Genomic DNA, 72,089 nt, shown 5'->3' on the forward strand with positions numbered 1-72,089 from the left:
CACTGTTTCAAACTCAGAACGTGTCGCCTGAGAGCTGTATACACACACTGAGGAAACACCGGAAGTGAGAATAGTAAACTACAGAAAGTCTCATCCCATTGCCCAGTGTGTACACTTTCCAAAGAATGAAGCTGAAACAATGATTAAAGATATATCAGAAGTTAGTAATGAGTGTGCCCAGTGTAAATACATAAAAGAAAAAAACATACTTTAGCATAGACCATGCAGAGAATAAAAGCGAAAATTACACCCTATTGTTAAGAAATGGGAAATCTGTCGTTATGGGAAAAGATAAGCTTTGTAATATAGAGTCTATGTTCGATAACCTACTTGACACGAGTAATGAACCTACTCTTTCAAATAATATTATCACTTTACCAGAAATAATTCTAAATATTTTTAACAGGGAAATGATAGTATTGTGTGACACAGAGGCATCTGTCTCGGCACTAAGCGAATCATTTTGGAGAGAGATCAAAGAATGCAATGAAAGAGAACCACCATTTCTAAAGATCTCTAATATTCGTGTGTCAGCTGCGTTTGGAAGCAAACCTGCCAAGGTGATAGGTCAAACGATGCTGGATATCACGGTAGGAACAGACACTCACGTGTACAACACTGTAGCGCTCATCATCTCACACCTAAATAGAAATATCATACTAGGATCACAGTTCTTTCGGGAGTGTGGTGCCAATATTGACTATTATAATGAGCAGGTGATATTTAGAAAACCAGTGTATACGGAGGTACCTTTTAGGAATATAGAGGTAAACCAAGTAGAGTAAGTTTTAAAAAGCTTAGAAGAAGAAAGAGAAAAGGAAACTGTAGGTGATAGCATTGTTGCAATGAGGAATAGAGAGTCCTTAGGATCAGATTTGCATGACGTCACAATAGAGGCATGTAATATAGACATAAGTAAGGAGAGGGCAAATGAAAGGCCAATCCTGAACCAAGGTGTAGGTTCGCCAGCTTCTTGTCGAAATGCCGGTGACAGTTCACGTGCATCAGTTCAAATTGACTGGTCACGTGTTATTACTAAAGCCACGGAAGAGGATATAAGACAACATGTTAACTCCTATCAGGATCTAAATAGAGAGCAGAAAGAAATGCTGTTGGACGTGTTATTAAAATACATTGATATTTTTGATGAGCTGCCTGGTTTAATCAAAAACTACATACATGAATTTGAATTAGTGAGTGACACACCCCTTAAAAGTAAGATGTACCCAGTTCCCCTCAAGTTTAGAGATCAAGTTGCAAGTGAAATATCTAGATGGGAAGCATGGGGTATAATAAGGAAACAGGCTACAGATTGGGTCCATCCCCTTGTAATTGTTCAAAAGGCAGGCACAAATAAGGTACGTCTTTGTTTGGATGCGAGGAGGTTATCTACTGTAATAAAAGCAGAAAGCGATCAACCAATCCCGCCCCTTCAAATCCTCCAAGACATGAGTGGTAAGAACTTTCTCTCTGTCATTGACGCTACTGAATGTTTTGTACAAATTTTAGTAAAAGAAGAACAACAAAAACTCCTAGGATTCTTGTATGAAGGTATTTCATACTGTTTCACAAGATTACCATATGGTACAAAAACTAGTTTGGCATTATGACAAATTATTGGGCACTGGAACGAGAGATATCTGTAATACTTATGTTGATGATATTGTAATAAATAGCATGACTTTTGAAGATCACATAAGGCATTTAGATAAAATTCTAACTATTTTTAAGAACGGAGGCTTAACATTGCGACTTCGAAAATGTAAATTTGCGAGAACTAGTGTTAAAATTCTAGGTTACCAGCTTTGGAATGAAGGGATAAGCAAAGATCCAGCAAAACTAAAGCGTGTATTAGAATTAAAGCCCCCGAAGAACGTGAAAAACCTCAGACAAATGCTTGGATATTTGAACTTCTATAGGGCGTTCTGTTACAAGAACGCGGAAATTCTCCGTCCTCTTTTCAAGTTGTTGAAAAAAGGGGTAAGATTTAAGTGGGAGCCAATTCATCAAAGAGCACCAGAAAAAAAACAAGAAGTGTTTCAAAATGAAGTAGTGCTTAAAAAGCCACTTTTGGATCGACCCTATATTTTAGAAGTGGATGCTAGCAAGGTCGGCTCGGCCTTGATATTGTATCAACTCGATGACGAAAAGATCATTAGAATAGTAGCAATGACTTCAAAAACATTCAATGAAGTACAACGTCGGTACACAGTAACGGAACGGGAATTTCTTAGTCTTATTGATGGGGTCTCGAAATTTAGACACTATCTTCTAGGATCGAAATTCAAAATACGTTCCGACCACCACTCATTAAAGTTTATCCTACTCTGTAGGCTTACCAGCGAGCGTTTGATAAGATGGGCCCTCGCCTTGTCATGTTTCAGTTTTGAATTTGAATATATTAGATCAAAAGATAATTTAGCGGATTATTTTTCACGCTATCCGAATAGCAGCAGCGTTGATGTGGAAATTGATAGATAACCTGTACTTCAGGAGACAATAGCAACGCTAACTGATGCTGTTCCATGTGAACTCCGAAAACTGATAGCTGTGTCACCAGAACTTCAGACATCAGATCCGTATTATGGGAACATTAAGACACAGCTCTCACAAGGCTCACAAACCCAAAAGGTGAGCAGTAAATTCCATTCATATCATTTGATTAATGGAAAATTATGTAAGAAGGATAATATGGGAACTAGGATTTGCATACCTGAGGTGCTTGTAACTCCTATACTAGAGTACTATCATGACCAACGTGGTCACTTTAGCGCTAGCAAACTGTATCCGTTATTAGTAGAAAACTATGTTTGGCCTAAAATGAAACGAGCAGTGCGGAAATATTGTAAGAGCTGTGATATATGTCAGAAAGCGAATGCATCCAGCTGTCATACAACTGGAGAAATGCAGTCAATAATTCCAAAGCAGCCAGGGACCCTCATTTCAATTGACTTCCGCGGGCCAGTGGTACGAGGAATTGGTGGGATGGAATATATTGTTGTAGTCCTTGATGCTTTCTTAAAACTAGTAGGTCTTTATCCTTGTAAGAAGGCCACCAGCGATACAGCAATCATAAAGCTGAAGGAATTCTTAAAATTATGCCCAAATGCAGAGGTAGTGTTATCAGATCGTGCTTCACAGTTTAATTCGGCGACCTGGAAAAGGGAAATGCAGAATTTAAATCTGCGTCATGTCATGAGTACACCATAATTCCCACAGGGAGTGATAGCTGAAACTGCAGTAAAGAATACTGTACGAATGTTACGAAAATATTGCCATGAGAAACAAAAACAATGGCCTAAGTATATATCTCATGTGGAGAGATGCATAAACATGTCAAAATATTTGAGTACGGGTCTATCCCCGTACGAAGTCCAAATGGGAGTGTCACCATCAAAAGAAGTGGCAATGTTATTTGGCCTACCAGAACTAGAGGAATGCTTACCAAAAGAATATTACGTCGAAGTATCAAGGGAAAACCTAAAGAAAAATGCAAAGGACAGAGCACAATATTTCAACAAGAAGCATAAAACTGTAGAATACAAGGAGGGAGATCTTGTACTTTGCAGAACTTTTCCCAAGTCAGATGCACTCTCAGGGATTAGTAAAAAGTTCCTTCTTCTATATTCCGGTCCGTACACGATCGTAAAAAGAAACAACCAAAATGTGTATACCCTAGCACATCCAGTTACCAACGAAGTATTACGAGGAAGAAATACTTATTTGCTAATGCCTTATAATAGCAGAGTGTAAAAAAAAGAAAGAGCAACCAAGTTAAATTGTACATAACTTGAGTAAATTTATAGTAGATATCATAATGAAACTTAGAATAACAAATATTCAATATTAGCGCTTATATCTTTATGAACATATTTTTATTTTTCATAATGTATCCCTTAGAGTAGGTAATAGTTTCATTCTCATACATACCTAAATAGGTAAATTTGCTTATATTTTTAATTCTTAAGTGTAAGATATTCAAAATATAAAAGGGGGGGGGTTATTGTAAGGGACCAATTAGGAAGATGTTAAAATTTACTTTATATTCAAGAGTCCTACATTATATAGATGCTAGCTTATATCTGATTTATTTTATTTTATTAATTTAGTTTTGTGTTCTTTTACATTTTTTTAGTATAAGTCTCTATAGTTATTAATATACATTTATCTATTCTTTTGAAAATAAAAAAATTGTTTTTCTGGTTATGGCTGAATATAGGTACAAAGATAGCCACAAAGTTACAGAAATCCCAAAATTGCAGAGAAAGACGCCAAACTTAGAGTTTCTTGAACTCACTGCTATGCAGTGTTTATAACCATTTAAAATTCATTTGGTCAAGAAATTTTAAAAAAGATCTCATCTCTTCTAGTATGGGAACAAAACATAACCCTGTTAGCTATATTTCTAACAGTTGGCCACAGTCTCAACGAGGTGTCAAGTTTCAGTGTCCACTTCGTTGCAGAAACCCTATGTCCAAAAAAAGTAAAAAAAAAGAAAAAATAGAAAAAACGTCGCATGACGCTAAGATAGCGTTGGTTGGTCTACCCAGTCAGCCAACCTTTCCAAAGTGACGCTTTCTTGCTTTGTTTTATATACAATAATTAAATATAAGCACAGCAATTATTTTTGGAAGTACTGATATCTCTACAAAATTCTAATTAACATAAAGTTTTATTGGAACCTTTTCCAAATTGCCTTCCTAAGTTTGTATTTACTTCTAAACAGTACCTGGAGGGAGAGTTGTGGGTGCCTCTCATGATGAGCAGACAACCACGGCGGACTTTGGAAATACAGGTATTTGTAGCTAACCTTTCAAATGTCATCCGATTGTTAGTACTTGTAATGTAAGCAAAAATATGCAAGATTATAGTTGTACATGAATTCAAATGTGTACTTGTTTAAAATCATATAAACTTTAAAAGAAATTCAAACTAAGGGTTGTAGGAAGAGGAAAAGCAGAAGCAAAATACTCTCGCTGTCACCAGGATGCGCTGACATTTGTTTAGCTAGAAAATTTGAAAATAAAACTAAAACAACTAGTTTAATGAAAAGGACAATATAACAATACATAATTACGGCGAGAATCCAAAAGTCAAAAGGTTTGTTTGAAAGATACACAAGTGTTTTGAAGAACAGTAAAAAAAAGTGCGAGTCCATAAACGCTAGTGTGGCGTCCCTTGGGAACAAAAACCAAAGCCGATGGCTTGGGCGGTCTTTAGAACCGTGGTCAGTGAAAACTAAACCTGTGACGAGTGTCCAGCTGTAAAACGAAAGGACTAAAAATATATACAATATATCTGCAGCTAGTTAAAATGATCAAAAAGAAACTAAAGTAATTGCGTGGTAAAACTGTCAGATTCCAGGAAATATAGCCGTATACAACCGATAATTTTTAAAATCACAATTATACAATAGTGAACTTTCACAAAGTGTGGTCAAGACACCCAATAAAAACAGGGAGGAGGAGTGAAGCACAGCAATGAACTGTTATTCAGCATAGAGAGCAGACTCAACAATGAAGATCTGAAAAATGGAGAGTTAAGAAGGAACTAAAGAGTGCACTGAAAAGTATAAAACTAAGACAATTTTATTTTTTTTTATCACAGTAACCGAGAATAATAAAAGTGCTAGTTGTTGGGTAAAAGTGTTATTGCAATGTGTAGTGTTTCTAGTGAGAAGGCTAAATGCATATTGAAAGGTCTACTTAAATCATGAATATTATTAATTTATGTTCAACTTCAATACACCTGTGTTTCCAGAAAGCTGTATGGTAAGTCCAAACTTTTCATTGTTTTATATGTTTGCATGTATGTTTGTCGGGGAGGATCTCCTGATGTTTCCTTGCAGGTATTGTTCAACTAGCATCTATGTATCATAGCTTGGTTCACGGGTCATGGGTTCGAGGCCTGGTACCAACCAAGCAAGTCTGTGAGGGGTAGCAGACTCAAATCTATGAACCCATTGTTTGCAGGTAGTGGGCAAAGCAAATGGTTCCCACGCTGTAATAGCACCAACTCTTATGGAGATAGTCCTGCAACTATACACAGTTGAATCGTTGAAACACATATATACATATATAGTTCAAAATTTGGCAAGGTGTTTAAAAGAAGAAATGTCTAGTGCTTACTTTAATCTAGCTATTGTCAAATTGATCCCCCTGTGACTTCGAACTTAGCTTCTTTCGTTCTCAATAAATTCGTCAAATATCCATGTGGAGCAGGCAGACAATCTGATATTTTGTCAGAGTTATATGTTGCTCAATCATCGCCTGTTGAATCTCAGTAAACTCTTGCATCCCCTTGTCAAGAAGTGCACAAATGGGTTGCAACATTACCCATACGAGCTACTGCTCTTGTGCCATCTATTTACCATGTGTTAACACATTGGTAATAACTTTTATGTTCCTCATTAGTACTTGCTCAATTTTCAAATCCATGGAGAGTCCGGCCGAAAACCTATTACTCCGCCTTACAACATGTAGTCCACTCATTGAAGCTGTGTGTATGTTTGGGTTGAGTTGTTGAGTTTATTTTAGTTTAGCGTCCCTTTAAGGAACGAGGCTATATGAGACGTGGACCTACTGATTAACGTGAATCCGAACCACATGAGTTCTCGCCGGGAATCGGACCCGGATCTTCCACGCCAAAGGCGTGTACGCTCAAAGCCTAGCCACGAGGGTGCTCGGTGTGTACGTTTGGAGCCAAATCTTCAAGTTCTAACATGATTTGTAAGTATATTCGTGCTGAACATGCATACGAATTATGGCTACATGGTGCGAAAAGGAAGCATTTCTTTTACCGTATGCATATACATTTCCCAATTGCCTGTTCCTTCGGCTTTCATAAATGAATTCAGGATATCCACCATTTCAATGTACACCATGCACAGTGGAGCAGTTCTGCTGGTTATCAGTTCCTGTAGTTTCTTGTAAGGCCTGCTGATTAGGTCGTTAGGAATTTCGGAAGCCAACATTTCTTCTTTCAGAAGTAGTTCAAATATTAATCGTTCTATGGTTAAATTAGTGCTTTCACGTTCTGTACTTACTGATTCATTAGCTAAAATATCATTAAGGACTGATGACACTAGAATGTGGCCACGAATAACTGTGGCAATTGCTTTGCCCGACTGCATATGCTTCAATGTGTTTCCTACATTCACAACTTCCAAAATTTCAGTCAAATTGGATCCTGTCATGACAAAACTAATACACATTTACATGCACATTTAAAGCAGGTACATTTCTTTAACGGACTAATTTGTGATTCGTTACTTACAATTTCAACTGTTTTTAAGTACAACGGCTGATCAAAGGTTATTATGGGAACTTGGTTGTAACGTGCTGCATGCTTTACTATAAATAACAGCGTTGACAGAATGCAGGATTCATTGGTTGGATCCATGTCGATAATAGGGAGGAAAACCACAGATGATACAGCATGATGTTCACCCTTGTGAACCAGTTTACCCACACCCTGCAGTCAGGTAAACTTGGCTTTAGAAGACTTGAAATGATCCACAGTAACTTGACCTTTTTCCACACAGCGATGCAAAATGTCAGTTGTTATTTCTGCGTATTTCCTTCTTGTTTTGATGTATAACCACAGTACCTGAATTACATATGTGAGTGACTCAAAATATAATACCCTGTATCACATTAAACCACGTAGCTCCCTTACTTTCAGACGTAGGTAAACAGTTTTGCTGTGGATGGAAAAGACTGGGATCTATTGATTTTATTTGGGTTGTTTTCCATTATCTCTGAGAATTTTATAATTATTAGCCATGAAAGTGACAAAATAAGATCAATTCAACAATGTTTTCAGCCTAGCAGTAACCATGTTTAAATAATTCTTCACATAATTTTACCAATTGTACATTTTGGTGATTGTATTGTTTATTAGCTTTGATTTGGGACAAGAACCAAGACTCTAGCTTGATTCATTGCGAAGATATTACAAGAAAAGTTTATCAAAATGGTTTATGAAAATATTCCAGATGGTGGCCGAAAATGGCGGCTTTCGCGTTGTCAGATTTTATCAGACTTTTGATATATTATTCAGGATACACAATAGAATTAGAAACAATAACAACACCTTTTTTACCATTACTTCTAGGTTGAACCTCAATTTTACTCGTCTAGCAAGGCCTAACATAGCTAGGAGAGATGTAAAAAATATTGGAATTCTTACAATGAAGCGTATGATATTGCGCCGTGAAGATGAGTGACTTTCCGCAAAACTTTGTTACATTCTACAATTTTATGTCAATAAAGGTACCTGTGAAAAAAGTTGAGGAAACCTGTGAAAAAATGTGCTGTTTATGGGCAAGATACGATATCAAGATCAATATCCAAATTGCTCCTCGCAGTGGACGACTAAGCACAACAAAAATAGAGGATATTCTGGCAAAAATCAAGCAGGATTAGCTTATACAGTCATGACATCGCCTGTAACTTGCAAATTCATCACCAAGCAGTGTTAAATCTTTTGGTGAAAGTGGTTACAGAAAGCAGCTCGATGTTTGTTTGGCACATGATTTAAGTAAATCATTTACTTCATCGAATTTCTACCTGCGAATCTGTACTGAGACGTAACGAAGTCGAGTAATTTATGAAGCGGTTGATCACGAGTGATGATATATGGATTATCTACCACAAAAATATACGAGAAATATCGTGAACAAAAGGAGGAGAAACCACATAGTGTGTGGTAAAATCCACTCTGACGCCCACAAAGATTGTGCGGTACATTTTGGAGCATCATGCATTATTAGTTGCTAACACTGGGAGGAACGATAGACTCTGATCTGTGCTGTTAACGCGAATGCACCTAGGGAATTCTAAAGGAACGCCCAGAAGGGGTCAACAGAAAAGGTATACTATACTGTGTTAACAGCACCAGACAGTATACACCTTTAACGATTCATCAGAAGGGCTAGTGCTGGGATGCGAAGTTTCAATACATCAGTATTATGGTCTGCATCTGGCATCGCCAAACCATCATTTGTTTCTCTATAAGCATAATTCCCTGAATGGTGTTAAATTAGTTTCAAGAAAGGCCTGTGGAAAACCACGCATCACATTTTTTTGACCAGAAAACTACTATATGTAGTTTGGATTTGACGTTAATTTTGAATGTTGATTTCTTGTAAGATCTCAACAGTGAAAAGACGAAATTCGACATCAAGTAATCATTGTATTCAAATCTTATTTGTCCTCCAAGGCTACTTGCCATTTCCATTTTTATTTTTATTTTTATTTTAAAGTTATTTATGAAACCTATGTCGGTTACTTCTCTGGCCATCACCGAATCTTCTTCAAACTTGAACAGGCCACCTAAGTATGTAATCAACGGCGTTACTGTCAGTTTTGGCTCAAATTGACTAAGTCGTTCTATAGAAATGTATGTTCGATTCTATTTCGACCAAAGACTTTGACTAACTGTAAGGTTGATGATTATTAACCAGTTTTTATTTTCGAGTTTTACAGAACCTTTAATATTATATGATATTATGTTTTCTATCTTCAGGTAAGTTTTGAAAAATTATTGGTTTGGAACTTTCACCTTGAGGAGGCCTAGCAACCATCCTAAACATAATGTTGTTTACGAGAATCTTAACCTTAGAGCCTTTGAATCTTAACCTTAGAGTATTTTATCTCACCCTAGTTATCATTATGTTTATTGATATTAATAATAATAATCTTCTAAGCTAAACTGTAAGCAGCTTTTGTCCCCCTCTTATATGGCTACGAAATGATCATGGCATACACTATTCCCCAGAAGTTATTCAAGGATCCCTATTTCAAAAATCCTGTGTAAAAGCAAGGGTTGTATATAGTATCGTCAATAATATGAAAATAGGCTAATAACAGAGCGGCATGTTATTGACGAAGCAAAGTAGTGAATTTTGTGATTAAAATACATCTCACTTACTCTTAAAAGAGAAACGTCTTGTTCCACCAATCCTGAAAATATAGGGAAAAAATATATTAACCAAAACATCAAACACGAAATAAAACATACAGGGCCTTATGCAGAGTCGTTTTCAGCGTTGTATGAAGATCTTGACTAACGCGTGTTGCTAAATTCTGTATTTAGAAACACGATCGTTAAGATAAAGATAATAACGATTTATATCGGAATAAGTCATCCACGACTTCCCCGCAGGGTTGTCCAAACACACTTGGAAGAAATCTACATAAGGGAGACGTGGTCTCTCTTATGTTAATTTCTCCAATTGTGTTTGAACAACCCTGTGGACAAGTCGTGGCTGGCCTTCTTGGATATACGATAAATCGTTGTTGATTTCACTTACGTGTTACTAAATACGGAAGTTAGTACCACGCTTTAGTCAGCCTTTTAAAGAACGCCAAAACCACTGTGCATAAAGCTTACACAGTTTAGAAATTTTAAACTCTCTCTGCGTGATTTTTTTCTTTTATTTAGAAATAAATAATCAGTATTGGAAATCCACATATGGGAACTTGAAAAATGAATTAAAACTTAAATTTTAGATTTTTCACTTAATTCCGACGAGAAATAAGTAAGTGACATATATGACACATTTACAAATCACGAAGAACATGCCAGATGACACCAAAATCTTTTATTCATACACGTCAATATCTCACAGAGCAGACAAAATAGTTATTTGATGCCTTTGATATATCACAAAAAAGCTAAAGTGTAAAAAGGGTATGTGCCATATATGGCACGGCATGCGGTAAGGGGTTAACGTAAAAATTTGTACTTCTCATTTTTTCATCTGTCTACCGATTGTCAACTGTTTAATAGGGAAGTGCCACTATCAATATCAGCTGTTTCCTTGTGAGGCATATTCATCTAGAAATAACCACTACAATATACATAAATATAATAGTTTATCAACATAATATTTATGTATATTGTAGTTGTTATTTCTTGATAAATATGCCTCTCAAGGAAACAGCTGATATTGATAGTGGCATTTCTTAATCAAACAGTTGACAATCGACAGACAGATGAAAAAAATTAGAAGTACAATTTTTGCGTGCTGACACGCAGAAAAAAAGAGAAAAAGGTGAATAACCATGTAAAGAAAGCATTGCAAAATAAACATTTAGACAGATATATTTTTAAAATGGTTGAAGTTATCAAAAGGAAACTTGCACAACAGTACAACAAGCAAACACTGTACTCACATATGTGCTCACTGTCGTCATGTGTAACGCAGTGTTGTCATTTTAGCACAAAAGAAAGGTGCGTTACGTTACACGAGATACAAATATTAACACATAGAAAATTTATTTGCGGTTACAAACTAACGTGTGAAATCCGAATTCACAGTGTTGCCAACTTTCGATGATATATGAATGACAAATGTGTTACACCTGGAATTTGTAAACGTTAGCACAGTGCATTATTCTGAATGCACAAGCAACACATGATGATGTGTTATATTTTGATACTATTCTGATTTTATAAAGTGGCAACACTGATTCGACACTGTGCTTTGCCTATTCTCGTCGTGCGCCTTTCAGTGATTATATTCTTGCTTGTGCATCATATTTTGGTTTTAATAGGTTAGAATGGTGCATTGTACTAACTTTTATAAATACGAGATTTAGCACTTTTATAATTGATACATAATCTAAAGGTGGCAACAATGTGCATCGGACTTTCACATGTTACTTTGTAACAGCAAATATATTTTCTGTATGTTATTATTTGTACGTCGTGTAATTTAACACAACTTTCCTTTGTGCTAAGGTAGCAGCACTGCGTTACATATACCAGCAATGAGCAAGTCTGTGAGTACAGTGTTTGCTTATCATACTGTTGTGCAAGTTTCTTTTAGATTATTTCAACTATTTTGTAGGGCCGCGGAGGCTCAGTGGTAGAGCGTTCACCTCTGGTGCATGGGATCCTGGGTTTGATCCTAGCTCGCCCCAAGTGAGCTTTCTGTTTGACAAAATTCGTGTGCGTGGGGTTTTTCGGAGTTCTCCCGTTTCCTCCTACTCTTCATTCCACCATTTCTCATCATCACCGTCTCCTTAAGCCTAGTCGGCATAATTGTGGGACGTAAAACTGAAAGATTTCATTTTTTCAACTATTTTGAAAACATTTCTGAGTAAATGTATATTTAGAATTGCTCTCTTCTGTATCAATTGTGAACAGTTTGATTCGTAAATACCATTTTCAATATCAGTGGGGCTGTTGGTCTCATAAGAGTGTTTGTGTCAGAAGGATAATGATAATAATACAAACATAACAAGAAAAAATGAAATGAAATCTTTGCGTTTTACGTCCCACGGTTATGCCGGTTAGGCTAAAGGAGACGGTGATGATGAGAGATTAATGAAATGGTGGAATGAAGAAAGTGAGAGGAAACGGGAGAACCCCGAGAAAACCCACGAGCACGGTGTTTGTCCACCACAAAGTCCACATGGCGCGAGCTGGAATCGAACCAGGGACCCAAAGCACCGGAGGTGAACGCTCTACCACTGAGCCACCGCGCCCCCCAAACATAACATGAATTGTCCTCAAAACGCGAGTCTTGATCAATTTATAAAAACGACATTTGTCTGAATTAGGAATAAAGTGCCCATTTTAACATAGTAAGATTGATATTTGGAAACTGTCTGAATTTAAAAGAAATGAAACCATTCCGTCTCTATGTTCATGGCTGGAATAAGACAGGAATAAGACTGTGACGTGGGTGATGGGTGCTGGGAGCATCGATCCGCAACGTCACTCTTTCTATCTTTCCTTACTAGAGGACACTCAATTACAGTAATTTTCAAATTGCCTCAAGATTCTTCGTTAACACTAGTTGTATCAAAGATCTTATAAAATATAAGATCTGCCTTTACAACAAAATCTTGAAGCCATACGTCACAGTTTCGCCACCCTTACTCAGCCCACTCTGTCCAATAGGATCGCAATGTTTTGAGCCAACAATCATGGCGGAAACGAAAGTAGCCAATCAGACGATGCAAGAAACGAGAGTAGCCAAAAAGACTTGGTGATGCTCGATTGTTTTTTTTTAGCTTCATTGATTTAATAGGATGAAGATACATATGGGCAGGTCCTCTATTTTATAACATCCTTGAGTTGTATACTCACTAAGTTCATGGTCTCTAAGCATGCTACCACATGAATACTTATTTCCCTCAATTTAACATTTAAAACTGTCCTATTAGCCATTACTATTAATGGTGATACACGAGGAAAACAAGGTTTACTGTGATTTTCTTAAGGTACAACAATTTTGTAATTTATAAAAAAAATCTTTATGCTTCAAATATTTTTCAAAATAAAGAACAACTAAGGAATGAAAAAGAATGTTAAGAATTTTATAATGCGTGTGCACTTCTTTTTAAAATATTATTAATACACATTCAGCTTATTTGACTGATCATCACCAAACACCGTGCCACCATCGTTTCGGGACTCATCATCGCCAGAACATTTCACGAGCAGCTTTGGGTTTGTAATAGTTTTTCCAATGGTAATAGGAGAAATGGATTTATATTTCATTATTGTTTTATTTATTCTTTACTGTAGAGTTTCCTTTTATTGATGTTCTTCTATCAGGTTATGCTTTCTTTCTTTGTCCTTATCTCTTTACCTTTTCCTTTTCCTTTTTCTCCTTGTCTTCCTCCTTGCCCTCCTCCTTGCCCTCCTCCTTGTTTTCCATTACCTGCTGCATACTCTTGTCTTTTTACCTAAAAAAAAACAAATTTTGTTTTACTTTCGATAATTTATTCTACCAGTTGAATCGCTGAAACACATATATACATACATAGTTCAAAATTTGGCAAGCTATTTAAAAGAAGAAATGTCTAGTGCTTACTTTAATCTAGCTATTGTCAACTTGATCCCCCTGTGACTTCGAACTTAGCTTCTTTCGTTCTCAATAAATTCATCAAACAGCCATGTGAAGCAGGCAGACAATCTGATATTTTGTCAGGGTTATATGTTGCTCAATCTTCGCCTGTTGAATCTCAGTAAACTCTTGCATCCCCTGGTCAAGAAGTGCACAAATGGGTTGCAACATTACCCATACGAGCTACTGCTCTTGTGCCATCTATTTACCATGTGTTAACACATTGGTAATAACTTTTATGTTCCTCATTAGTACTTGCTCAATTTTTAAATCCATGGAGAGTCCGGTCGAAAACCTATTACTCCGCCTTACAATATGTAGTCCACTCATTGAAGCTGTGTGTACGTTTGGGTTGAGTTGTTGAGTTTATTTTAGTTTAGCGTCCTTTTAAGCAACGAGACTATATGAGACGTGGACTTACTGATTAACGGGGAATCCGAACCACATGAGGTTTCACCAGGAATCGAACCCGGATTTCCCACGCCAAAGGCGTCTACGCTCACAGCCTAGCCACGAGGGAGCTCAGTGGGAGTTCTAACATGATTTGTAAGTATAATCGTGCTGAACATGTATACGAATTATGGCCACATGCTGCGAAAAGGAAGGATTTCATTTACCGTATGCAAATACATTTTCCAACTGCCTGTTCCTTCGGCTTTCATAAATGAATTCAGGATATCCACCATTTCAATGTACACCATGCACAGTGGAGAAGTTCTGCTGGTTATCAGTTCCTGTAGTTTCTTCTAAGGCCTGCTGATTACGTCATTAGGAACTTCGGAAACCAACATTTCTTCTTTCAGAAGTCGTTCAAATATTAATCGTTCTATGGTTATATCAATGATTTCATGTTCTATACTTACTGATTCATTAGCTAAAATATCATTAAGGACTTATGACACTAGAATGTAGCCACGAATAACTCTGGCAATTGCTTTGCCCGATTGCATATGCTTCAATGTGTTTCCTACATTCACAACTTCCAAAATTTCAGTCAGATTGGATCCTGTCATCACAAAACCAATACACATTTACATGCACATTTAAAGCAGGTACTTCTCTTAAACGGACTAATTTGTGATTCGTTACTTACAATTCCAACTGTTTTTAAGTACAACGGCTGATCAAAGGTTATTATGGGAACTTGGTTGTAACGTGCTCCATGCTTTACTATAAATAAAAGCGTTGACAGAATGCAGGATTCATTGGTTGAATCCATGTCGATAATAGGGAGGAAACCACAGATGATACAGTATGATGTTCACCCTTGTGAACCAGTTGACTCCCATCCTGCAGTCAGGTACACTTGGCTTTACAAGACTTGAAATCATCCACAGTAACTTGACCTTTTCCACCCAGCGATCCAAAATGTTATTTCTTATTTCTGCGTATTTCCTTCTTGTTTTGATGTATAACCACAGTACCTGAATTGCATATGTGAGTGACTCAAAATACAACACCCTGTATTACATTAAACCACGTGCTCCCTTACTTTCAGACGTAGGTAAACAGTTTTGGTGTGGATGAAAAAGTAAGACTGGGATCTATTGACTTTATTTTGGGTTCTTTTCCATTATCTCTGAGGATTTTATAGTTATTAGCCATGAAAGTGACAAAATAAGATCAATTCAACAATGTTTTTAGCCTAACAGTAACAATACTTAAATAATTCTTCACACAATTTCCCCAATTGTACATTTGGTGATTGTATTGTTTATTAGCTTTGATTTGGAACAGGAACCAAGTCTCTAGCTTGGTTCATTGCGAAGATATTATAAGAAAAGTTTATCAAAATGGTTTATGAAAATATTCAAGATGGCGGCCCAAAATGGCGGCTTTCGCGTTGTCAGATTTCATCAGACTTTTGATATATTATTCAGGATACTCAATAGAGTTAGAAACAATAACAACACCTTTTATTACAATTATTTCTAGGTTCAACCTCAAGTTTACTCGTCTAGCAAGGTCTAACGTAGCTAGGAGAGACGTAAAAAATATTGGAATTCTTATAATGAGGCGTACGATATTGCGCCGTGAAGATGAGTTACTTTCCGCAAAACTGTGTTACATTCTACAATTTTATGTTAATAAAGGCATAAAAGTTGAGTAGACCTGTGAAAAAAGTGCTGTTTATGGGCAAGATACGATTTCAAAATCAATATCCAAATTGCTCCCCGCAGTGGACGACTAATCACAATAAAAATTGAGGATATTCTGTCAAAAATCAAGCAAGATTAGCTTATACAGTCATGACATCGCCTGTAACTTGTAATTTCATCACCAAGTAGTGTTAAATTTTTTGGTGAAAGTTGTTACAGAAAGAAGTTCTATGTTTGGTTGGCACATGATTTAACAAAATCATTTACTTCATGGAATGTCTATCTGCGAATCTTACTGAGACGTAACGAAGTCGAGTCATTTATGAAGCGGTTGATTACGAGTGATGATAAATGCATTATCTACCAGCGGCGTAGCGTAAGGGAACGCCGGTATGCCCGGCATCCCCTGTTAATAAGAAAAAGTATGTATTTCATTATACATAAATTGTTTGCTTGTAATTATCACAATTATTTCCACTGCAATCTTCTGGCGCGCTCTCTCGACTTACTTTGACAAGAGGAATCTACGCATGCGCGTCGCTCAGATGCACATTTTCTGTCTTTCCTCCTGTCGTATGCTATTTTCCTCGGGCTTCCAGGCCTACTGAAAGCATCGGGGTTTTCGTCTGCTTTCTTTTGAATGCGCATGTGCAATACTCCTCCTCATCAATTGCAACCCTACATTTGCTTTAGATATACGCTGGCATATTCAAGTATTTCCAACTGTATATATTTTGACCTAAGCTATAGTTTCTGAACAGAACGTACGAGCCCTAATATAAAGGATAAAGGAAATAGAACAAAACGGAAATGGTTAGTTCAACGCATTTTTGAAGCATGCCGGTTATGTAAATAATAGTATTAAAATAGTTATGCCTTAATCGTAACTAAATGCATCGTAATTGTAATCTTCATCGTAAAGGAGCTCACAGACACAGGCATAAATTTAAAGCATACTGTAGAATTACGGTCACCGATCTGGTAGGACAAGAGAGCCACCACTCTCCGTCACTCGCAAAGATTGTGCCAGGGCCCTTCAGTCACTGGCACAAATCTCGGGTACATAAGGGGAACATGTTCCCTACAATCTTGTCCCCCCCCAATAATCCGATTTGAGATTGTGATGATGATGATTTCTATCCGACTGCCACAAAGGAAACTGATGTCCTTTGACTTGTTTCATTTTTTAAAAAAGAATCGTATTCTTTAATATTTCATTGTCATTAATTATTAGTAGTCTATTTTCAACTATTTGTTTAATTCCTGTAACAATTCCTATAATACTATTGTGGTAATCATAATTTTGCTCAGATAAGAGTATTGTTGCGCCAAATATAGGCCTGATTGATTTTCTTTCATAGTTTTGGGGAAGTCATTATTTGTATTGTTATAAAACAAATGTCCTAAAATTTTAATGTGGATCATTGTGGATGCGTAAGTAGAAACATGTCAATTATTATTATGCATATATTCAAATTTCAGAATGTGCTCACGGCACTGAGTTGTAATAATGATATGTACCACTGTTTCATCTACATCATTTGGTATATAATATACGAGTACAACAGGTTTACCTCAGAAATCTGATTCTTTTACTGTAATATGAGTCTCTTCTCTCCTCTCCCCACAATAAGCCTTAAAATGTACCCTCCTGCCGATGTTATAGACAACTCTGCTCCCCTAATCCTCAACAGCATTTTTTTCAACTTCATAAATATTTTGAACATCGTTTTAAAAAAGAAAGGATTATGGGAACAGTCTTATTCATCCCACGAACATTGAAGAAAGATTTGCGCCCTTGACTTCAGTATCTGGATACAGAAACAGGCCCCCAAAGTTGGTTTAAGTGCTTTGTATTTACATCTTCAAACGATATATACACTGAGGCCCATATTCACGAACGGGCGTCTGAGTTCCGAACCCAAGATGACAAATTTCTAGGGGCGATTATTTTTGAAAGAACGAGATTGATTTGTGGCGAGAAAGAAACGAAGGGAACGATACTGGAAACAATGTTCATACAAAAGTGGGACCTAGTTTTCTCGTCACAACGGTAGTGGAAAGAAGGAGCTGAGACAATTGGTTATTAAATTCTAACGTAATCCACGCATTCGCTTCTCTATGCCCCACTAGACCTCCAATTAGTGGGGCTTCCTCCTAAATTTTGTATAACCCTATATTTCCATTCGGAATATCTATGTATTGCTGCTTGCAGTAGTCCTATATCGCACAAATGACTAACTTTGGCATCCCCCTTTCGGAATATCACGCTACGCTACTGTTATCTACCAGAAGAATGTGCGAGGAATGTCATGAACAAAAGGAGGAAAAACCGTACAGTGTGTGGTAAAATCCACTCTGACACCCACAAAGATTATGCGGTACATTTTGTGGGATTTGAAGAGAATCATGCATTATGAGTTGGTAACACCGGGCGGAACGATAGACTCTGACCTCTACTGTTAACGCGAATGCACCTAGGGAATTCAGAAGTGGTCAACAGAAAAGGTACACTATATTGTGTTAACAGCACTAGACAGTATACACCTGTAAGGATTCATCAGAAGGGCTAGTGCTTGGATGCGAAGTTTTAATACATCAGTCGTATGGTCCGCATCTGACACCGTCAGAGTATCATTTATTTCGGTGTAATCAAAATTCCCTGAATTGTCTTAAATTAGTTTCAAAAGTGGTCTGTGGAAAACCACGCATCACAATTTTTTGACCAGAAATTACAGAAGCTCTTTAGCGATGGGGATAGTGATGTTGCAGGAAATATAGCAAAACGTCTTCGAAGAAAATGCTACATATCTAGATTTATAATGTTACTTTTATGCCGTAATAAATGTATTCTCAATTGTAATGTCAAAAGTTTCAATACTTTTTAGACAACCTGATGTATAAGGAATACAATAGTCAAAAGTCAGTCCGTTGTTTGAGATTTAAACAGTTTATTTATTCTATCAGTATATTTCATATGTTTTACATCTACGGAGCTGCTGATACTTCGTATATTTTGACAGCTCGTTTTACAAAAGAAATAATTATTGTACCAAGTTGTCGTCAGTGATTTTATCTTTTAGTTTATTCAGACACGTTCGTTGTATATTGGCGTGGCTCTTCATCTTCTCATATACACTTGAGCATTTCATTCTATACATATATGGTTAACATACCCGCCAACAGTGCGGGTAGTCTGGCTCGATTACTGAATACTATATGTAGTTTGGATTTAACGTTAATTTTGAATGTTCATTTCCTGTAAGATCTCAACAGTGAAAACAAGAAATTCGAAATTAAGTAATCATTGTATTCAAATCTTATTTGTCCTCCAAGGCTACTTGCCATTTCCATTTTTATTTTTATTTTTATTTTAAAGTTATTTATGAAACCTATGTCGCTTATTTCCCTGGCCATAATCGCATGTTCTTCAAACTTGAACAGGCCACCTAAGTATGTAATCAACGGCGTTACTGTCAGTTTTGGCTCAAATTGACTAAGTCGTTCTATAGAAATGTATGTTCAATTCTATTTCGACCAAAGACTTTGACTAACTGTAAGGTTGATGATTATTAACCGGTCTTTATTTTCGAGTTTTACAGAACCTTTAATACTATATGATATTGTATTTATCTTCAGGTAAGTTTTGAAAAATTATTGATTTGGAACTTTCACCTTGAGGAGGCCTAGCAACCTTCCTAAACTTAATGTTGTTTACAAGAATCTTAACCTTAGAGCCTTTGAATCTTAGCCTTAGAGTATTTTATATCACTCTAGTTATCATTATGTTTATTGATAATGATAATAATCTTCTAAGCTAAATTGTAAGCAGCTTTTGTCCCCCTCCCTCATATGGCTACGAAATGATCATGGCATACACTACTCCCCAGAAGTTATTCAAGGATCCCTATTTCAAAAATCCTGAGTAAGAGCAAGGGGATATAGTATAATCAATAATATGAAAATAGACTAATAACAGAGCGGCATATAATTAACGAAGCAAAGTAGTGAATTTTGTGATTAAAATACATCTCACTTACTCTTAAAAGAGAAACGTCTTGTTCCACCAATCCTGAAAATATAGGGAAAAAATATATTAACCAAAACATCAAACATGAAATAAAACATACAGGGCCTTATGCAGAGTCGTTTTCAGCGTTGTATGAAGATCTTGACTAACGCGTGTTGCTAAATTCTGTATTTAGAAACACGTTCGTTAAGATAAAGATAATAACGATTTATATCGGAATAAGTCATCAACGACTTCTCCGCAGGGTTGTCCAAACACACTTGGAAGAAATCTACATAAGGGAGACGTGATCTCTCTTATGTTAATTTCTCCAATTGTGTTTGAACAACCCTGTGGACAAGTCGTGGCTGGCCTTCTTGGATATACGATAAATCGTTGTTGATTTCACTTTTGTGTTACTAAATACGGAAGTTAGTACCACGCTTTAGTCAGCCTTTTAAAGAACGCCAAAACCACTGTGCATATAGCTTACACAGTTTAGAAATTTTAAACTCTCTCTGCGTGATTTTTTTCTTTTATTTAGAAATAAATAATCAGTATTAGAAATCCACATATGGGAACTTGAAAAATGAATTAAAACTTAAATTTTAGATTTTTTACTTAATTCCGACGAGAAATAAGTAAGTGACACATTTACAAACCACAAAAAACATGCCAGATGACACCAAAATCTCTTATTCATACACGCCAATATCCGTCACAGCAGACAAAACAGTCATTTGATGCATTTGATAAATCACAAAAAAGCTAAAGTTTAAAAAGAGTATGTGCCATATATGGCACGGCATGGGGTTAGGAGTTAACGTAAAAATTTGCAACTTCTCATTTTTTTCATCTGTCTATCGATTGTCAACTGTTTGATAGGGAAGTGCCACTATCAATATCAGCTGTTTCCTTGTGAGGCATATTTATCTAGAAATAACCAGTACAATATACATAAATGTTATAGTTTATCAACATAATATTTATGTATCTAGAAATAACCAGTACAATATACATAAATGTTATAGTTTATCAACGTATTATTTATGTATATTGTAGTGGTTATTTCTAGATAAATATGCCTCACAAGATAGTGGCATTCTTTAATCAAACAGTGGACAATCGATAGAGGTGAAAAAATGAGAAGTACAATTTTTACGTGCTGACATGCAAAAAGAAAAAAAAAAAACACACACACACAGAGAAAGGTGAATAACCTTGTGAAGAAAGCAATGCAAAATAAACATTTAGACACATATATTTTTAGAATGGTTGAAGTTATCAAAAGGAAACTTGCACAACAGTATAACAAGCAAACACTGCAGTCACATATGTGCTCATTGTCGTCATGTGTAACGCAGTGTTGCCATTTTAGCACAAAAGAAAGTTACGTTACGTTACACGAGATACAAATATTAACTCATAGAAAATTTATTTGCGGTTACAAACTAACGTGTGAAATCCAAATTCACAGTGTTGCCAACTTTCGATGATATATGAATGACAAATGTGTTACACCTGGAATTTATAAAAGTTATTACACTGCTTTATTCTGCATGCACAAGAAATACATGATGATGTGTTATATTTTGATACTATACTGTTTTTATACTGTGGCAACACTGCTTCGACACTGTGCTTTGCCTATTCTCGTCGTGATCCTATCAGTGATTATATTCTTGCTTGTGCATCATATTTTTGTTTTAATAGGTTAGAATGGTGCATTGTACTAACTTTTATAAATACAAGATTTAGCACTTTTGTAATTGATACATAATCTAAAGTTGGCAACAATGTGCATCGGAATTTCACACATTACTTTGTAACAGCAAATATATTTTTTGTATGTTATTATTTTTACCTCGTGTAATTTATACCAACTTTCCTTTGTGCTAATGTAGCAACACTGCGTTACATATGTCAGCAATGAGCAAGTCTGTGAGTACAATGTTTGCTTATCATACTGTTGTGCAAGTTTCTTTTTGATTATTTAAACTATTTTGTAGGGCCGCGGTGGCTCAGTGGTAGAGCTTTCACCTCTGGTACATGGGATCCTGGGTTCGATCCCAGCTCGGGCCAAGTGAGCTTTCTGTTGGACAAACGCCGTGTAAGTGGGGTTTTTCGGAATTCCCCCGTTTCCTCCTACTTTCTTCATTCCACCATTTCTCATCTTTACCGTCTACTTAAGCCTAGTCGGCATAAGAGTGGATCGTAAAACTGAAAGATTTCATTTTTTCAACTATTTTGAAAACATTTCTGAGTAAATGTATATTTGGAATTGCTCTCTTCAGATGATTATTGACCCTTCTTTTCTCTCTATCTCCCGTATTTCTGCGTGCCAGCATGTAAAAAAATTGGAATTTTTCACTTTCTTTCACCTCTCTATCGATTGTGAACAGTTTGATTCGTAAATGCCACCATCAATATCAGTGGGGCTGTTGGTCTCATAAGAGTGTTTGTGTCATAAGGATAATGATAATAATAGAAAAATAACATGAATTGCCCTCAAAACGTAAGTCTTGATCAATTTATAAATAAGACATTCGTCTGAATTAGGAATAAAGTGCCCATTTTAACATAGTAAGATTGATATCTGGAAACAGTCTGAATTTAAAAGAAATGAAACCATTTCGTCTCTATGTTTATGGCAAGGCTGGAATAAGACTGTGACGTGGATGATGGGTGCTGGGAGCATCGATCCGCAACGTCACTCTTTCTATCTTTCCTTACTAGAGGACACTCAATTAGAGTAATTTTCAAATTGCCTCAAGATTCTTCGTTAACACTAGTTGTATCAAGGATCTTATAAATTATAGGATCTGCCTTTACAACAAAATCGTGAAGCCATACGTCACAGTTTCGCGGAAACGAAAGTAGCGAATCAGACCATGCAAGAAACGAGAGTAGCCAATCAGACTTGGCGATGCTCAGTTGTCTTTTTTTTTTTTTTTTAGCTTCATTGACTTAATAGGATGAAGATACATATGGGCAGATCCTCTATTTTATAACATCCTTGAGTTGTATACGCACTAAGTGCATGATATCTAACAATTGTACGGGGGAGCGGTGGCTCAGTGGTAGAGTGTTCACCTCCGGTGCTTGGGGTCCTTGGTTTATCCCAGCTCGAGCTGTGTAGACTTTGTGGTGGACAAACACTGTGCCACCACCGTTTCGGGACTGATCATCGCCAAAACATTTCCAGAGCAGCTTTGGTTTTGTAATAGTTTCTCCAATGATAACAGGAGAAATGGATTTATATTTCATGATTATTTTATTTATTCTTTACTGTAGTGTTTCCTTTTATTGATGTTCTATCAGGTTATGCTTTTTTTCCTTGTCCTTATTTCTTTACCTTTTCCTTTCCCTCCTTGTTTTCCTTTTCCTTGCCCTCCTCCTTGTTTTTCATTAGCTGCTTCATACTCTTGTCTTTTTACCTGAAAAAACAGATTTTATTTTACTTTCGATAATTCATTTTACCAGTTGAATCATTGAAATATGTATGGCTTATGGATATATATATATATATATAGTTCAAAATTTGGCAAGCTGTTTAAAAGAAGAAATCTCTAGTGCTTACTTTAATCTAGCTAATGTCAATTTGATATTCTGCGACTTTGAACTTAGCTTCTTTCGCTCGCAATAAATTCGTGAAACAGCCATGTGGAGCAGGCAGGACAATCTGATATTATGGAAGAAGTAATGACAGTCTCGAGTAACACCACTGGTCTTGCAGGTATTAATACACCAATTGTGGATTCGTGTTGACTTTAGTACCAACATTTGTGAATACTTCTCTTTATTGCCTCTCTTTGTCTATGTTTCGAGTAAAGAGCGCAATTTGACGTGTTTTATCCAGAAGTTGGAAATTACTACTTTAAGGCAATGACAGCATCCTCCAAACAGGTTTCAGTCAGATGGAGGTAGGAATTATATATATTTCTGCCCAGTTGCGGATCTAGAAGGTAAAAAATGGCGGGGAGGGCAGCCGGAACCCAGGCTATGAATAAGCATTTCATGAGCTTACAATTTTTAATGCGTCCTGCAGAAGTTTTCAAGTTTAATTATCTCCCGATGGATATTATAGCTAGGTTCGACATTGACATTGTAGATTTCAAGTTTTGTTTTAGACATTGCATAAAAAGGAAACGTCAACTAAAACTATATCTAATGTTTGAAAAAAAAATCGATAAAGAATAAAAAGCAGCGCTTATTATAAACTTCCAAAAATATGCAAATAATAGCTTCAATTGTACTTTGTCATTTTAAAAAAAATGGAAAAAGAGGGGCGTAGGTCACTAGAGGCTAGATTCGAAACTCTTTCTGGGCTTTCGACGTCTATGGCCAGTTTAGCCTGTCACGCTGTACAGGATGACGTATTCTCGGCGATCACACTATCCGAGGAAGTGGGGACAGGACGGAGGCGCCGTTGAACCTATGTTAGGTACATTCCCGGTATTTGCCTGGCGTGAATAAGAAAAGTCCAGGCAAAGCCACACTCAAGATGGCTGGCGTGAAAGAGTTTTGATGCCTTTTCGACCTAAGTGTCTCATCGCTCGCAATAACCTGAGACTACTCGCAACAATGGCAACACTGCGTGGGGAGAGTTCACTCAGATTGAGACTAGAGTAGTCATGTTTGTGTTTGAAAAACGTATCATTATAAATAGCGTCATCTACGAGACGAGAAGAGACGAGAAAAAGGGTTATCTCGTCTCGTCTTCTAAATTTTTGTATAACTCTATTCTCGTCACTATTCTCAGAATTCTTTATCTTTTCGTGTCTTTTCGATTCCTGCAAGCTTTTCTAAACCTCATATAGAAAATTTTTCTCGTGTCATTTTCTAAATATATGTACAAAATATATGCCCAGATTTTGTTCCTTAATTTCAACTAGGTATAATCAGAATCCTTCATCTTCACAAGAAGTACACGAAGGTTGTGATATAACAACACTCAAACCATATTTACTATTGGAGTATATTGGGGGATGATTTGCGTATCATTAAACGTTGATAAATGCTTTACAATATGTTAGTAGAAACAATTTATCAATGCTATGTAACACTAACACAGTGTCTGAGATCTAAGACTATCTTGAACTAGTCTTGTTCACGAGAATCGAAAACGATTCAGTTCTTGTGTGGAATTTTAAAATGAATTTGCGAGAAAAGAATCGAGATGAAATCAAACATTTCTCGTCTGATAGGTGCGTCACTGTTAGGAGAAGGTAAGTGACAACAAATACAATATGCTACTTAAAAGTGTTATTTTTTTTCATATACTGTACACAAATAAATAACTTATTACAGTAGAATATAAACTAATAATTATTATTACCAACAAAGAACGTATCTTTTGTCGTCATAAAATTTTATGTCTATTTTGTCTAAAATTATATATAATAATTTCCACTGAAATATTTCTATTTGTCAGCTAGATATTATCTATCGATGAACATATATCTTATCTTTGCACAATATTATAATCAAACAAAAAGTTTCAGAGCTATGATAATTCTGAGCTGCATTTTATTAATCATAGATAATTATAATTTTGGGCTATATTTCATTAATCATAGATGATTATAATTTTGATCTATATTTCGTTAATCACAGATAATGATAATTTTGGCTGTATTTCATTAATCCAAGATAATTATCATCTTGAGCAATATTTAACTTATCATAGATAACTATAATATGGGGCTATATTTCATTAATTATAAATATTGATAATTTCGGGCTATATTTCATTAATTATACGTAATTATAATTTTGGACTATATTTCATTTATCATGGATAATTATAATGTTGAGTTGTATTTCGTTACTCATACATAATTATAATTTTGGGCTATATTTCATTAATCATAGATAGTTTTCATTTGGGGCTATATTTCACTTATCATAGATAATTATAATATTAGGTGATATTTCGCTAATCATAGATAATTCTAATTTTGAGAAATATTTCATTAATAATAAACAATGATAATTTTGGGCTACATTTCGTTAATCATAGATAATTCTCATTTTGGGTTTTATCTCATTAATCAAGATTTAAATAAATAATTTATTTAATTAAACCAAGATTTAAATAAATAATTTATTCAAGTAGCATATTCCATATTTTAAACATCTAATGAGTTACTGAGTCTTGGGATGAAAAAACATTTCGACAGTTCGTTCTATTGGACAGCTCGTTGTACGCTAGTTTACGTCATTGCTTTTCTCTTTTAGTTTAAGATTCAGTCATGGTCAATTGGTATTAAGGTTGTATCCGATTGTCCCGTTGTACTCATAATTAACCTATTCCATGCCTATGTGGTTAGGATGTACCTTCAGCTCGGGACACCGTGGTTTGGATTTAAGGTTCGGTAATATGTATATCCACGTTCATAAGGCCTCGATAATGAAAAAGGACCTTTAAATTCCAAATTAATAAATCATGTCTAAACCTTATTTAGCCCTCTTTGTTGGTCTAGTAGCCAGCGTGTGTGCCTTTGGTATACGTTGTCTCGCATTCGATTCTCAGTGATTCACTTTTATTTAGCCTCAAGAGTATAACTAAATTTAAAAATTACATTTACTTTTATTTCCGAAACCTTACTTGACTTTTAAGGCTGTTTACAATTTTCATTCCTATTTTCATGTCATTCGTCAATCATATGTCAGTTTAGGCTCCCGGCCATGGTTGACGTTATTCAAATTTTGACAGGTCACGTAAATGCTTAATCCACGACCTTAATGCAAATTTTGGTTCAAATCAATGCGCTCGTAACCATGTACATTCAGAGAAATACTTGGGTTCAAGCTGGATTCGACCATTAACCTTGACCAAATTTGACCTTTATTAACGAGTCCTCGTCTTCAAGCCATACACAAGCTCCAACACTATTTAGTATTATATTTTCTGTCTTAAGGTTATTGTTGAGACAATGTCGAATTCAATCTTTGATCTTTAGGAGCACAAATAAAACTTTACGAACATAACGTAGCTTCTCACAATCTTAGCCTGAGATGAAACCTAGGAACCAATGGACAATATTACCACGGCACTGTGTCTTCCAAAATAATTTATCATCCTGTACTCTTTTACTATTGATACTAAAAGCCCCTCCCGCAACACATGGTTGCAAGATGACGATGATTATACACTACTCTAAAGATTTAGTTTACTGGCTACTGTCTTGAAAATACTGAAGAAATGCTTTGACTATAATGTAGTCAGTGATTTCAAAATTTATTACCAACATGGGTAGGGCACTGTTTTAAAAAAAGTTAATTGTGTGATAACCATACATTCCACTTACCCGCAACTGAGAAACATCCCGTTTCGCCAATCCGGAATCTATAGAGAAAAATAACCAAAATATTAGCACAAAATAACAATAATAATAAGGAAGAATGCTTGTAATTATGAGTAAAACATAATTCAGATTTGAGTATAATATTTGTCGGTGAATTAATTTAAAGTTTAAATTCTTTTTTGGCCAAGAAGAGGCTATATGAGACGCGGCTCTAGAGCTCTATGTTAGATCCAAACCGAATTAACCTATTGGGAAATCGTACCTGGGTCTCTTTACCAAAGTTGTCTAAAACAACCTCATAGTTCTACTAAGTTAATAAGGTTTTATGTGGTGGAATCATAAGGAACCTTTTAGAACGGAAATGATAATGAGAAAATGAAATGTTTCTTTATTTTGAAGTTACAGAGCGAAAAGTTGGAGGGTAAATCCGAGAATAATCAGTAATTAATGTATTCTTTTGATTGCATTACGGAACTCACAAAGTGTTCACTAATTTTACATATTCTTGATAGCCACATATCCTAAGATCTTCACACTGCTTTAGTTCACAAAGTTTATGCCACCTATTTAAAGGAAAATCGGAAAAAGTAAAGAAAATGAAGAAAATGAAGGAAGTGTCGTAATTTCGAAGTACGAAGTGTGCTAATTTATGTGATTTTCACACTGGAATTCGCAATACTTTTAGAAATTCTTAATATGGACTTATATATCATCATCTAGGATAGACAACCACATACAGGGTGGAATCAAGTGTCAAATAATTGTTTATGACATGTAACAGTATTATATAGAAATGCATTCGGCTTATACGAAACTGATTTTGAAAATGTGCTCACCCTATGAAAAACCGTGCCATGTGTTCTCTAAAATTTCAATCCCAAAAGTAAAATGCAGTTTTGACTCTAATATTTGCAATCTTTAATTCATTATTTCAATAATAAATAATGCTAATAATAAATAATGTTAAATAATGTTAATAATAAATAATGTTAATCATAAATATTATAATCAAACATCTAAATGTAGTGTGGTACTTTCCTTTTTAGTGGTCACCAATATTTCCCCTCGATTTTTGCCGTTCCGCTACCACAGGAATAGCTATTCTAATTCTCGTTTGGACAGTGTCCGTCAAACTTCTGTAGTCGTGTCTCTTACTGGACCGAAGATCTTCCTAAAAATAAACTTTTCACTCGAAGTTGGGAAGATTGTTCATAATGATTCGTTCAGTTCGAAAACGGCTCTTGTCCATTTACAGAAAATCTCAGAAAACAGAAAAAAATGTAGAATTTGCAGGTTTTGTATAACTGCGAATACTTCAGTGTGTTCATATGAGAAACCTGAACTTCTTCAAATATTTCCAGTTGTACAAAGTGTCGATCCTGCAGTTTTTCTCGGATTTCTGGGATTTTCTGTAAATGAACAAGAGCCGTTTTGGGACTGAATGACTCAATTTTACTTTTTATTACTAATTGTTTCTAAAATGTCATCCATATTATTATTATTATTATTATCTCCTTGTTTAAACATGTAGTGAGATATCACTATTACTGATATGAGAAAGTACAAGTTGGCGCAAATTAATTTATTTATGGACACGGAATTCTCATTTACTTCATTGAAGCCTCAATTTACCTTCGCCCTGGGCTCCGCAAATTGATGAGACAACACTATTCAAAGAAAAATGGTGAAATTATTGAGGATCTGCAAATATTTATCAATTTAATAGAAACAGCGGTAGTTTAAAACAGGCCAAGTGTCTGTATCGGTAACACCCTTGCACCGACGGAAGTGCTCGGCTTTTTGTAGTGTTGTGTTAGTGTAAACACTGTAATACGCGAGAAACAGTAGAACGGCACTGAACAAGAAGAGGTCATAGTGTAAAATCGAAGATGTATCTGATTTCCAAACAGAGAAGATTGTTGCGAACGGGTATATGTTGTGAGTGTGATGAAAGTTCAAGTTCGTTCAATGTGTCCAAGGCGATAACAGCCTACAGAACTTAAGGCAAAACCAAATTGACGAAGAGGAACAGAGGTCGGAAGAAAACCCTCAATGACAAGTTCGCCAAGCATTAGAGCGTATTATCATTCAGAATAGTCGTGTGACTCCAATGCAAGTGACGGAGGAACTCAAGCGGCACCCTACATAATCTGTGTCGACGATAACAGTCCGTCGTGAATTACATGACATGGGCACACGGTGTCGAATTGGATGAGAGAAACTGCTGATAAGGGTCCATGACTTTTTGGCACCATGGCACTAGTGTCGCAAACATGCAACGTGGACCACTGATGACTGGAGACATATGATATGGTCCGATGTATTATCATTCACCTCGATTCAAACCACTCATCATATTTATGAGTGGCGGACAACCGAAGAGAGTATTATCCACCGAACCGTGAAACATGGCAGCAGCTCTGTGATGTTTTCGGCCGCAATACCTTGGTTTTCGGTGAGTCTTGTGCTAACACTTACCGGTCACTCGCTGCCCATGACTATGTCTCAATTTTAGGGAACTATGTGAATCCAAATGCTCTTTAGATTCAACAATGTCACATTCCAGGATGATAATTCACCCATTAGCACAGCTGGCAACCTTGCTTAAGAAATATTGGGATGAAGCTGAACATTTTCTTTAGAATGTCCAATCACTGGATCTGAACAAAATTGATCATTTGTGATTATTTTGGAGACATGAAAATGGCTTAAACTTCCCTCTACATCTTCTCTCACGAAACTGAATGATACATTACACTAAGATTTTGTAATATTGCGCTTTCTACTATTATCAACGTCTATGGGTCCATTCGATGTTGCATTACAGTTGTTTTGAGGGCAAAATTTGATCCAATACCATATTAATCTGACAAGTTACATTTTCTCAGCTGTATCCATTAAATTACCAAGAATCTGTGTGTTGAATTTACGGGAATGAATATGGAATATATTTCGTATAAAGGATTAGCTCTTTGTCACTTACCAATTTATTCAGTGCACATTAACAGCTCTCGATTCTTTACTTGAACCAAGGAAGAAAGCCACTTAGTGCCACATTCTGTAACGGTTTGCGTCAAAGCAACAGAAAATGTATCTTATTTTGTGATACTATGCATAAGAGTCATTATTTATTTTCCATGTTTTACGTCACTTGGCGTTGCATTACACTCCGTAATTTTTTCGAAGGCTGGTACCGAATCCGTCCGTTAGTGAAAATAAAGTATTCATTTCCTCTATCACCTCCAATATTCCCTTTGATATCTGTATTTCTTATTGCAGTAATTTGCTCTTACCTTCAATTTCTTGCGAGGAACTATCTCCACTCGAATCAGCCTTACCCAGAGCCGCTCCGTACAGTTCTTCTAACTGGGGAAATAGAAGAAATGGTCGGATTAGTACGATACCTGTTAAAGAATATTTTCATATGATTTGGACTGAGTAAGCAACTGGACAGATACCTAATACAATAGTTAGGATGTCCGATTTTCTCTTTCTCTATTTATACCTCCCACCAGTATGATAATCTTCAATTTTTCAATAGATGCAATGGATGGTATACTTGAGTCTTCTAAGAGACTTGTTGAGACTCAAGCAACGGTAAGATTGTTAGAGTCTTCTAACGGCTCCTTTGTTCAGTGGAATGTGCTTGAATGTAAAGAAGGCAAGCGGTCCAAAACTTATAGGTTTAAGCATTGATATCCACGTGTTCATAAGTTTTGGTTCAAACTGTAAGGATTCTTTACAATTAATCTCTTTTTGAGATAATTACTTCTACAATATTCATTGTGATTGCGTTATAACCATGCACTCTATAAAATATCATACAAACATCTATAGTTTAAAATCTCTGTTACAGTTTTGGTAATATATACAGTACAATCATAGATAATAGTTCCGTGGTGCATGTGATAGTGTTAACATCTCTTAAAGTTATGTGCAGAAGAGGAAGTGGTTAAAGTGAACATTTTTCATCTTACACTTTTTATACTCTTCTACAAATACTCATGAAAACATGTACATTCATCTACAACCACTTTACACGCCTTCATTTCATTTATGTTTCACTTTTTCCAACTTTTACAGCCTGAATATCTGGGTAACTGGTCCTCTTCTTCCCGTTGGAATTCTTTCACGATTTTGACTATTATTACACCCCATTATGACTATACATTTCTTTAACTGACTTTGACAAACTGTTTTTCCTGATCTTGAATTTGCACAATTACAATTTTTACTCAACTACATTTTCCTTACTATATATTATAGGCAATTTGACTCGAAAATCGTCCAAAAATTGCAAATGGCGTCATCCATCTTTTGACATCTTCTTTACAATTTTTAATCCAAATTATTCAACTTTCGGATAAATAATTCAAGTTACAATTATAGCATACTTGGCCAATAAGGCTGATGCATCTGTTAATTTAAAAACACCGTTAATGGTGAATAAGACAAGACAAGACAAGATAATCAGAGATAATGTATCTGATTAAGCAATGATATATTGCCGAAATTGTAACAGCGGTAATTAGGGTATAAGAACGTTAGAATAGTATATCAACTGACTTCATTGAATACGTTCAGGTCTTCTATCTCCTAGATCCGAAAATTATAATAATAAACTGATGAAATATGTAGAAGACTAAACCCCAATTGTTCTCTTAAAAAAAAAGAACGACACAAATCGGGGAACCTATGTAAAAGGTATACGTGAACATACCCACAACATTCTTTGCAACGAATGAGACTATTTCTTAAATTCTGAATGAAAAGTTAAGAAAACGTGGATATCAATGCTTGAAACTTCTAAATTTTAGACAGTTTACCTAGCTTATATTTAAGCATACTGCTCTAGATAAAGGAATCATTAGAACACTCAAATAACCATACCATTGCTTGAGTCTCAAGACGTCTCTTAGAAGTTTAAGTCTGTATATTACACAATACTCTGTGATAACAAAAAACAAATTTTCCCAACCAACTTCGCAAAGTTTACACAAAATTATTAAATGTAGCGTGAGTTTTCTTTAAAGTTTTCTAATTGTCCCCATTATTTGTGTTGAAGATTAATTAACTCCATGTTTTAAAACTCCATGCAAATCCATACTTGTTCCAGGATGGATTTGTCAAATTGATTGAAACTTAACACTTTGATACTTAAGAATTACTCCTATTGCTTGGGTTGAAACTAGTCAGGACCAAAGAATTACTCATATTGCTTGGGTTGAAAGTAGTCAGGGCAAAAGAATTACTCGTATAGCTTGGGTTGAAACTAGTCAGGGCAAAAGAATTACTCCTATTGCTTGGGTTGAAAGTAGTTAGGGCAAAAGAATTACTCCTATTGCTTGGGATGAAAGTAGTCAGGGTAAAATAATTACTCCTATTGCTTTGGTTGAAAGTAGTCAGGGCAAAAGAATTAGCCCTGTTGTTGGGGTTGAAACTAGTGAGAACAAGTAGAGTGAATGCAACTCATTTTAAAAATTGTTTAAAGATAACTTTTCTAACTTTCATGAAACATTCCTTGTGCACTCCTTGACAATTTCTTTGCAAGAGCAAAATACAATATCACAGCATTTTCTTTGTACTTATAAGTAGAATTAATAAATGTTTCTTTGTCGAAGCATGCTTAGTGAATTTCCCAAGCACAGAACATAACAATATACAATACACTTGTTCGATATGCACAGTCCTGACTACAATTATTGTCGCATATCTATAAATATGTTGTTGTAGGAATATAATTTGATAACGAATTCGCCCGGTATTTCTTATAATGTTAGTATGTGTATAATCGGCAAAGACATGTATGTGGCAAATTTTATGCCAAAAGAGCAGTAAATAAGAACAATATAACGAAAGTAAAACTTCCTTGTCCATTTAGCAACATTTTGTTTTACTGATTATGAAATTTATCACAAATATACATTTCCCGGTTATTCACATAGTATCAGTATTAAAAGTACTCAGCAAAATGATTATCAAACTATATTCTTACAAGAAGACGATTACAGATATGCGACAATCATTTTGGACAAGACTGTACCTTGCAGCTTAGTTTTATTCATTACCCATACTACTAATTTCTGGAACCTAACAGATAACTTCACACAATTTTGAATCAGTTTTCTCAAGAATAAAGTAGCAAAAATCCTTTGATTTATATACCTAGAAAATTGCAGAACTCTGCTTGCTTAAGTTACTTAATGTCTGTTAAAAGAAAATTTATGCGAATACATGTGAGTGATAATGTGTATTTACCTCTGCAAGGTGTGACAGGGATCGGACGTTACCTGTAATAAAGAAAAATAATAGAGACTGAAATTAGTAAAATAGGAGTAAATCTGAATTGGATTATATTTGAAGTTTCGAAAAAAAAATTCACTAATCAAGACGAATAGAGATACGGTGGTTCAATGATAGGATCATAAACTCTGGCCCGAAAACAGCCATGCAAGTTGGTGATGTAGGTATTAGGGTGGTCCGAAAAATGCAAAATGTTTTCTTCAAGTCTTAGTATGAGAAAAAAGTTACGAATTGAGGAGGCTAAAAGGAAATTAAAAAGAAATAAAATCAGTTTATATCTTGCGGGTGCGCATTTGCTCTAAAGTTTGGCGAAATGTGGAAAAATGCACATTTTTAACGATAATTTTTAACATTCTTAAATTAACCTCTTCTTGACTTCGTTTGTCAATAAAAATCTGTTAATAAATATTACTAATCGTCTAAAATAATTTCATTTTAAACGTTTAAACTTATATTCAATAAAGAAAAGAAGAAACAAAATCAAAAGAATGTACGTTCGGCGTAAACTCTAAACTGCAATAAACAAAGCCACGTGAAACTAAATCTAGCTGATTTGCTGTTGTCGTACCTACGCTTGTACTCCTCCGCAAAATAGTTCATGTGATTGGATTATTACTTTTACTATGAAGCTTCACATAAAACTGCTATATTATTATAAATGACAAAAAGATAATACAGATTATCTAATAATACTGCAATCGAGTGTGGCTAATGAAACAATAGAAATAAACACTAAGCATGCGCAGTAATTATGGCGCCAACTCAACTGCGGACGGATGTTCTGCTTTTAAAGTCTGAAAGATGACTGGCATGAATCCCGGTTCCGCGAGTGTTATGGTGAAACACCAACAAGGCAAACCTTTACTCACTAAGCAACAATTGCTTACGAGCGAAATTCAAATACTTATTTTTTAGAAAAATCTTTCGAGTTTCTTTTCTTTCTTTTCTGCTGCTGCTGTAAGTATCTGGACAACACGAGACAGTATTGTCAAAATGCACGTGTATAATTTGCTCCTCCCCGTGGGGAGTGGGAGTGATACATCACTAGTCAATCGTATTGGTGACAAGCTGAAGGATACAAATATTTTGTTTATCGGAGTTTAGAGCTTACGCTGAACAATGTTTAGTATTTTTTTTTTTTCATTTGAACTGTGAGCTACCTTTACAATAGTTGTAAATTTTGTTTCAAAATTTCCATAAGTTTGAAGGTAATGCGCAACCGAAAGATAATGATGGATTTTTAATAATATTTAAACATTAACATTTTGTGGTTTAAATACATAAGAATTTGAGCTATTACATTCAGGAAGAGGCTAATTTAACCCTGGAAGTCCCAAACGGGTCCATTGAACCCATATGATTTTTCGTTTATTAATTACAGAGTAAGTTTTCGTCAGTGGTCGCTAATATTCCGTGACTTTTTCTTTATGGTGCTCCCCTCCCATGTTATGTCAGAAATACTTTGTTTCTTTAAATCAGGTGGTATATATAAAAATTATAGCACTGTGTACCAAATGGGTCCAGCGGACCCACTGTATACTTTAAATAAGAATACTGGTTTAACTTTGGTTGTGATTTACATTGTGGATCATAGATGGCAGAATTAACGTCAGCGTGTTCTTTATTCTTTGTTATCAGTATTATGTTTAAAAATGTTTTACTTATAAAGGAGTTTTAGTAAGTTTTCCTAATTATGCCTCTTTTGCGTAATGTCTACTGATTTATGGTGTTTTCTCCCTGACACCACTTTTCAGGGGCATATTATAAATTTCTACCTATAATATATTCTAAACCAACCAGAGCACGTTTCACTTTAGTCATTGGATTTAGTGTGTGAGGATAATGGCACGTGGCGGACTTTCCGATAACGATATACTCCAATGTCTGTTGGCAGAAGAGGAGGATTTATCTGGTGATTCGACAGATGATGGAGAAGAGGACTGTGAATTATTAGAGTTATCTGCAAGTGAGAGTGATTTTCCTTATGTTAGTGACAGCGACGTGCAAGAAGAAGCAATTTTCCGCTGTAGAAGTGGCTTAGAACATTGGAATTTAATACCCTTCACTACCAGTCGCGGGCGTGCTGGTGCTGCCACTGTAACTAAAAAGGACTGTGGTCCTACACGGTAAGCTAACAGGGAAGTTGATGATGAGTAATCTGCTTTTTGTCTATTTTTTCGTAGAAACATTCTGGAAACAATTTCCAAGTGGACTAACAAGGAAGGTAGGACAAAATTTCCTCGTGAGTGGAAACCTGTTACTGTTGAGGAACTTCAGAAATATATCGGCGTGCTAATACTTATTGGGGTATACAAATTAAAGAACGAAGAAACTAGGCAGCTCTTGAGTCGGAAACGGTCTTGGGGGAAAACGGTCGATCTTGGGGGAAAATGGTCGATCTATCTTCAATTCCATTATGAGCAGGTTTTCAACAAATCAATTCTGGTCTACGTTTTGATGATGCAGAGCTCAGGCGCCAGGGAACACATGATTATGAACTATCTCCCATTCGTGCAGTGTTTGAAGACTGGGTTAAAACTCTACAAGACGCTTATATTCCCGGAGATAACATGACGATAGACGAACAGCTTGTGACTTTTCGTGGACGTCGTCCCTTTCGGCAATACATACCAAATAAACCGGGTAAATATGGAATAAAGTTCTGGGTTATTTGTGATAGCATCACAAGCTATGTGTGGAAGATGCAAATATATAGCGGAAAAAGTCCAGAACAGGGAAGAGAAGTCAATCAAGATAAAGAGTCGTTCTTCAACTGACAGAAGAAATTACTGGAAGTGGCAGAAATATTGCCGGGGACAACTTCTTTACAAGTCTATCTCTTTCACGTAAATTGAAGGAACGAAAACTTACCTACGTCGGAACTATACGGAAGAGTAAGCCTGAACTCCCCACTTCATTTACCAAAGTCTGTAGGAAGCAGTTTGTTTGGATTCCAACAGGATGCCATGATAGTTTCGTACTGTCCAAAGAAGTACAGACCTGTTATTCTTCTGAGTACAATGTATAACCAGCCTGAAATTGACAGCTCTACAGCAGAGGAAAAGCCAGAAGTAATCCTTTACTATAACAAAACAAAGTCTGGCTTGGACAATATGGACCAGATGACCGGCTGTTACAGCACAAAGCGAATGAAAAGGAGATGGCCTCTGGTAGTATTCTTCAACATGATTGATATAAGCGTACTCAAAGATTATATTACATTCTTGTCACTACAGAAGAAAGACAAGAGGCAGAGATTGAAACGCCGTAACTTCCTGATTTCCCTCGGCAAAAAATTATCCCATGTTGGAGAGGACTTCCCACAGAAGAGAAGCCACACAGAAACTGATCAGCTCACGGAAAATGAGTCATCCAAAAAGAAAGCTCGATGCGGGATCTGCCCATCAAAACGGGATCGCAAGACAAGAACCTTCTGTACCAAATGTGCGTTCTGAACACAGCAGAGTTGTTTGTGAAAAATGTTTCGTACACTAACCTTAACAAATGCAAAAGAAAAGGCAAAGGGATCGTAATTTTCAATTTTTTGGAAGCAAATATTTGCTACTTGTAATCAAATGTTGTTATTATGTGTATGTAAAAGGTTGACTATTTCATTATGCCAAACAATTAGAACTTCTGTTTGGGTTCATATAAAGAAATAGTAATACTGCTAAGTTAGCATATGTACGGTATAACTACGATAACTACGAAGTGTATTTTATTAATTCGTCATAAATACATTCAAAAAACGACATTCTTAAGTATTTGGTTGTTCATATTCTCCCCAAAATTTAATTATATGTCTAGATGGTCTCAATATATTACTGTGGGTCCATTGGACCCGACTGGTACACAAAGGTATAAAAATATGTCTGGAGTTCCAGGGTTAAAAATGTTAAAAATTTTCACAAAAGCGTGCATTTTTCTGTATTTTGGCAAATTTTAGAGCACATCCGCACCCGGAAGGTATAAAACGATTTTATTTCATTTTTTACTCCTTCTTATTCCCCCAATTCACATTTTTACAGTACTATGAATTGAAGAAGACATTTTGCATCTTTTAGTAGGCATGCGTTTATGTAATTTCTTCAGGATTTTTAGTGTTGTGCTCTAAAATAGACAATTGTTTCTCATTCCATCAATTGTTATATTGTCCGCCTCTTCTAGTTTATAGGGCGTAATTGTATGAATTTAAATTAAACATTTTATTCAGTTTCACTTCGTATCCATATAATTGATATTTTAATATACGTACGAACAAAAAGCGTACGTTATCACTTTTAGACTCAAGTGATAATTCACTAGTTGAGTTTGGAAACACAGTTTTTTTAAGGTGTGTTGTAAATAATTTTTGGCATGAATGTAATGATTACAGATAAAAGAAAACTTGCTGCACTTTGAGAATATGTTTTTTCTTTAATATCTTAACCAATAAGGAATTAATCTGAAGACCAATATTTGTTAATTTTGCCATTGCCGCCCAAGTCTAGATCGGGCGTGGGCGTCAATGTATTAAGCCCCTAGGCTCACATAACTATGTGATGAATTCATATTATCTCAGCTTCGATCGACAGTGAGATATTTGTCTATGTTACAAATCAGGTTAACAGGTTAACTGCCATGAGCATCATATGTGGTGCACACCTTGTTTTTCTGTGGGGTCATGAGCACCATATATGATGCTCATGCTTGATTTCACAAATTACTAACCTATTCAGGTTCTTGAGCATCATATATGATGCTCATTGTCGCAAATTACTGTGAGAACATGAGCATGACATATGGTGCTCGGCTCCCGTTGGTACATTTTCAGGAGAAGCAAAATATCGCGACAAAAATGTGACATGACTATCCATAATTGAGCCAAAGGTAGGAAGAAATTTGTGGCCTCCTGGGACCAGTACTCTAAACTTATCTTGGCAGTCAACCTGTTTTCAGATCTCACCAAAGAGTAGGACTTGACTCGCTCAGAATAAGAGTTGAAAAGGGACACTCATATTTAATAAATGGATCAACTGGTCCCATATCATCTGAAAATATTAATTGAGGCACTAATGTGAGTCACGTAAAGCAATTGTCTGTAAAACGTTGATCTTTTGCCGTTGTTCCGCGTATCATTAGTGTTTGCGATGAAATAATGAAATGTTTTGATTGATACAAGAGAAGGTATTGAGTATTCCTTAAAACTTATACAGTGACTCCGGCCTGGAGTACCTGTCCGCTAGATGATGCAAACATTTATTATTTTTTGTACACATTATACAGTTATAAGATCGTAACTAAAACACAAATATTTTCACATTTTTCCTAGTTCAGTAAAACAAAGTGATGCAATTCGCATAACTAACCTTCCTTATGAGCCACTTAAGTGGTGAAAATAAGAAAACTATATCCCAGAAAAACGTAAATTTTACAGGAAAAAGTAAGATCTGGTAGCCCTTATCCCTTCAATATTTTCACCAGAATTGGATTTTAAGTAATGGCAACAACTGTATATCTTGAAAAGTAAAGTACGTACAAGGTTCGAAGTTTTACAGACCCTCGATGTAATCACCAGTATTGTGAATCACGCGTTCCCTGCGATATGGAAGTCGCTGGATGCCGTTGGCAGTGCCTAATTTGTGGATAGTGAATATGAAACGATCGGTCGCCCGCAGGAGATCATCAACTGCACGGAAGCGTGTCCCACGAAGTGGTTCCTTCATCTTCGGGAAGAGATCGTACTCATAGGGACTTAAATCTCGACAATACGGGGGGTAATACCGCACTTCCCAGCCCCAACGATGTAACAAAGCAGTGACTGCTGAATATATCCTTGAATTGTCATGCAGAATGATGGGCGGGTTCGTCAGGAAGTGACATCGTTTCGTCTTTAAGCTACTCGCAGATTGTTTTGCAAAAATTGCTGTAGTACTCTACAGAAACAATATGCCCTTAGGGGACGTATGGTTTATGATTACACTATCCCAGTCGTACCCAATGGTGAGCATAGCTTTCACATTGGATGAGGTATTCCAAACTGTTATTTTTCTCGGCGACAAGGATGACGCCACTCATTTGAATGCCGTTTCAGCTGTGGTTATATGCTGTGCCCAGGTCTGATCAATAGCAATGATCCGCCGTAAGAAGGCCTTACCTTCACGTTGATACCGCTCCAAGTGTGTTCGAGCGGCATCATATCGCAGTCACTTGTGTTGTTGAGTCAGGTCATGTGGTACCCCCCTTGAGGCAATTTTACGCAATCCCAGGTTCTTCAGAATTTTCAGCACAGTTGAATGTGCTAGTCCTGTATCGTTCGCCAATTGACGAATAGTGGCGTTCCGATCCGCTAGCACTAACGCGTTCACGTTCATCTTCTTCACTTACAGGAGGATAGCCGGAAGAATGCATGTCTGTGACATTTTGTCGTCCGTCACTAAAGGCTTTGACCCACCTTGCTAATGTACGGTATGGTAATGCACTTGCACCGCAAACATCTTGCAATACTTCGTAGCACTGTTTTGCATTCCTACCTCTAGCGCCTTCAATTTTCAACCAGCTTCTCTGATCTTGTTCCGTAAACATGACTGTATTCCGCGAGCATTCACGTAGCGTGACTGTAGTCCACGAGCACTCACTCAGAACTGGCTTCTAACTGCCGGCGCCGCGCGTGCATAGAGGGGGGGGGGCAGGCGACTTCATGTGCTCTGAGGGACGGTCGGCATCTAACCTACCGCTGCTGGTATGAATTATAATGGATTGATTTGTTCCCGAGTATATGTATAGTAGTGTTGCCATTACTAAAAATCCAACCCTTATATGCAGGATATGACGTAACATAATCGAGCTCCTTATTTCTCAGTTTAAGGTAATTAGTGGCATTGTCCTACGAGTAGTTTCACTTCTCCGTAATTATGCGTCTCAGACAAAAGTCACAGATATACGTTATTCTTACATGGGGCGCTGATTACGTATCCGAAGTTTGTCGTTTATTCCCATAACACCCTGTATATGGTTTTGTTGGTAAAGTTTAGTCATACTAGCTCGTCAGTGAAGAACCGAAACATATATCTTAAAACTGCAAAGCAAGGAAATGTATTTATATTTGAATCGAAGGATGAAAGCTGATTATACGTATTTATTTTTCCTGCACTTTAAAAACATAAAGTAAATTAATTTTACTTACGAAGCTTGGAGAGATAAGCTGCAACTCTGTCTTGGTCCTTTGAAATAAAAAAGGAAAAGAGAATGAGTGAAAAATATTAGCAATTAGTAAATTATACTACAGGGTGTTTCAAAAAGAATCACCTGATTTCAAAAGTCTATATGTATTGATAAAAACATACAACAAACATGGGATAAACTGCAAAATACTTCCAAAATCTTCGTTTCAGTTATGCTATTACAAATGCTTTATGTGTTTACCACCAGCAGCACGAACAACATCTAGACGATAGCTAATCTTGCTGGAAGTGCGAGGCCGACCACGACTCTTGCCTTTACACAAGTATCCTCTCTCTTCAAATTGGCGATACCAACAACTAATGTTTTTGGGTGCAGGCAGATTAATGCCAAAACGCATAACAAAAGCACGCTGAATCGAAATCACTGACTCACTCATTTGCAAACTGCAGCACACAAAATGCCTTCTGTTGAGCGGGCGCCATCTTACTTCTGACTGACTGCAAACTGAGAAGTCACATTGCCTGACATCTATCAGGGATTTTCTGAAACTCTACACTGTAAAAATAGTTGTGTTATTTCAACGACATGCCTATGTGGTAACACGATAGTGCTAAAATATAACACAAACAAGTTTTTTGAACAACTCACTCTCCATTTGGAGTTGTGTGTCAAATGCTGGTAGTTGAAACGACACATAGCCTGTGTGTTAAATTAACACAACTATAGAATCTTCGGTGTTGTTTTCTGCGTGATTGCCAAATATGTTGGGCATCTAATTATAAAGGCTTATGAATTGAAGCTACAAACACAGTAGAAAAAATACTTAAACAAATCCAGGTATACGCAAAATTTCAAAATGCAAACCGCGCGATTTGTTTTCAATTGTTTTACATAATGTTTCTGGAGAAACCCTAACAGCACAAGATGGCACCATGTAGGTGTTCTAAATTCATCTCCCACATTTGATGCATTTATTGCTTCTTTTTCTAAGCGATTGTGTACTAGAAGCAACAAAAGCATCAACTTCATTAGATGGCAACTAGCGTCGATCATTTGAACGTGAATATGGAAGAACTATAAAATAAAATAAATAGACAGTCGTCATTTTGTTATAAAATTAGGTCTACATGGCGAGCAGATTTTATCTTATCCCGAACTGTTATCGTCAAATATACGCGGCTTAAAGAAGCACTCTGATTAGCCAAATTCAAAAGACCTAAAAAATTTATCCCTCTAGAAGTGACGTTTCCTTCATCGCCTCCGTGGCCAAGTCGAAAGAGCACGCGGCTAGTAATTGAAAGGTTGGTGGTTCGTACCGCCGCCTCGCCAATGGTGTACATTTTTTTCTTACTTGTTCGAAGTGTTTTTTTTTAGACTCAGCATAATGTAAACACATTACGCATATAGGCGATTTATATATTTTGGGGGAGTAATTTTGTGGTTTATTAACGCTTACGGCACGGCTCAAAACCAGTTGTGTGTTAAAGACGTAACACATCCCCTGTGTTAAACGCTAACACCGCGGGGTATGTGTTGATCTAACACCGCATAGTGGTAGTCACGCTGGAACCACTGCCCTGTGTTAAAATTGAGTTGAATTAACACAACCATTGTTTACTGTGTAGGCCATGCCCATTGAAACAATACTCATTTTCTTGCCGGAACATCCCATCTTCCGTAATTATTACCGGCCAAAATCAGGTCATTCTTTTTGAAACACGGTGCATATTCGAAATAAACTTGTTAGTTCAGTTATAGAATAAAACTCACTTTTGATGTAGTTCTAAAATCTAAATTACTAAGTGCAATGTTGGTTTATGTAGTTTCTCTACTATAAGAAACTAAAAAGTAATTTAGATCTTAGAACTACAATAAATGTTACTTATTATTTTCTGACTGAATTAACAAGTTGTAGATCTTTACAGAAACGACGAAGACATTTTCATAAAGGTCAGAACTTGTGTGCCTACTTTCATATCATTAATGATAACGTAATTAATATTTTTACGTTTATTCTTGTGACCACTAACACTCTAATTTTGATTTTATTCATCAATATTGCAATGTAATTCTCAAAAAAATATATCTGGTCGCGGTGGCTCAGTGGGTAGAGCGTTCGCCTCTGGTGCATGGGGTCGAGGGTTCAAACCCTGCTCCCGCCAAATGAACTTTATGGTGGACAAATACCGTGTGCTTGGGTTTCCTCAGGGTTCTCTCACTTTCTTCATTCCACCATTTCACTCATTTCTCATAATCACCGTCTCCTTTAGCCTACCCGGCATAAACGTGGGACGTAAAACTCAAAAATTTCATTTCATTTTCAAAAAATATATCTATGTGCATTAAACATTTTTGTTATTGAAAATAAAAAGAAACAGGCTAAGTTTCAATAAACAAGTAAGAGAAAACGGATAAATGAGAGTGACTATATCAAAAAAACAAAATACAAACAAGGAACTCATACAGGAGAAAGGCCAAAACAAAAATATATAAACTGACCAAAAAATAAACAAAGGGTCAGAACGGCCAGAAACGTCAATAACGCCAGGTTTGGTCAAAGACAACGCTGTAAGCTGTGTTTGAGTATAAGTCAACAAGAGTCTAATTTACAGAATGGTCTACAGTTTGAAACAATACTGCTTAATTATGTAAAGAAACAACATATAAGAAGTTCATAGCGCATGGAGGTCTTCTTCATTGACAGGCTTGATCTGTAAATTCTGTAAATTTACTGTATCAATGGCTTAATAAATTTCATTGTAACATTATACATATACAGACACACACACATACACACACACACACACACACACACACACACATATATATATATATATATATATATATATATATATATATATATATATATATATATATATATATATATATATATATATATATATATATATATATATATAGGTAGATAGATGCATTTTATATTTTGAATATTAACGTGATCATATAAGCAAATATTTATCAAACTTTAAAGTTTATTCTCTATCATCATTTTATTATAAGAAAATCCTATATATTTTTAAAAAGTTACGAAACAAAACTGCTTCAAAAATTCAAAAGTCTATTTCAGTTGTAAGGTGCACTGGCAGATATTTGAATTTTTTAAAAAAAATCTTTGCCTATGTTACTCGAAATTAAAACAATATTTCATCGCTTTTTAAAATTATTTGCCTCAAATAATATGAAAATCGGAGTTCAGTTAGAAATTCTATAAACAAATTAAATCTGATCGTTCCAAACAATAAATGTATAATAGTAGCAATATAATTTGGAACCGTGGCCTTTCTTTTATTCCGGAAGTGACGAAAATACTTCATAAACATCAAACTTTGCTTCATGAGAAGCAATAAAGTAAATTGCAATTGATTATTTTTCTACACACTCACATCTTCTCTCCTCAAGCTTTACCCCCAAATACAGACGTGTTCAAATTATTAGACTCAACATTCAGTTTCTGAATATTTTACTGTTCATACAATATTACGTCAGAAAACGCGTTTGAACTTAGTCCAAATGACTGCTCTGTAACTCTGTTCGAATTTCTTGTGGCCATGGCAAATGCTTTTCAATATCAATAAAACAAACGCGTACGTAATATTCAAATATAAATACTATATAGTGTGTGTATCTAAATTGGAAACAAAAAATGAAATGGAATACTTATAAGAAAATGATCTCTCATACAAAGATTGTTATTTCGTATGAAATCCGTTATTTTTTATTAAGTCTTTTATCCTTTGTGGCATGCTATATACGAATTTAGCACATTTAGACTTCAATTCAGCATCATGATACCACAAATTGTTGATGCCCTCGATCAATTGATGTTTGGTTGTAATATACAGGGTGATCCGAAAGTAGGTATACAGTCAACTCATTGCTTTTTATATCAATTCTTGTCGTTATCCATCAGGTAGACTTAGTTTCTTTATTATTTGTTCTTAATGTTTTTTTACTTATATCTTAAGCTCGGAGCAAAAAAAAAAAAAATAAACATATAAGCTAGAATGTTATACTTGATCAATGCAGTGATGTATACCTACTTTTGGGCCACCCTGTACTTCTTCTTTAGCTTTTCCTTCATGAAGCTCCAAGGGTTTTCAATCGGGTTCATATCAGGACTATTGCTCGGCCACGGAAGAACAGTAATTTCGTTGTTCTCGAAGAATTTTGTCACAGTTTTGCTCCGGTGGCATAGTGCTCCATTATGCATAAAGATGAAGTGTGCATCATCAAACCAGACTGCAGTCTGGGGAAGCAGTTCTTCTTGAAGAACTTGTAGGTATTAGTCATGCTTCATTGTTCCCTCTTTTATATACAATTTCACAGGTCAGAAGACAGACATCACACGCCAGACCATGACTGAATTATTAAACTCCAGTTTGTTGGAGGCATTCCAACTTGAATTCCTCCCCAGGTCGACGTCGCACATATTGTGAACATTCATCAGACACGAAGACACATGATTCATCACTGAAACACCTATTCTCCAACCATCAGCAGTCCAATGTTCTAGGTCTCGTGCCTATTCGAGGCGTTTCTTTGCCATGATTGGAGTAATTTTTGCTTTCTTTCTTGGTCTGAGTGCTTTTATTCCCTCAGTACAAAGAATCTTCGAACATTTTCAAACGAAATGTCTACACCATACTCAGCCACTTTTATCCTTAAGTCTCAAGAAATTGCGTTTGTGTTTCCCAGAGACATTGTTTTCTGATACCGCTTAGCGATACCTTTGCTTTTCGACCGCACTTCCCAACCCTATTTTGCTGATACATTTGCTTCTTGGTCATCGGAACGGAGAATTTACTAACAGATTTTTGCCCTACCCCACCTCTACGAGTAATTTGTCGTTGTGTATATCTTCCTTCCGCCAGAAGTGTTTTGATAACTTCCACTTTAAGCGGAGAAAGGTCTCTGGCTTTTACCATTATGTCGCGATTACAGGACTTCACAGAATAAAAGATTAATACACAAAACACGATCACTTTAAACTGGCCCATTCGAACTGTTGAATGCTTTGAATGTCGAAATTGCTTACGACTGCAACCACAATACTTCGGATTGTAACTTGTTACTAGAAACCACAATAGTTGTCTACAACTGAAATACCACTTTCAAAATTCCCTCCCCTCCACTAATGCCATCTGCTGTTCAACGGTGATATTACCACTTCAACTATACAGCAAACAAATGAAGGATCTTATGTTGGTGATTTAATAATTAAATTAATGTTTGAGAACTCGGAAATTAGGACTGAAACATCAACTTTGCAGTTTTCAAGCGTGAGTCTAATAATTTGAACACGTCTGTAATACATTATTATAAAGAGTGGAATGAAAGTAGCTTTCCCCATACGTCGTTCTCAATTTTCGAATGGAAATGCCCACAGAAAAAATAAAAACAAAAGCGAAAGATACCTAAAGCCTGACATCGACGTTGATTTGTTTTGTTTTCCGATATTGTATTGTTTGTTGTGAGTCTAGCATAATACATAACTCGAAAAATCCACTTTTTTGCCGATATGAAGCTCATACATCAACAGGATGGAGTACGTTCTCACTTTGGCATACAGTTGAGGACCTCCTTGGACCGGTGCTTCCACGAATGGACTGTCCCATCATCAGAATAAGTAATTCGCCATTATTAGAAAGTCACTTGCCGCAACTGAGAAGCTTTCTTGCTCCACGGTCTTCCGCTAACCTCTTCGTCTTCAAGTATGATTTTTCTGTATTGATGTCGTCCATTAAAAGTAGTCTCATTGCCCCTCCCTCGCAACCCCCTCCCTTTGTTTCATGCCACTATACCCTCTAGCATATCCCGCATGATACAGTTTCTTCTTAGCCAATCTCCCAACCAGTTTTCTCCCTCTTATTAATAATATCTAAAAATGTTCTTTCCTCCCCCACCATTTCTAAGACCCTCTTATTCATTTTTCGCTCGACTCAGTTAATTCTTCACATCCACATTTCGAAAACTTCCACTCGTTTCTCATCATTTTTGCGTAACGTCCATATTTCTTACCCATAGAGTACAGTAAACTACAGAACAAGAAGCATTTTATGGGTGTTTTTATCCACTTATTATTCAATGTCCCACAAAATTAGTATTTTCTTCCTTTTAACGACTTCTTTCGCCACTCTTATCCTTTGTTTTATTTTATTTCATGTTCACACTTCATATCATCACTAATAATACTACCTAGGTATCAAAAACTAGTCATATGCTCTATTTTTTCTCCTCCTACTTCTATATTTGACATCGACCGTTTTATTCCATTACCATGGCTTTTGTACTTCTCTCATTTACTTTCATCCCACATTTTTCGCAGACCTTCCTTAAGTTTCCTAATCTTACTGATTTTCCATTCAGATTCCGTAACAAGCACCATATCATCTACAAACTGTATACACCTAATCACCCAATCATTTTATCTCCTACTGAAATATCTCGTTTTTATATAGGCTCTTTTTCACTCTCTCTTCTAGATAGATATTAAATATTGTTGGCAAGAGATAGCAACTCCCCTTTCAGTTGCACTCTCCTCTTTCATTTTCTCCCCTATTCTAAGACTTACTTGTTGGTTCATATGTAAGTAACTTGTGAGTCTTCGATCTTTCGATTCCAACTCAACGTTCTTTAGAACTCCCAACAACAATTCCCAATTCATGCGGTCAAAGTCCTTTTCTAGATCAATAATACCACATACACATCCACCCAAATCAAGTGAACTAACACCATGCAGTATTTTCTTATTCTGGCATCGTGAAATTGGTGATTTTTCTTTAGAAACTGCTTGAACTGCACCATGATTAAACTTTCATTCAAGAGAAATGAAATGAAATCTTTGAGTTTTACGTCCCACGATTATGCCGGTTAGGCTAGAGAAGACGGTGATGATGAGTAATGAATGAAATGGTGCAATGAAGAAAGTGGGAGGAAACGGGAGAACCCCGAGGAAACCCACGCACACTGTGTTTGTCCACCACAAAGTTCACTTGGCGGGTCATTCAAGAGGTTGAATACAAATCGATAATTTTGATCTGCCATCTTTAACTATGTGATTCAACGATAGAATCCGTGTACCAAGCACCTAATAGCTCATAGCAGAACTTCCGTAATAATTACGTACCAGATGAGTGCAGAGTGTACTTGAGATTCAAGTTTCAAACTTATCCTATCACCCTTATCCTATGATGTTAGCCACTTCTGTTCTTGTTACCTTTCAAATAACAAATTAAGTAGTTTACAAATAAGTCTTTCGTACAAAATTATTACACTAAATGACTCTTATTAAGTTTATGATCATAGGTTTTACTGCTGGCGACAGAAAATAAGTGTATTTATTATACATAATATAATGAAGGTATATTTTGAAGTCACAATGAAAGATAATAGCAATCCTTGAAACAAACTTACTATTGCGGCATCATCTTGATCGCCAGGGTCTGAAAATAAAATTACAAATAGTTGTCAGAAAAGTGTGTTTAAGAATACACTTTTATAATGAAATGTATGAGTGGCATTTCTCAACTGTTTTCTATTGTGAAATATAAGAAACAAAGTGAATTTATGTGATGATATTTCTTTAAATACATTTTTATGTTTTTTCCTAATGGTCAAGTTATATTTTTACATGTTTACCATAAATAGCTATGGTCACTTCAGGTTTCGTGTAATTTTACACTTGAAACAATATCTTTAACTTGTTACGTATGAAACCAGTGGTATTGTTTCTATAATAATACGGCAATATATTCAGTAATACATAATACAAGATGGGGCAAGATAAACAGAACTCGTAAACATAAGAACTACAACGCGCTAATATAGAAGTGCATGAAGGATAAAAGCCCTACTAATATTCGTTCCTCCGTTTCTATAGTACTACTAGAAATATTGACCGCCATAGTTTGGGCATAGATTGCCGCGATGAACCATGTTCAGTGTGACTTTTCGTAAAGTACCTAGCCCTATTAAGTATTGGAAATGGTGCTGGGAATGTGCTGTTGTAGTACGTCAACAGTTCGTAGGTTATTGTGGCACTAATTGCCCTTCAGACTGTTCCACAAATAATGGTCAGAATTGGATAAATCAGTGGACCTTGCAGACCATATATTTCTATATATTTTCAGACAGTTCTGTTATGTATAAAAATTCAATGCTTCCAAATATTCTCTGTTATATGTACTGTCGCATTGTCCTACTGAAAATACGTGAAACACCGTTCGTTTGGAGTCAGTTGATCCATAACATGCCCAATGATATCAGTAATTTAACACAGCAAATGTACTGTATTTCCGAAGAAAACAGGTCCAATTTTTCTAGTCGCCTGCAGTAGCACTACACTCCAATCTTTATACGTCATGTAACAGTAGCTCGAATATATGTAGTAGGTTTTCGATGGACCAACAAGAATATTTTGAGAATTAGCATAGCTACTGACGTGTAACTAAGTCTCTTTCGTCGTGAAGTAGAGGTTCGGGTCGAGAAAACCACTTTGGACTTTCCATAGTACACATGTGCAGTACTATACACTCTATCATGGTTCTTGGGCTCAAAACCATGTAAAGGATTCAATAGTGTTTCAATTTTCTCTATTCACGGTCGATGTGCATCATTCATAACTCGCTATGTGGAATGCGAAATTTGATTACGTGTTGGAATCTCGAATATAAAACATCTTTTCTGTTTCTCATGTTCCATCTTCCGTTCGGTTTATCTGGACCTACTTTCACAGATTTTAGTAGGAGTGCAAATAATTACTATAGGTCTCTATAATTTCCAATCATAGTTAACCCTACCCTTTAAAATAAGACATACCTTAGACATTTTTCAAATATTAGAGCACATTATTTTCTTTAAATAATCAAGCTAAGTAAAATATATAAAGAACATGTAAATATTTTGGTAACAGATCTTTAAAACATAAGGTGGATGTAAATCTACTTCACATGAGTTTTTGCTTTTATGAGCCCCCTTATCACACTCTATCTTCAAATCAGATTTCCCTCATCAAAAGCACTAACCGTTCACCTACAAATAGTGATAGCACTCACCATAGAATATATATTTTATGTTCTGGAAAGATCCCAAAAACGTTTTTAGAGTTGATTAATTGGATTTTAACGTTTATATTTTTAATTATCGGGTCAATATGAGGTGGAGTCTGTTGCTTAAGATGGAATCTGAGCCCCTTCCACATTACCAGGATCACTCATGGATAGCAACCTGTTAGTCGTTGAGGAGCGCAGAGGAATCGAAACTGTTTCAGAATCAGTAAAAGTTAAATCTAATGAGCTTCTTTCTTCATATGAGATAAATGAGATCAAAGTGCAAAAATGGAATGTAGAAAATGTCTAGAATTGGCATTAATTGTGAAACGAGTAGAGGGATTGAGGTCATATGTTGGATATAAGGAATGCAAGTAAGCACTTTGCCCTAATTTATCTCCCACCCTGTATACGGTCTGCCACTAAACACCCTCCTTTTCTGTTTCTTTTGGTGGTGAAGCCAGTGCTAGCAATTATTTTCAGCATTTGAATTCACCAAATTGAAATGGTCCATTGTCAGAGTAGGATGCAATAGAACTCGTCGTAAACTTAAATTTGCAAAAGCTGAAGTGGATCCCAAATGCGTAAATTCAAAAGAGGAGGATTAATATTTGCTATTACAAACTATTATTATAAATTAGGATTTTGTCTGTTACTTTACCTTGAATAGCATCAGGCTGAAGTTGGTAATTTGGTGGTGGAAGCGCCTAGAAGGAAAAAAATACAGGATAGTATAAAATAATTTGATTCTTTTTATTAAGTCCTTAATTGCACGTTAGTCTTTATCCTTCAAAATACCATTCTATGATTCTTGGAAGCAACCAGAGACAACCTTGTTTAATATACCAGTTTCATGATATTTTGAAGCCATTAACAAATCTCTCGCTGTGAACTGAAAATCTTCCTAACATGTTCCCCTCAGCAAAATTTATTCGTTCTGAGTAAAGAATGGCTAACTTTAATACCGTAGCATCAATCCAATATTTTTGCTTCTCGATTTTACTTTATATCATAATTCCAGTGACACAATTTCTTCTCAAATAATGTTACCAGTTTCTCCAACTGCTTAAATTAATCCAATATTGTCTTTTGTCATATTTTGCTAATATATCAAAATACCTAGTGTTCTTTTTATTCTACTCATTTAATTCGTATACTAAAAGTTAAAGGTTTGGGTGAATATAAATATCACATCTTTGTTCTATATAACCAACATTTTCAAACACGGTAAGAGAAAGTGAAAGGTTTTTTTTTTTTTTTTTTTTGGTTACATGCCGTTTAACCATTTATTCAAACCAGAAGTAATAAAGATCTACTTCAGCTTCCGGTTTAAATTTTGACCTGCAAAGAGCAAAAACAGTGTGAATCATGAGAAATGGCTATTTGATATGGATTCACCCTGAGAATAATGAGGTTCATCTCAGTTAGTATTCTTCATTGGCACTGTAAGTAATATTAACAACCACAACTAGCACTAGTTTCATTATTGGTTCTTATACAGTGTACTATATTCACAGTATACACAATGTATTCACCAGATTATGGCCTATGCTGATGATACAAATCTAATAGGGAATGATAGAAGAACAATAGAAAGAAACGCAGAGGTCTTATTAAACGCTTGCAGGAACATGGGTTTAGAAGCAAACGCAGAGAAAACTAAATACATGGAAGTTCGTTGGGATCGTAATACAGCAAATTATGGATACGTCAAAATATCAAATAACACTTTTGACAAAGTGGATATTTTCAGATATCTAGGATCAATATTAACAGACCAAAACCGTACCCACGAAATTAAATACCTACTGAAAGCAGGGAATTTGTGCTATTATTCACTTCAAAAGCTTTTGTTGTCGCGAATATTGTCGAACTCAAAATATATAAAACGGTAATCATATTATTGTGCTGTATGGTTGTGAAATATGGTCGCTTACATTGAGGGAAAAATGCAGACTGAAACTATTTGAGAACAAAATCCTGAGACGAATATTCGAACCCAAAGGAATGGGAAGGGGCAATGGCGGAAACTTCATAACGAGGAACTGAATAATTTATACCATTTACCAATCATTGTCAAGGTCATTTACCATCAAGTCTACGAGTCTCAAGTTGCCATATCATGTAGCCAGAATGGATGAAAATAGGAATATTTTCAAAGTTTTGACTGGAAATCCAATCGGAAAACGACTATTATGAAGACCTAGGCGCAGATAGGAGAACAATATCAAGATGGATCTCGTAGTTATAGGGATGTAAAGTAAGAACTAGATCTAGTTGACTTAGGACAGAAGTTAGTGGAGAGCTTTTGTGAACGCGGCGTTGAGCCTCCGGGTTCCGTAGGCCATAGGGTTAGTTAGTTAGTTCATCGTGACAATAATAAGTTTCATCTCAGTTCGGATTCTTCTACTGAAGCTATAAGTATTGTAAACTAGTACAACTGGCACTAGTTTCATTATTGGTTTCTATACAGTGTAGTAATATTGTTAGACATAGGAATAAACGGTTTTTGATATCGCCCCAAGAACAGGTTTCATCTGTAAGTATCTGCGACCAAGGGCGCCCATCAGGGGGGGGCAAGGTGGGGCGCTTGAGTTTCAACATTGAGTTTCGCATAGTTTAGAAGTATATCGTAGTTCCGTAACATGCGATGAAATATTGCGTGAAACTTTCAATAATAAATTAATACATGTTCACTTTCTGCATTATTTTTTGACTGTTAATAAGTCTAAACTTCCGATTTTTATGCCACCCTCATAACAGTTCCTTTCTAACCATTAGCTGTAAAAATGACATTTAATCACGAGAATACAGTCAGAAAAAACATAATTGATTAGTTTCAGCTTATAGCAACGTAAAGGAGTAATTTCAATCAGATTAATGGAGATGATCTCTGATAAAAGGAAGACAATGAAATATAAGAAACTGACCGTGCATTACTGTAATTACAGGTGCCATCTCGACAACATACAATTAAACACACTATTTGATGGTCATCAAGTTTAGTGTCATAAAATGCACGAAAGCAAAATGACACTGAATAGAAACGATATCATGTCTATTACAATACTTCAAACAAACGACAAGTTTATTTCTTTGAAACTTAAATATTTTGTTTGATTTTAATGACTTGTTATTACTATCAGAATATGTGTTTTCTTCGCATGGAAATACAACATTATTCTATACCAGCAAATGCCTCTACACGTTACTGAGGGCATTATTTATTGTTCTTCTTTCTTCACCTTTTCATATAGTTTTTGTTTCAATTCGAAGTCCCGCATCAAATTCAAACGTCTCTTATGGTCATCTTTAGGAAACAGCCCCTCCCTTCTTATCTAGTCAAATATTTAAATACGCTGAAACTTAGATTAATCTTTTAGATGAAAAACATCAAATTTCACGTCTAATCTTAAGGGATTCTGAGATATGGGCATCTTATTATAATAATTAAAAACTACCACCTTTCTTTCTTCCCACGTATTTCTTGCCTGCTAGGACAATTTTTTTCTACAAAAAGCGCTGAAATATGTGTATGTAATAATTGTACTAATATCTATATATAAAACTGTGTCACTGTGTTTGTGACTTAATAACTCTTGAACCACCCGCTCGATCTCGAACAAATTTTCAACATAGATGAGGTTCGTGCATAAGATGGTATTTATCATTTCACTTTCACGACGCAACTTAGGGGAGGGATATATATATATATATATAAAAGATCGAAAATGACCGATATTAGTGTCAAATCCATATTTTTCGGAGTCGCTGAGACTAACAGTGACACTTCCGATGTCTTTTAAATTCAAATTTGGCCTCGCAACTTGCAGGAGAGGAGGTGAGGTGAAAGAGAACATCTTGCTTCTCCCACGGCCAATTTTATGTGGCAATGTCTCAAATTGGAAATCCCGAAAATGTATATATTCTGGTTGAAAAATGCAAGACAAAAAACATAGTCTATCAGAGAACGTGTCAGTAATAGCAAAAAGTGACTACTAAGGGAACATATTTCTAATGTTTCTTCATTTAACGCAGCAAAGCGGCTAATTGAATCTAGTTTTAAATAAAAACTCGAAATTCCAAATTTCATGTATCCGACGTTAAGTAATTTCGAGGTATGATTATCTTATTATAATAACTGTCACCCCTGTCACCGCCCTTGGTCGTCGAATTTTCAAAAATAATTTCCTCAATTGTACCTTATGTCATATGTCCGATGCGTTCTCTGAATTCCATGTTCCTAACTTAAGCGTTTTGGCCTGAATTTGATCAATTACCCACTTATTCAGGACTTGTTATTTTACACATAGAAGAGTTATATAAAAACGCATGTATGTATGTATCTTCCATCATTACCGTGGAGAACGTGGAACAATTTAAACCAAACTTGGCACATATATGACGTACAATTTGAAATACATTACTGTAGGATAAGACAAGAGGAACGGTAATGGGGAATGGCAGAAAGTTCATAACGAGGAACTGCATAATTTATACCTTTTACCTAACATTGTTAAGGTATTCAAGTCTACAGGCTCAGATGGGTAGGTCATGTAGCCAGAATGGAAGGAAATTGGAAATCCAGTCGAAAAATGATCATTAGGGAGACCTAGGCTCAGATGGGCGGATAATATTAAGATTGATCTCGCAGAAATAGGAATACAAAGTAGAAACTGGATCCAATTGGCTAATGACAGAAGTCAATGGAGGGTTTTTGTGAACGCGGCATTGAAGCTCCGGGTATCATAGGCCATTGAGTTAATAGGATTAGACATTTTTAACAAAACTAAAGATGGGGGAGGAAAGGGGGTTACGTTTAACGATAGCCCCTAAGAGATTAGGCAACACTTCTCAACTAAGGACAATTTCGGTTGCCTAGAAAATAAGGGTAACATTTCGTTGAAATGGTTATTGTACCGGGGAAAGGGGTTCAAACACCATCCATAAACCTACTCTCCTCGTTGGAACAATGGTCTTTTTAGACAGAAGAAACGCCAAAAGCGTTGCTCGTTATTTGTTCTACTCAGTTGTTTTATTTTCGAATATTTTGCGCAAATATTATTCTTTCCACGCTAAAAACGGGCATTTTAACTAGTCTAATATAACAATAGAAATTTGTACTGCCCTTGTCACATTTGAAACATTGAAACACGTCTTCGCTCATTTTTAGTAAATAACTTGTATACTGAATAGTACACCTTGGACTGCAGCACTTGAATATGTAGGTATTTTCTGAATAAAGAGTTAGTCGGGAAGTTACAATATAAGGTGGTTAGTGATGTCACAGTGAGGTTAGTCAGAGCGCAAGTACGAGAAAATGCGAGTAGAATTGAGGATTGCGAGCTCGAGCCATCAGTGAGCATGAACCCAATTGAATAACTGCAAGATTGATCTGGTGTGAACCTGATTGAGATTAGTTAGCGTGATCCTCTTTTCAGAACAATGAACCTCAGTCTCAGTAAGCCTCGATTGCTAAATGGCCATCTGCAACAAGAAATGTGGGAGTGAAAAGTACACAGAACAAAGGGCGCAGAAGATCGAGGTGGGGGAAAACAATAAAGTGTTGGCAATGTATGTGTAGTCATGGATTTATGAATAATATGGCTGCCGGTGGTATAATGACGGTTCATATTTTGTAAAAAAATGCTTTTTATTAGCACTTAATTTGCCGTAACAACCTTTTAAGTGGGCTTGAGCCGCCAGAACACCATCTGTTAGCAACTAATTGAACTAAGTCCAGACTAGTGACGGACACGGGGTCAGCACTCTAACAGGAGTATCGGGAAGTTTGCAGACGTAGTAACCGTCATGTCTTTTATTTGCGCGACCCCCAGATTTGCCTCACGACGCTGGGTGGACGCCGAAATTTAGGAAGCATCAGCTTGGAATCGAACCCAGTACCGCACAGATTTGAGTCCAGGAGAGTACAGTGTCCCTATTTTAGCACGTCATTTCGTTTGAAACGTTACCTCAAGTGGGAAAGTGTCTAAGCCGTTCGAAATGGATTTTTGAACATTAAGTGGAACTGAACCTTCTTCGTTTCGCTTAGATTCGAATAGGCATCCTAAGGGAGAAAAGAGAGTCCGTATATATCTTTCAAATATTTTCCGTAAAAATATTTATCCCGTGCGAAGAACGGGTATTCCAACTAGTGTATCATATGAACTAGAGATTTCTGAACTATAACTATTTACAAATGTATCTTTAGTGCAGTAAAAAAGATGAAAAGTACTTGTTTTTCTAAAATTATGTTACGTAATGTTACTTAGAAAAATATGTATAAGAGCTGTTATTGCTTACTCACATATGCGACGGATGCCGCAAACACAACGATGACGTAGAACATGATCATCTTCATCGTGACGAGGACGATTCGAAATGTGTCACACTTGTGAATAAAGAGCACTTATATACATTGCCAAATGCAATGAATGGCCTTACTTTTTCAGGCTACGAACTAACGGAAATGACTCGTTCTTGTAAAACATTTTGAAGCTTAAGGGTAAAAGGGACAAAAATAAAAGTTTTTCAGAAAACATATTCTTTCAAAATACATTTTTATGCATCCTCGATAATTTTTTGCATCAGAGATGTGATTTCATTTCTATACGAACCGTAATATATTCCCCCCCTCTATAAAATGTAGGCTAATGAAGTCACATTCCGGAAAAGGAAGAATTGATGATACAATTGCTTTATATTTCCTGTAATATTTTGTAATAAAATACATAATAAAATACAGGAAATTAAATTTAAATTATGTTAAATTAGACGTTAAAAAGTATACTTGAATAACGAATGACTTTTGGACTGAAAAATTGTAAGTTCTTTTTCATATAGATTAGTGCTATACGTTAATGCTAAAAGATAACAGAAACTGATGTTCATTGGCTACAAATTGATTTCAGATTTTCACTTTATGCGCCTACAAGGGGAAAAAAAGTAGAATTTCCGGTTTGGAACAACTCTTTGATAGTTGCAATAAGTATCGTTCTAAGGGAAGTGAGGTAAACTTTTGACCCTGACTTTGATGATTAAACAAAGGCAATGTGATAAGAATCTTTGAGAGTTTTATTATATACTACTATGGATTATGGTGCTATAAATTATTTGTACTTATTTTAAAGAAATACTATTAGTAGCTTTAGAAGCAAAGAGTGCATATCTAATTACAGTATTAGGGAGAAAAAAAGTTAAAAATCTGAAACACATTTCAACTTTGTTTAAAAAAAAATCCACATGCAATCCAAATATATCTACAAGGGTTTATATGATGTAATGTCATTGGAATTTTAGGAAGGCGAAAAAAATGAGACATTTAAACGAGGGTATTTCAAGATGAAGACGAACAAGGTCCCTGACGGGGGCCTCATTCTTTTAATATTTTTATTTAATAGAGAGATCATGCCTGTTGTTGTGTATGGTTGCAAAACATGGCTCCTCAATCTGCCGGAAGAACGTTGACTGAAAATATTTGAGAATAAAATCTTGAGACAAATATTTCGACCCAAAAGGAACGGGGAACGACGGAAATTTCATAACGAGGAACTCCATAATTTATACACTTCACCAAACATTGTTACAATCATCAAATCTAGGAGATTCAGGTGGGCAAGTCATGAAACCAGAATGGAAAAAAATATGAACGCTTTCAAAGTTTTAACTGCAAATCAAGTCCGAAAACGACCATTGGGAAGATTTAGGCCTCAGATGGGAGGACAATATTAAGACGGATCTCGCAGAAATAGGAATACAAAGTAGAAACTGGATCCAGTTGGCTAAAGAAAGAAGTCAATGGAGAGCTTTTGTGAACGCGGTATTGAACCTCTGGGTTTCATAGGCCATAAAGTTAATTAGTTAGAGAAACCAAAGAAAATTTTCAGTATTTGACATGAACAGGTTAAAAAGTTATGTAATCCTATAATGTTATCTAAAGTATTTTATAAAAATAGTATGAGAAGAAAATAGAATTATGTCAACAACCTTTAGTTTCGTCTTGTTATATTCATACTGTCGTTAGGAATGCTAAATATGTCGTTAATCATGTTTTATTTCGGTTTTCAGGTAATTTTTCTTTTAGTGATGGTTAGTAACCTCAGGTTAGTAATATTGTTCTTTTCCTAAATTGAAATTACTAAAATATGAATTAATAATTTCAATTCTGAACTGCTTAAGTTTAATGGGCGTTGAACGCGCGGTATTACAAAACCATAAACTTGAGGATCTAGCTAATACAATAATTTTGTTATATCAAAATGTACAAAAATTGTTTTATAATACTGTAATAGTTCGGCAGCGGGGAAGCGTTTGTACATTAAGGAATGGATATTTGTATTATTTTTGACTTGGATTTTACCTTTAGATCCACCAATAGGACCATTTAAGAATTCAAAATCTGTGAGTGTATTATTATTATTATTATTATTATTATTATTATTATTATTATTATTATTATTATTATTAAGAACAGAATGAAATTCTTGTTCTTCTTCATTCCAAACAGTGACCTAGTTGAGGGCAAGAGGGTCGGAGCGCTCCCAGTAGCCGCGTCCGCTACTGGCCCCCCTGATGGTCAAACAATACAAAACTATTATTTATAACAGTAAAAGAAAGCTAGACCCCCAAAAGTCTCTATATCTCTGCTTGCTACCCCCCGCAAGAAATTAAAGCTTTCGTCATCACTGGTTCCAATGTGACTCAGGAGTTCAACTACCCTGAGAAAACCAGGAGAGTAAACATGGATAGAGGGTGGTGTAATTTACCTTGTCTTCTGTGTGAACCGAAACCTAATAACTATGGAACCTTACCCTTAGTCCAGCCGTTCCAAATGGAGGTCTCCTTTACCTTTACATTAATTGTTCTTTTCTTCCTTCTATCTCAAAAACTTTTTCTTGGACTTTCGTTTATTTCATTAATTCAATTTTTCTGTTTTATTTTTCATTGTTCTGCTCTTTGTCTGAAATAATCGATAAGGAACGATTAGAGGTAATTATATTAATGGTGAAATGATACAAATGGTCTGAGCGAAAATCGAATGTCTTCTGTTTATTATTTTAATGCCTTTGACACAGTGACCCAAACAGTTGGGTGTCGGATTTTCGTTTCAGCTATATACTTTTTTTTTTTTTTTTAAAATTTATACTCACAAATTGAAAAAATCTCGCTTTCAAAGCTTTTCCGAAAAAGATCTCAGTTTTACTCCCTCACAGTAGCAAATTCAATACAAAACATTTGATGATACTTTGATGTAACTCTGGTATCTTTCTTCATTCCTATCCTTGGTTAAATTTTATTTATTTATTTATTTATTTATCTTTGCTTAACGCCAATGGACAAACACCGTGTGCGTGGGTTTTCTCGGGGTTCTCCCGTTTCCTCCCACTTTCTTCATTCCACCATTTCATTCATTTCTCATAATCACCGTCTCCTTTAGCCTAACCGGCATAACCATGGGACGTAAAATTCAAAGATTTCATTTCATTTCATTTCATTTAAAAAAGATAGGTTACATGCGTAATTCCTGTAGTTTTTGAACTTAACGTACAGCAGACGTATAACTGAAAACGCATGTTTTATAATACTTTCTGTATAAGTGTTCCATCGATACGTACTTTCCGTATTAAACAATGTAGGCGGTCAGGATCTCACATACAAATGGACGTATATAACATATAGCTGACGATGGTAACATAAGTATATGCATGTGATATACGGAAAACGGTTAGATGTCAGACATCCTGCAACGGCATGGTGTAACATCTAAGGGCAGTGCCTATGGAGCATACGGATGACGATTGCTCCGTACTGATTTCTGTAGTAAGCAGGAGGATACCGTATATTTATACACTATACCGACGTCCGGAGAATGGATTTTTCTCAGTGCAAGAGTGGATATTAAGCTTAGTCTCATCTAGTGTCGAAATTCCGAGACGATGCTTAGTCTCATCAGTCTCGGAATTTCGAGAGCAGGCTTAGTCTCGGAATTTCGAGACGAGACTTACTAGTCTCGAATATTAGCAAAACAAAAAAATAAAAATAAAAATGAAATGATATTTACTCAAATTGCGTGCATTGTTACGTTTCATAAGTTGGAACTATTTCCTTTGTGTAACTCTAGTAATGAGCGTACACACAAGACAAAAAGGGAAGCACGCCACCTCTGATCATGTGGTATATCGACAGTGTTTTAAACAGCACACAATTTTGAGTTGAAATTGAATATATATTTTTTTCTTTTTCCAGTTAGTTCAATTACTCAAAGAACATGTTATGAATATATTCCGAAACGTAATTTTGTAAAGTAAAGACACGAGGTTTCAACCTCCCAACAATATTTTACCCACATTTTACCCAAATTAAACAGCGTAGAATATGTTTTAAAAATTCTTGTTATTTTACTACAGCTTCTCTTATACGTAATGATCCAACTTTCCTTTAACTCTTTCGTGGGCAAGGGGGAAATCTCTTATATGTAATGATCCAACTTTCCTTTAACTCTTTCGTGGCCAAGGGGGAAATCTCTTATATGTAATGATCCAACTTTCCTTTAACTCTTTCGTGGGCAAGGGGGAAATCTCTTATACGTAATGATCCAACTTTCCTTTAACTCTTTCTTGGGCAAGGGGGAAATCTCTTATATGTAATGATCCAACTTTCCTTTAACTCTTTCGTGGGCAAGGGGGAAATCTCTTATATGTAATGATCCAGCTTTCCATTAACTCTTTCGTGGGCAAGGGGGAAATCTCTTATATGTAATGATCCAACTTTCCTTTAACTCTTTCGTGGGCAAGGGGGAAATCTCTTATATGTAATGATCCAACTTTCCTTTAACTCTTTCGTGGGCAAGGAGGAAATCTCTTATATGTAATGATCCAACTTTCCTTTAACTCTTTCGTGGGCAAGGGGAAAATCTCTTATATGTAATGATCCAACTTTCCTTTAACTCTTTCGTGGCCAAGGGGGAAATCTCTTATATGTAATGATCCAACTTTCCTTTAACTCTTTCGTGGGCAAGGGGGAAATCTCTTATACGTAATGATCCAACTTTCCTTTAACTCTTTCTTGGGAAAGGGGGAAATCTCTTATATGTAATGATCCAACTTTCCTTTAACTCTTTCGTGGGCAAGGGGGAAATCTCTTATATGTAATGATCCAGCTTTCCATTAACTCTTTCGTGGGCAAGGGGGAAATCTCTTATATGTAATGATCCAACTTTCCTTTAACTCTTTCGTGGGCAAGGGGGAAAACTCTTATATGTAATGATCCAACTTTCCTTTAACTCTTTCGTGGGCAAAGGGGGAAATCTCTTATATGTAATGATCCAACTTTCCTTTAACTCTTTCGTGGGCAAGGGGGAAATCTCTTATATGTAATGATCCAACTTTCCTTTAACTCTTTCGTGGGCAAAGGGGGAAATCTCTTATATGTAATGATCCAACTTTCCTTTAACTCTTTCGTGGGCAAGGGGAAAATCTCTTATATGTAATGATCCAGCTTTCCATTAACTCTTTCGTGGGCAAGGGGGAAATCTCTTATATGTAATGATCCAACTTTCCTTTAACTCTTTCGTGGGCAAGGGGGAAATCTCTTATATGTAATGATCCAACTTTCCTTTAACTCTTTCGTGGGCAAGGAGGAAATCTCTTATATGTAATGATCCAACTTTCCTTTAATTCTTTCGTGGGCAAGGGGAAAATCTCTTATATGTAATGATCCAACTTTTCTTTAACTCTTTCGTGGGCAAGGGGGAAAACTCTTATATGTAATGATCCAACTTTCCTTTAACTCTTTCGTGGGCAAAGGGGGAAATCTCTTATATGTAATGATCCAACTTTCCTTTAACTCTTTCGTGGGCAAGGGGGAAATCTCTTATATGTAATGATCCAACTTTCCTTTAACTCTTTCGTGGGCAAGGGGGAAGTACACTTTCTGAAAAAGGAGCCCGAGAATGGTCTTATTTGTTTTACTGGGAAGCGTTATTCTCATTGCAGCCATAGAGGAATGAGAAAAGCAGTCGAAAAATGTTTTGTTTTGAGCATGTGTTGCACAAAATAGAAGAGGTATCGTCTTATCATTTAAAAAGAAAAAAATGAAAACGAAAGGATTGAAACTCAAATTTAAATCTTCAGATTGGAGGAGAGCAGGAGTATAAATTTTGGAATAATATAGATCAAGATCATGTAAGGAAAAAGATCATCAAATTGAACCAAAGAATTGGTGAGAGCTAGTAACAAGCACTTTATATTTAAAATATGTAACAAAGTATATATTAATACAGTATTAAAAAATGTTTTTCGGAACTGGCAAACCATAAAAGCACACATTCTCTTTGCCTCTCTGCCTTTACATGTACGTAGATTGCAGTTTGAGTTATTGACTGAATGCTAGAGGGTTCACCTCTGGTGCATGGGGTCCTTGGTTCGATCCAGCTCACGCCAAGTAAACTTTGTAGCAGGGAAACATCGTTTGTGAGGGTGTTATCCGGGTTCTCCTTCATTCCACCATCTCATTCATTTCTCATCACCATCTCCTTTAGAATTGCACAACCGTAAGATTTCATTTCATTTCATTTTGTAGTTTGAGATAGAATCCCGATATTAGTTGTGAAATTACTTGTTCTGTGTTCTGCGAAAATGCTTAGTATTACACAGTGTCACTACTTTGAAGAAACTTACAGGGTTACACTACTAAACCTTAAAAAAAATCAAGCAAGTATGACATCAGCAGGGACGCCCGAAGAAAATTTTCTAGCGGAGCCCATGTCCATGGTTGCTATATTACGTCTGGTATTTAATATACGTGGTTTGCTATATTACATATACATTTTCGTGAGCCAGGGGGACCGGGCGCCCATGGCGTTCAGTAAAGTGTTTCGTCGGCCAAAGAAGGTTGAGAAACACTTCTGTAATCTATAATTCAAAATGATTTTTCTAATCATAGAATATGAAACAGAAATTTTATTTCTGCTGAATTAAATAAATACGACTAATAATAGAAATAGTCAATTTAGTATTACTTAACTGCCAAACAAACTTTTCTACATTCATGAAATAAGGAATCGTATTCTCATGTTTACTCTGTAATATCCTTAATTTCCATTTTTAGTTGAATAGCTGCAATTGAGAAAAGATGTATGTATGGTCTCCAATTGGGTTTGGCCCAAGTACAGTACGGTTTTATATTTCCATAACTTCGGTATTGACTGGAGTTGATACGCATTAAGATAATGTACGTGATTTTATGTGATGAACACATCAGTGAAAGACAAATGTAACAGATAATACATGAGAAATTGTAAAAATTGAATTTAGATCCGATTAAATACACTCTTACTGCTATCAATAGCTTTATCTGGTATGTGGAATTAAATAACATTGATTCAAAAAAAAAAAAAAAAAAAGCACCCAAAAACAGTATTGGAGTTGACAATTGATTAATTAGAATTTAATTGTGTAGCCAGTACTGAGACTATATGAGACAAGATTTATAGCTTAAAATGAGATGTGGATCATTAATAGGGTGTTATTAAGGTTTGACACCATGAGCACTGAACCCAAGGACACACAATTATAAACCACGAACGTTAACCACTTAACTATAAAGGGGTACGTGACATACAGTAATTCTTCGGTCAAGAATGAATTTAAAAAATGAGAAAAGTGCAAAGAACAAGCTATAACATTACTACTTACACATTTTAAATTTTCATACAATTTATTTGGAGGCTATCGATACGAGCTCAAGATTGAACCCTCGAGACTGAGATCGAGACAAGCATCTGTTGATAGAGACGAGTGCAAAAACGAGACGAGACCGAGATCGAGATAACTATTTAACAATTGAGACGAGACCGAGACTATCTGAAGCTTCGTCGTTTTTGGTTTATAGCGATAAACCTAAAAGAAAATGAATAGTGTCTGACGATCTGTCTTTATATCTTCCTGATTTGTTACCCTGTTTCTCTATTGTGATCAATGGAAAAATTCGAAATGGTTGATTTCTATCATTTATGATTCGAATTGCCCCCTCGTCATTAAGCTCTTCCTAGCTTATGACCCTGTACACCCTGGTCAAAATTGATGGTGATTCATCAAGTAATTCTTGAGTTATTTTTCTGTTCCCTGGGGAAACGGACACACGAACAGAGTAAATATGTAAAAGAATGTTGGTAAATGAAACTCCTTAAAAATAAGTTATGCCCCCCCCCATTTACTATTCTATCCCAAATTTATCATTCTCTCTCATATTTATCATTCTTTCCAAAATTTACCATTCTCAAGTTTGATTGTAGCATTTTCAATAATAAAAAAAATGTCCCAACAATGAAAGCTTATGGGTCTAGCTTGCTCCTCCTTGTGTACGAGATTTTTTATTTTTTGTCAGTGGGTGTTGCGTGGACTCTATGCGGAAATTCAGACCTCCACTTATATTGCAGAAATAGGATTTCTCACAGGATATATATGGGACATTTCTAGGCTCTTTGCGGTATAATCATAGAGAGACTTTAGGGCTTCAAAATATTGTCCCATGACAGGAAAATGCCAATGAAATTTAAGGGAAATTGTGTCACAATTGCATTATGGTTAAACCTTGTACTGCGATAGTGAATGTTCTGGAGCATGAATGGAACCAAATTTTGTGCGTGGACATGTTGCACTATGTGAGGAAGTACTAAAGTTTAATCTTTGAGAGTGAAAGTGTGTTAAATCTTATATCTTTAGGTACGGGCTTGGTATATAAACACACAGCAAATTGTTCCGTTGTGGTACATAAAAACAGCATCTAGATGGAGAGAACAGGTGTGGTTTATAAGCCTCATTTGAATTTGTCAACTGTCGTTCAATACCGAATCATACGCTTAAATGATTCAGAACGTCCACTTGTTTGGTCCCTGATGCTGTTCCTAAAGGATTCAAGATACTGTCTATAAACACTTGTTTCGTAAACAAAGATACATATAAATATAATTTTATAATTTAAATATTTTCAGTGTGATTTTATAATAAATGATTTTCTTTTAAAAAAACTTGGCACAGGGAAAATATTTTAGAGTCATCCTATAACTATATATTTCAAACCCTGGCTTGTTAGACGTAATTTGTCCACCCAAATGAATCAACATTTGTACAAATTCTAAGGCAGTCGGTGAGTTGGAATTACCGATTTCGGTTCCGTCATGAAATCGCTATATTTTTCTGACACTTAATGCTTCAAGACATTTGTTATTCGATAAACAAATGATGATTTATGAAACGGTGCAGAACAAATTTATTTCGATCATTATTCTTAAGAAGGTATTTTTTTTTCAGCTAATGCTTATTACGAGTTTTAAAACAAGACATTTTTAATGTCCTATGTGATTCGATTTCTTGTTGACACATTTTGGCAAACACTTCCATTATAGTAGAATAATTAAATTCTGTAATATCCTAAATTCGCTAGCAAATGATTAATTGTTTTCCAGCTTTATAATCTTGAATGTAAAAGATATTTTTCAGGCAATTTTCAGAATTTTACATTTTCATAAACGAAAAAGAACTGTGGAACATTTAGTAGGCAAAATGTGTCTAATGAAACGTGAAAATGAAATACATTTTCTAAAATTTATTGAACATTTTGAGTGTGACGAAGTAATGAGAAACCTGCTTTAAAAAGCATTTCAATTATACACATACTAAAACCATAATACTTAATAGGCACTTCGATTTCTAATTGAATTTTATTATTGGTATATTTTTTTTACCTAATACATCAGTTGTAAATTAAAATTACATTGTTGCAGTTGAAACAATAATGAATAACAATGAAAAATAATTAGTATACAACAATATGGACACATTACTCTTGTTTTTAAAGAAAGAAAATCTCTTCCAGTGCTTTACCAGGAGGTATGGTTCCTAGTATTGAAGCTACATTACCTCTCTGCACCGCCATGCTTATTCTTTGAATTAGGAAGCTGGTTGCCCTTTCATCACCGGATAACTGTGTGATGCGCTTTCCTACTTCCTTTATGAAGTTTAGGCCTTCCCTTCCCCACGAGCCACCGGATTCAACTGAAACTGGTACGAATTGATATTTTTCCATAAGGTTGTTGTATTTTCTTCTTTTCTCTATCTCTTTCCGACCTGCTGCCTTGCTCGCCTGGATTGAAGAGATAGGAAGGTTGGAAGGTGCAAAAGTGTCTGTGCATGTGAAGTCCCAAATTAAGGCTTTACCTTTCTTCCAAGGAATTAAGGACATCCCGTCTGGTCTTTTTCCATCTGTTCTACTACAGCCATTTGGCTCCCTTATTGCCGGTACACCTGCGGAGATGAGTGCTCTCATAATGATGTCGTTGCAGCTCGAGTGTCGAGGATGTCTACCTGTGCTTTTTATGCAGGAGAGACCATGTAGTCCTTTTTTGTCAACAGGATTTTTGCACGCTTGGCATTTATGGGGTTCGCAAATATCTGCTCCCAGTCTTAACGCAATTGCTATTCTAAAAGATTCATCATTCAGGTGAAGGCCTAGAGGACGTGAGGGCAAAGCTTTGAGCCAAGCACCTGCCTCAATGGACGATGCAGCGATCAGTCTGGCCTTGTCTTCTGGGTTGTCGGAAGACTGTAGTAAAAATGAAAAATTTGATTGTATGATAGGTTCTTCCCATGTGGATTGTTTAGCCCTGAAACTGACTTGTGAGGTCGGGTAAATCGGAGCCCACCAACAATGACCATGTGGACGAACAATCTTGAACTTCAGAATCCCAGTGGAGATTGTTGTTCTGTTGCAAAAAAAATGTTGATTTTATCATCAAAACGACAATTGAATACTGGTTCATAAAAGGAAAAGGAAAAATTGGGATACTCAATTTAAAAGTTTAATAAAGAGTCAATTTTCACTACAATAACTTCTTCTTGAAGTTGAAATTTCCAGGATCGTTAATCAACTATTCCTTCTGTTTTCTTTTCAGGAAGAAAGAAATGCTGACAATATGCAAATTCATTAGTCAAGTACCATTTGTAAAATGAAAACAAAATAGACGTATAGATCTCAAGAAGGAGCCGCAATCTTGATTTGCAACTTTTGAGTCGAGTTTGATACATCGTCGAATCTCATGGAGATACAGTGTCACGTTAAATATGAGCTTCACATCTCTCAAGCACGACATATCCACAGAACTTGTTCCAGTATGACTACCCAGCAAAAATATTTCGTACTAACCTATGCAGAAAAAAGTACTAGATCTGAGGAAAAGGTACTAAAATTTTATCTGCTCCCGTTTTACCCTATTTATTGCATTTTAAAAAAAATCTTATTAGAATGTTTCCGGCAGCTCCCCTTCTCCTGTGGATGGGGGAGTGACCCCACATTCTTGAAAGAACAACCATCTTTAAATTTTTTAGGGTCAAAATTCGATACAAACCAAGAAAACCTCTTACACCCTCCCAATTTTGACTTTACACACCCAAACTAAAATTTCTTAGAGAAACCCTGCTTATTGTTGTATTAAAACTCACTGTAAGACAACTAAAGCAACACAAGTACGACAAATATAGAGGATGTCTAGTAAAAACAAGAAATATCATAAAATGGGCTTATTGGTAAGTCGAGTTTTAATTCTTTAATAACTTACTGTTTAAACGGATCACCAAATAGGTAATATTAGGCGACCGGACGATACCTATGTCCCACGTCCACTCTTGTAAATACCACTGTTGATAAAAACGGATAGAAAATGTTATCAGGAACAGTGAAATTTTCATGCATTGTCAAATTTTCATTAGATTTCTTTTTCTCTCCCAAATGTATTTATGAGAAAAGAAAGAGAAGGAGAAAGGTACTAGATTTGTTGATGAACGTATTAGAAGACTAAAATATTATAAAAGATACTAGATCTAGTACGAAAGTACTAGCGGTGGTCAGTGTGATTTTGGTCTGTCTCCTTACGAAAGCAAAATGTAGGAACAATTCATGCAGCTAATGCGAAAAGAAAATGTACAAGAGGTCCATTTTTCATAATAATTTTGTCGTGTAGTGTAGAGCGAATCATATCTGTCTAATTGATAGAAGAAACTGAGACATTTTATATCATATGTACCTTATACTAAAACGCATGGCCAAAATATGGCCTTATGCCAGGGTCAGATTAAAGGAGGGGCTTAGGGTACTATAGCCCCGGGCCTCCAGGTTGACAGGGGCCTCCACTCTGATAAAAATCTGAACTGGTTGTCTAAAAAGAAGAAAAGCATACGATCATTATCATAAAATAAAATATGAGCAAAAATATGAAATATATTCCCTTATCTTTCTCACTGTACTTTTATAGAAATGTATTAGGTAAAGTCATCAGAGTCACACATTTTTCTAACCCCGGGCCTCCAGATGAGTTAATCCAGCCCTGCCTTATACTAAGTACTATTTCTACATATAGTCTATTGTATTGAAATTGAATACAAATTTGGCAAGAAAAATTTGGATAAATGATCTGAAAAATTGAAAATTGACAAGCCGTCACATGAGTCAAGATGAATATGTGTACTTATCCGTTGACAAAATACCATAAAAACGCGCGTGGATTTGTAATAAAGAAAATAAACTGTATGCACCAAAATAGTAAAGAAATTTCATTAATTAATAGTGGATTTTCAAATATTTATGTTTACATGAGAATCAGCTACATTGGGCATCGCATGTTAAGGTGGATCACTAGGTGTTCTCGGTGATATGCTAAACGCTGCTTGAATAGTGCGGCGTTGCCAGATAGTGTCGAGTGTTTACTGATACGAGATAATAAAGAGAGTAATCATGGAATTATGCTTGGATACTTACTGGAGGAATTAGTTTTTCGACCCTTACCGCAATTCACAGCTAGGTCCCGCTTCTTGAACTGCAACGCTACAATCCAGGAATTTTCTTATCGTGACTACTACAGTAAGCGCACAAATTTGGCAACAACGCTTTATGGCGTTCTGCGCAAGTTTCATCTCAAAATATATTTCCTTAAATGTAAATTAATATTTAAATAAAATATGAAATCTAACACGAAAAATGGTCAAACAATATATCTATTTCGTGATAAGATTCTTACCTTAAAAAATACTTTAAACGTACAAATAAACATTTCATAAAACGGAACACTTCTAGTAAGATCTAACACCAAGTGCCATCTTGTGTGCTCATTATAAAACGAGTCAAATATTTTCTTTTATTTGTTACATTTTTCAATATCAGAAGACACAACCAAATGAATCAGTGTCTTGTGCTGTAGCTGAAACATTACCCTATCTTATAGTACACTATTTATAATATATAATGTTTCATTGCGCAATAGTTAAGGAAATGAGCTAAAATATGTACTGACTTCTGGGTGGTGATCCACCTTAACAGGCCTTTCACAACGAAATTAAATACTGTTAATTTTACAGTAATTAGGTGCTATCTTCAAATGGATAAAATATAATTGAAATGTGGAACAAAGCTGCCCTAGACATATATTATTTTACATGAGATACCGTTATCATGACTCACTTATCTGCTTTCGATTTCCAGCCATTTAGAAATCGAAAGCAGCCTATATATGCACACACACACACACACACACAAACTGCAAAGCACACACACTGACACAAAATATACTCACGAATACACACATATAGGTCGTCAGCGTTTCAAAATATAGACATAGGTTATTTCTATGTCTATGTCTAACTATCTACATTATTAATAATTTGTAAATTATAAATCGGTAGCAACCATGGACGTAGTAGATAAAAGTTACAGTAGTATTACATGAAAATAGTATCGAAAATGCTAGTTCTTCAATGCAAAATTTAATCAAAATTTAATCAAATTAATTATAATGAAATCCTGTAGAGATTTAAAGATAATACTCGAAACAGAAGAGTGGTGAGTCAAAGTAATTTATTTGGTGCATCAGAAATTGCAGATGAAAATAACACACGAATCTTTAAAATTAATATATACCTAGGTATACAATGCTTAAACAAGGGGCGTGTGTAAGCAGGAACTGCATTTTCGGTTATGTTACACTACAGCATACCCTGCTATGGGAATGAAAACTTGGTCAACTACGCCAAGGCATATTGAGGCCATGACGCTATTGGTTATGAAAAAAAAAAAACCTTCGCATGGTACTGAAATTTCCAATTAGAATTATTTCATCTAATTTCTGCCAACCGAAGAAATATGGGATGAACGGATAATGATCCAGCGTCAAAACAAATGCTGCATCACTTCGAAAATGAAGATAGCTTAAAGGAACCGTACTACACAAATACAAACAGCACACTGGATACAAACTCAAGAAAATTTCAATCTATATATACGATTTTGGTTCCATCCAAAGAAGTACGTTTCGCTGGTGCTAGACATAGATATTGATTAAAGATATTATTTGAACAGGTTTCTTGGGATTCCAATGATGACAGACACCAGATTCCCAATATGGATGGTGTCTCAATGTGAGTTCTCGAATAAACAAAGGTTCCACAAAATACATTCTTCTTACTGCAGAAAGAAATTCACAACTTCTTTAGTTCACTAATTGAGTAACTTAAAACTTGGTAAATTGCTATCAGTTGCAACTACAAAATCTGGGGGAAGATGGTGGATGACCTTATCTCTGGATGAAGAAAGACAAGAATCTGAACCCGGAAAACTTTGCAATTACGGTACTTCGCTAATTGAATAACCTCAAACTTCATAAACTGCTATCGGCTGCAAGCACAAAACCTTGAGGAGGCTGGCGGACGGCTTTATCTCTGGTCAAGAATAGACAATAATCTGAATCTAGAAAATTCGTACTTAATCGTTCGTAAATTGAATAATTTCTGCGGAAAAAGGGGCTCACATCAAACTCAAATGGCGATTTAATACTTAGAATTGGATCCAGGATGAGACTGGTTTAGAATTATCTGAGCGTGTGGTCCCTCCTCTATGAGAACAGCAGCATGCAGTGAACGAATAGAGATAGGCAGGGCCGGAATTGAACATGCCCCTCGGGTATGTCTGGGGTTTCATGTCAGAGTTGAACTCTTACAGGCTGTGGTCATACCGTGGAATTCGGTAGCTAATGTGAGGTTATTTCAAGAATCTGCTTAATGGCGAGCATGGACGGGAGGTGAGCTTACCTTACAACGCTTGAGCACTGTCTGCAGAGCATAGGAGGTAATGTCTCACTGGTAGGATCGCCTCGACTAGTAGGTTAACTGATAGGCACTAAGGGCTTTGCTCTGGCCACGCAAGGGGTGTATACCACTCCCTTAGAGAATAGGGGTTACATCGCAGCTTCCGAATCAAAGTTAAAGGGCGTACCTTGACAGTGCCTGCGTGCACGCAAACGGATCGACCAATATTGAGGAACTACGGGCCGGATGCATCTAGTGAAACCGGTTCAAAACTTAGATCGAACGATCGCAGCATGTCTCACGAAGCGAGCGAAGTGTGGAAATAGACCAGTTTCATCTAATATTCTTGATTATTTTACTTTTTTTAATTTTGGAATATTATCATTCCCATCCTGTTTTAGCGTAAAATCTTCAATAATTGGCACTTAACACAATATGATACTGAGGCAACTGCTATCAGCTTCACTGATTAGAATGATGCTACAAGATTAAAAAGAGGAAGATAAAAACGATCAAATCTGCATCAAGAAAGAGGATTTCATATTTCCAGAATACGCAGTATCAGCTCTTGTGCTATTCGAATGAGTGAAAATTAGGGAATTGACCAATCACTGAACAAAAAAATAAAGGTGTTAAGAAATAAGTTATGATGCAAAATTTCACTAAGAAATACATAAGAGCAGAAAAATGGAGGAGTTAACATGTTCAATTAAGTATTTAATCTTCCGAAAAGGCGGATTAATTCCATCTATGCTAGCAAAATCAAATGGTGTTATCTCAACCTTTGGTTTGAAGGAAGTTATAATCAAAATAAGAACTCAACGTTTTTTCAAAAGTAGGCGAATTGAAGGAAAGGAAGTTATCATCATAAACTACGGTAATCTAAATGAAGAAAAACAGACATACCTTTTGAAGAAAACAAGTATTAATTTTAATTAGCCATGTTCTTGCGAAATATCTAGGATCAGTATTAACAATAAAACCATATTCACGAAGAGATTAAATGTCGACTAAAAGGAGGGATTTTGTGTTATTATTCAGTTCAAAATATTTTGTCGTCACGAATTCTGTTGAGGAATTTGAAGCTTAAAATATATAAATCGAAATCTTGCCTGTTGTTCTGTATGATTGCGGAACATGGTAA

At 35.8% G+C, this 72,089-nt stretch overlaps 1 protein-coding gene across 1 annotated transcript; it reads right to left on the bottom strand.

Annotated features, from left to right (window-relative positions):
- Window positions 1-6,766: 6,766 nt before the first annotated feature.
- On the bottom strand, window positions 6,767-56,181 carry LOC145692065 (uncharacterized). Its single transcript, XM_081767355.1, has 11 exons — window positions 56,125-56,181; window positions 50,479-50,524; window positions 48,184-48,212; window positions 40,754-40,790; window positions 33,544-33,575; window positions 30,579-30,651; window positions 27,289-27,326; window positions 23,331-23,412; window positions 20,007-20,038; window positions 13,610-13,706; window positions 6,767-7,188 (listed from the first exon to the last, which is right to left on the bottom strand). The coding sequence occupies exons 1-11, from the start codon at window positions 56,176-56,178 to the stop codon at window positions 6,767-6,769; spliced, it is 942 nt and encodes a 313-aa protein (XP_081623481.1). The 5' UTR covers window positions 56,179-56,181.
- Between the last annotated feature and the right edge of the window lie 15,908 nt (window positions 56,182-72,089).

The sequence above is a fragment of the Thermobia domestica genome, chromosome 8 (genome assembly GCF_964235325.1).
Source record: "Thermobia domestica chromosome 8, izTheDome1.hap1.1, whole genome shotgun sequence".
Classification (NCBI taxonomy): Eukaryota; Metazoa; Arthropoda; class Insecta; order Zygentoma; family Lepismatidae; genus Thermobia; species Thermobia domestica.

What these genes read in the sequence shown, in the direction of transcription:
- LOC145692065 (XM_081767355.1), bottom strand. Translation starts at nt 56,178, where the DNA reads ATGAAGATGATCATGTTCTACGTCATCGTTGTGTTTGCGGCATCCGTC. An exon ending in AGCTTATCTCTCCAAGCTTC is followed by an intron (nt 33,576 to 40,753) that starts GTAAGTAAAATT and finishes TCTTTATTACAG; the next exon opens with GTAACGTCCGATCCCTGTCA. An exon ending in AGAAAAAGGAAAAGGAAAAG is followed by an intron (nt 7,189 to 13,609) that starts GTAAAGAGATAA and finishes TTGTCATGACAG; the next exon opens with GATCCAATTTGACTGAAATT.